Source organism: Hordeum vulgare, chromosome 1H (assembly GCF_904849725.1).
Source record: "Hordeum vulgare subsp. vulgare chromosome 1H, MorexV3_pseudomolecules_assembly, whole genome shotgun sequence".
Lineage (NCBI taxonomy): Eukaryota > Viridiplantae > Streptophyta > Magnoliopsida > Poales > Poaceae > Hordeum > Hordeum vulgare.
The window spans coordinates 507605139-507677041 of NC_058518.1; the positions used below are offsets into that span (position 1 = coordinate 507605139).

The 71903-nt window shown below is 46.1% G+C and overlaps 3 protein-coding genes and 1 long non-coding RNA gene across 4 annotated transcripts; 3 read left to right on the forward strand and 1 right to left on the reverse strand.

Annotated features, from left to right (window-relative positions):
* Positions 1 to 24089: 24089 nt before the first annotated feature.
* On the forward strand, positions 24090 to 29455 carry LOC123451636 (cinnamoyl-CoA reductase-like SNL6). The gene is made up of 5 exons (XM_045128268.1): positions 24090 to 24422; positions 26182 to 26357; positions 28483 to 28683; positions 28775 to 28928; positions 29025 to 29455. Exons 1-5 carry the CDS (start codon positions 24158 to 24160, stop codon positions 29339 to 29341), a joined length of 1113 nt encoding a protein of 370 aa, XP_044984203.1. The 5' UTR covers positions 24090 to 24157; the 3' UTR covers positions 29342 to 29455.
* A 25510-nt stretch (positions 29456 to 54965) lies between these two features.
* On the forward strand, positions 54966 to 57767 carry LOC123451684 (probable amidase At4g34880). Its single transcript, XM_045128271.1, has 5 exons — positions 54966 to 55508; positions 55593 to 55807; positions 56072 to 56314; positions 56966 to 57164; positions 57245 to 57767. Exons 1-5 carry the CDS (start codon positions 54981 to 54983, stop codon positions 57608 to 57610), a joined length of 1551 nt encoding a protein of 516 aa, XP_044984206.1. The 5' UTR covers positions 54966 to 54980; the 3' UTR covers positions 57611 to 57767.
* Positions 57768 to 58930: 1163 nt separating this feature from the next.
* On the reverse strand, positions 58931 to 62262 carry LOC123451668 (polygalacturonase At1g48100-like). The gene is made up of 7 exons (XM_045128270.1): positions 61819 to 62262; positions 60748 to 60879; positions 60419 to 60598; positions 60282 to 60326; positions 59986 to 60193; positions 59673 to 59863; positions 58931 to 59597 (listed from the first exon to the last, which is right to left on the reverse strand). The coding sequence occupies exons 1-7, from the start codon at positions 62260 to 62262 to the stop codon at positions 59199 to 59201; spliced, it is 1599 nt and encodes a 532-aa protein (XP_044984205.1). The 3' UTR covers positions 58931 to 59198.
* Positions 61982 to 62743, forward strand: LOC123451700. The gene is made up of 2 exons (XR_006632494.1): positions 61982 to 62074; positions 62153 to 62743. It is a non-coding gene; the product is annotated as an uncharacterized LOC123451700 (long non-coding RNA).
* The last annotated feature ends 9160 nt before the right edge of the window (positions 62744 to 71903 follow it).

The following is a 71903-nucleotide window of genomic DNA, read 5'->3' on the forward strand; positions in this document are numbered from 1 at the left end:
GGGCAAGTAACATACCAAAGGACAAAGGAAATGACATACGGGATTATATGAATACTTGACATCGAGGTTCAACCGATAAGATGTTCGTAGAATATGTAGGATCCAATATGGGCATCCAGGTCTCGCTATTGTATATTGACCGGGGAGTGCCTCGGGGCATGTCTACATAGTTCTCGAACCCGCAGGGTCTGCACACTTAAGGTTCGATGATGTTTTAGAATAGTTGAGTTATATGTGTGGTTATCGAATGTTGTTCGGAGTCCCGGATGAGATCACGGATGCCACGAGGGTTTTCGGAATGGTCCGAAAACGAAGATTGATATATAGGATGGTTTCATTTGGTTACCGGAAAGTTTTCGGGCATTACCGACATTGTACCGGGAGTGATAAATGGGTTCCGAAAGTTCACCGGGGGGGGGGGCAACCCACCCGGGGGAAGCCCAATGGCCCTAGGAGTGGTGCACCATCCCTTAGTGTGTTAGTGGGACAACCCAAGAGGGCCTTGGCGTCAAGGAAAGAAAACCAAAGAAAAAGAAAAAAAAGAGGTGGGAAGGAAGAGAAGGACTCCACTTTCCAATCCTAATGGGAGTAGGATTGGAGTAGGACTCCTCCTCTCCCTTGGCTGACGCACCCTTAGAAATCCTCCTCCCCCTCCCTCATATATATAGTGGTGATTTAGGGTGATTTGAGACAACTTTTGCCACATGCAACTCAGATCTAGACACCATAGTTCTTCCTCTATATCGTATTTCTGCGGAGCTCGGGCGGAGCCCTGCACGAGTAGATCGTCACCACCACCGGAGCGTCGTCACACTGCCGGAGAACTCATCTTGCTTGCTTGCTGGATCAAGAAGGCCGAGATCATCGTCGAGCTGTACGTGTGCTGAACTCGGAGGTGCCGTCCGTTCGGCACTAGATCGGGACGGATCACGGGACGGTTCTGTTGGAATTATGCCCTAGAGGCAATAATAAATATAGTTATTATTATAATTCCTGTATCAAGATAATAATTTATTATCCATGCTATAATTGTATTGAATGAAGACTCATTTACATGTGTGGATACATAGACAAAACACTGTCCCTAGCATGCCTCTAGTTGGCTAGCCAGTTGATCGATGATAGTCAGTGTCTTCTGATTATGAACAAGGTGTTGTTGCTTGATAACTGGATCACGTCATTGGGAGAATCACGTGATGGACTAGACCCAAACTAATAGACGTAGCATGTTGATCGTGTCATTTTGTTGCTACTGTTTTCTGCGTGTCAAGTATTTATTCCTATGACCATGAGATCATATAACTCACTGACACCGGAGGAATGCTTTGTGTGTATCAAACGTCGCAACGTAACTGGGTGACTATAAAGATGCTCTACAGGTATCTCCGAAGGTGTTAGTTGAGTTAGTATGGATCAAGACTGGGATTTGTCACTCCGTGTGACGGAGAGGTATCTCGGGGCCCACTCGGTAATACAACATCACACACAAGCCTTGCAAGCAATGTAACTTAGTGTAAGTTGCGGGATCTTGTATTACGGAACGAGTAAAAAGACTTGCCGGTAAACGAGATTAAAATAGGTATGCGGATACTGACGATCGAATCTCGGGCAAGTAACATACCGAAGGACAAAGGGAATGACATACGGGATTATACGAATCCTTGGCACCGAGGTTCAAACGATAAGATCTTCGTAGAATATGTAGGATCCAATATGGGCATCCAGGTCCCGCTATTGGATATTGACCGAGGAGTCTCTCGGGTCATGTCTACATAGTTCTCGAACCCGCAGGGTCTGCACACTTACGGTTCGACGTTGTTTTATGCGTATTTGAGTTATATGGTTGGTTACCGAATGTTGTTCGGAGTCCCGGATGAGATCACGGACGTCACGAGGGTTTCCAGAATGGTCCGGAAACGAAGATTGATATATAGGATGACCTCATTTGATTACCGGAAGGTTTTCGGAGTTACCGGGAATGTACCGGGAATGACGAATGGGTTCCGGGAGTTCACCGGGGGGGCCACCCACCCCGGGGAAGCCCATAGGCCTTGGGGGAGACACACCAGCCCTTAGTGGGCTGGTGGGACAGCCCACAAGTGCCCTATGCGCCAAGGAGAAGAAAATCAAGAGAGAAAGAAAAAAAAAAGGAGGAGGTGGGAAGGGAGGGGGACTCCCTCCTACCAAACCTAGTCCAACTCGGTTTGGGGGGGAGAGTCCTCCCCCTTGGCTCGGCCGACCCCCTTGAGGGTCCTTGGACCCCAAGGCAAGGCCCCCTCCCTCCCACCTATATATACGGAGGTTTTAGGGCTGATTTGAGACGATTTTTCCACGGCAGCCCGACCACATACCTCCACGGTTTTTTCTCTAGATCGCATTTCTGCGGAGCTCGGGCGGAGCCCTGCTGAGACAAGGTCATCACCAACCTCCGGAGCGCCGTCACGCTGCCGGAGAACTCTTCTACCTCTCCGTCTCTCTTGCTGGATCAAGAAGGCCGAGATCATCATCGAGTTGTACGTGTGCTGAACGCGGAGGTGCCGTCCGTTCGGTGCTAGATCGTGGAACTGATCGCGGGATTGTTCGCGGGGCGGATCGAGGGACGTGAGGACGTTCCACTACATCAACCGCGTTCTCTAACGCTTCTGCTGTACGGTCTACAAGGGTATGTAGATCACTCATCCCCTCTCGTAGATGGACATCACCATGATAGGTCTTCGTGCGCGTAGGAAAATTTTTGTTTCCCATGTGACGTCACCAAAAGTGGCATCATGAGCTAGGTTCATGCGTAGATGTCTTCTCGAGTAGAACAGAAAAGTTATTGTGGGCGGTGATGTGCCTTTTGCTGCCCTCCTTAGTCTTTTCTTGATTTCGCGGTATTGTTGGAATGAAGCGGCTTGGACCGACATTACTCGTACGCTTACGAGAGACTGGTTTCATCGTTACGAGTAACCCCCTTTGCTCAAAGATGACTGGCAAGTGACGGTTTCTCCAACTTTAGTTGAATCGGATTTGACCGAGGAGGTCCTTGGATGAGGTTAAATAGCAACTCATATATCTCCGTTGTGGTGTTTGCGTAAGTAAGATGCGATCCTACTAGATACCCATGGTCACCACGTAAAGCATGCAACAACAGAATTAGAGGACGTCTAACTTGTTTTTGCAGGGTATGCTTGTGATGTGATATGGCCAACGATGTGATGTGATATATTGGATGTATGAGATGATCATGTTGTAATAGAAATATCGACTTGCACGTCGATGGTACGGCAACCGGCAGGAGCCATAGGGTTGTCTTTATACTAACGTTTGTGCTTGCAGATGCGTTTACTATTTTGCTAGGATGTAGCTTTAGTAGTAATAGCATAAGTAGCACGACAACCCCGATGGCAACACGTTGATGGATGATCATGGTGTGGCGCCGGTGACAAGAAGATCGTGCCGGTGCTTTGGTGATGGAGATCAAGAAACACGTGATGATGGCCATACCATGTCACTTATGAATTGCATGTGATGTTAATCCTTTTATGCACCTTATTTTGCTTAGAACGACGGTAACATTATGAGGTGATCTCTCACTAAAATTTCAAGACGAAATTGTGTTCTCCCCGACTGTGCACCGTTGCTACAGTTCGTCGTTTCGAGACACCACGTGATGATCGGGTGTGATAGACTCAACGTTCACATACAACGGGTGCAAAACAGTTGCGCACGCGGAACACTCGGGTTAAGCTTGACGAGCCTAGCATGTGCAGACATGGCCTCGGAACACATGAGACCGAAAGGTCGATCATGAATCATATAGTTGATATGATTAGCATAGGGATGCTTACCACTGAAAGTATACTCAACTCACGTGATGATCGGACTTGGGATAGTGTAAGTGGATCATGAACCACTCAAATGACTAGAGAGATGTACTTTTTGAGTGGGGGTTTAGCAAATAATTTGATTAAGTTAAACTCTAATTAATCTTGAACATAGTCTAAGTCCACTTTGAATATATTTGTGTTGTAGATCATGGCTCACGCGACAGTCATCCTGAATTTTAATACGTTCCTAGAGAAAGCTAAGTTGAAAGATGATGGAAGCAACTTTGTAGACTGGGCTCGTAATCTTAAGCTGATCTTACAAGCTGGGAAGAAGGATTATGTCCTTAATGCTGCGCTAGGAGATGAACCACCCGCTACGGCTGATCAGGATGTTAAGAACGCTTGGTTAGCACGTAAGGAGGACTACTCAATAGTTCAATGTGCAGTCTTGTATGGCTTAGAACCGGGACTTCAACGTCGCTTTGAGCGTCATGGAGCATTTGAGATGTTCCAGGAGTTGAAGTTTATCTTTCAGAAGAACGCCCGGATCGAGAGGTATGAGACCTCCGATAAATTCTATGCTTGCAAGATGGAGGAAAACTCGTCTGTCAGTGAACATGTGCTCAAAATGTCTGGGTACTCAAACCGTCTAGCTGAGCTGGGGATTGAACTCCCGCAAGAGGCTATCACTGACAGAATCCTTCAATCACTGCCGCCAAGCTATAAAGGCTTTGTGTTGAACTACAACATGCAAGGGATGAACAAGTCTCCCGGCGAGTTGTTTGCGATGCTGAAAGTCGCAGAGTCTGAACTCCGTAAAGAGCATCAAGTGTTGATGGTGAGCAAGACCACTAGTTTCAAGAGAAACGGCAAAGGCAAGAAGGGAAATTCGAAGAAGAGCGGCAAGCCTGTTGCCAATCCGCCGAAGAAACCCAAAGCTGGACCTAAGCCTGAAACGGAGTGTTTCTATTGCAAGGGTATGGGTCACTGGAAGCGCAATTGCCCCAAGTATCTGGCAGATAAGAAGGCGGGCAAAGAAAAATCAGGTATATTTGATATACATGTTATTGATGTGTACTTAACCGGCTCTCGTAGTAGTGCTTGGGTATTTGATACCGGTTCTGTTGCTCATATTTGCAACTCGAAGCAGGAACTGCGGAATAGACGAAGGCTGGCGAAAGACGAAGTGACGATGCGCGTAGGAAATGGTTCCAAGGTTGATGCAATCGCCGTCGGCACAGTGTCACTTCAGCTACCATCGGGATTAGTGATGAACTTAAATCATTGTTATTTAGTGCCTGCGTTGAGCATGAACATTATATCTGGATCTTGTTTATTGCGAGACGGTTACTCTTTTAAGTCTGAGAATAATGGTTGTTCTATTTCTATGAGTAACATCTTTTATGGTCATGCACTGAATGTGAGAGGATTGTTCATATTGAATCTTGATAGCGATACGCATATACATAACATTGAGACCAAAAGAGTTAGAGTAAACAATGATAACGCCATATTTTTGTGGCACTGCCGCTTGGGTCATATTGGTGTAAAGCGCATGAAGAAACTCCATGCTGATGGACTTTTGGAGTCACTTGACTTTGATTCACTTGACACGTGCGAACCATGCCTCATGGGCAAGATGACTAAGACTCCGTTCTCCGGAACAATGGAGCGTGCAAGTGACTTATTGGAAATCATACATACCGATGTGTGTGGTCCAATGAGCGTGGAGGCACACGGCGGATATCGTTATTTTCTCACCTTCACTGACGATTTAAGTAGATATGGTTATGTCTACTTGATGAAACACAAGTCTGAAACATTTGAAAAGTTCAAGCAATTTCAGAGTGAAGTAGAAAATCATCGTAACAAGAAGATCAAGTTCCTACGGTCTGATCGTGGGGGTGAATATCTGAGTTTCGAGTTTGGTGCTCACTTAAGACAATGTGGAATTGTTTCACAGTTAACACCGCCTGGAACACCACAGCGTAATGGTGTGTCCGAACGTCGTAATCGTACTATGTTAGAGATGGTGCGATCTATGATGTCTCTTACTGATTTGCCGTTATCATTTTGGGGTTATGCATTAGAAACAGCTGCATTCACTTTAAATAGGGCACCATCAAAATCCGTTGAGACGACACCATACGAACTGTGGTATGGCAAAAGGCCAAAGTTGTCGTTTCTTAAAGTTTGGGGATGTGATGCTTATGTCAAAAAGCTTCAGCCTGAAAAGCTGGAACCCAAAGCGGAAAAGTGCGTCTTCATAAGTTACCCAAAAGAGACAGTTGGGTACACCTTCTATCTCAAATCCGAGGGCAAAGTGTTTGTTGCTAAAAACGGAGCTTTTCTCGAGAAGGAGTTTCTCTCGAGAGAATTGAGTGGGAGGAAGATAGAACTTGACGAGGTTGTCGAACCTCTCATCCCTCTGGATGGTGGCGCAGGGCAAGGGGAAACCTCTGTCGTTGCGACGCCGGTTGAGGAGGAAGTTAATGATGATGATCATGAAACTCCAGTACAAGTTTCTGTTGAACCACGCAGGTCGACGAGATCACGCGCTGCTCCAGAGTGGTACGGTAATCCCGTCTTATCAATCATGTTGTTAGACAACAATGAACCTGCAAATTATGAAGAAGCAATGGTGGGCCCAGATTCCAACAAATGGCTAGAAGCCATGAAGTCCGAGATAGGATCCATGTATGAGAACAAAGTGTGGACTTTGGAGATACTACCTGAGGGCCGCAAGGCTATTCAGAACAAATGAATCTTTAAGAAGAAGACGGACGCTGACGGTAATGTGACCGTTTATAAAGCTCGACTTGTGGCAAAGGGTTTTTCACAAGTTCCAGGAGTTGACTACGATGAGACTTTCTCACCCGTAGCGATGCTTAAGTCCATCAGAATCATGTTAGCAATAGCTGCATTTTTCGATTATGAAATCTGGCAGATGGATGTCAAAACGGCGTTCCTTAACGGTTTCCTTAAGGAAGAGTTGTATATGATACAACCCGAAGGTTTTGTCGATCCTAAGAATGTTGACAAGGTGTGCAAGCTCCAGCGATCCATTTATGGACTGGTGCAAGCATCTCGGAGTTGGAACAAACGCTTTGATGAGGTGATCAAAGCATTTGGGTTTATACAAGTAGTTGGAGAATCTTGTATTTACAAGAAAGTGAGTGGGAGCTCTGTGGCGTTTCTAATATTATATGTGGATGACATATTACTGATTGGAAACAACGTAGAGCTTTTGGAGAGCATAAAAGGTTACTTGAATAAAAGTTTCTCTATGAAGGACCTAGGAGAAGCTGCTTACATTCTAGGCATTAAGATCTATAGGGATAGATCAAAACGCCTGATAGGACTTTCACAAAGCACATACCTTGATAAAGTTTTGAAGAGGTTCTTGCCAGTTTTACAAGGTACGAGATTGAGTAAGACTCAGTGCCCAGCAACCGATGAAGATAGAGAGCATATGCGCTCCGTCCCCTATGCTTCAGCCATAGGTTCTATCATGTATGCGATGCTGTGCACAAGACCGGATGTTAGCCTGGCCATAAGTGTGGCAGGTAGGTTCCAGAGTAATCCAGGAGTGGATCACTGGACAGCGGTCAAGAATATCCTGAAGTACCTGAAAAGGACTAAGGAGATGTTTCTCGTGTATGGAGGTGACGAAGAGCTCGCCGTAAAAGGTTACGTCGATGCAAGCTTTGACACAGATCCGGACGACTCTAAGTCGCAAACCGGATACGTATTTATTCTTAATGGGGGTGCAGTAAGCTGGTGCAGTTCCAAGCAAAGCGTCGTAGCAGATTCTACATGTGAAGCGGAGTACATGGCTGCCTCGGAGGCGGCTAAGGAGGGTGTCTGGATGAAGCAGTTCATGACGGATCTTGGAGTGGTGCCAAGCGCACTGAATCCAATAACCTTGTTCTGTGACAACACTGGTGCCATTGCCTTAGCAAAGGAACCACTGTTTCACAAGAAGACCAGACACATCAAACGACGCTTCAACCTCATCCGCGACTACGTCGGGGAAGAGGACGTAAATATATGCAAAGTGCACACGGATCTGAATGTAGCAGACCCGCTGACTAAACCTCTTCCACGGCCAAAACATGATCGACACCAGAACTGTATGGGTGTTAGATTTATTACAATGTAATTCACATGGTGATGTGAGGGCTAGATTATTGACTCTAGTGCAAGTGGGAGACTGTTGGAATTATGCCCTAGAGGCAATAATAAATATAGTTATTATTATAATTCCTGTATCAAGATAATAGTTTATTATCCATGCTATAATTGTATTGAATGAAGACTCATTTACATGTGTGGATACATAGACAAAACACTGTCCCTAGCATGCCTCTAGTTGGCTAGCCAGTTGATCGATGATAGTCAGTGTCTTCTGATTATGAACAAGGTGTTGTTGCTTGATAACTGGATCACGTCATTGGGAGAATCACGTGATGGACTAGACCCAAACTAATAGACGTAGCATGTTGATCGTGTCATTTTGTTGCTACTGTTTTCTGCGTGTCAAGTATTTATTCCTATGACCATGAGATCATATAACTCACTGACACCGGAGGAATGCTTTATGTGTATCAAACGTCGCAACGTAACTGGGTGACTATAAAGATGCTCTACAGGTATCTCCGAAGGTGTTAGTTGAGTTAGTATGGATCAAGACTGGGATTTGTCACTCCGTGTGACGGAGAGGTATCTCGGGGCCCACTCGGTAATACAACATAACACACAAGCCTTGCAAGCAATGTAACTTAGTGTAAGTTGCGGGATCTTGTATTACGGAACGAGTAAAGAGACTTGCCGGTAAACGAGATTGAAATAGGTATGCGGATACTGACGATCGAATCTCGGGCAAGTAACATACCGAAGGACAAAGGGAATGACATACGGGATTATACGAATCCTTGGCACTGAGGTTCAAACGATAAGATCTTCGTAGAATATGTAGGATCCAATATGGCCATCCAGGTCCCGCTATTGGATATTGACCGAGGAGTCTCTCGGGTCATGTCTACATAGTTCTCGAACCCGCAGGGTCTGCACACTTAAGGTTTGACGTTGTTTTATGCGTATTTGAGTTATATGGTTGGTTACCGAATGTTGTTCGGAGTCCCGGATGAGATCACGGACGTCACGAGGGTTTCCGGAATGGTCCGAAAACGAAGATTGATATATAGGATGACCTCATTTGATTACCGGAAGGTTTTCGGAGTTACCGGGAATGTACCCGGAATGACGAATGGGTTCCGGGAGTTCACCGGGGGGGCCACCCACCCCGGGGAAGCCCATAGGCCTTGGGGGAGACACACCAGCCCTTAGTGGGCTGGTGGGACAGCCCACAAGTGCCCTATGCGCCAAGGAGAAGAAAATCAAGAGAGAAAGAAAAAAAAAGGGAGGGGGTGGGAAGGGAGGGGGACTCCCTCCCACCAAACCTAGTCCAACTCGGTTTGGGGGGGGAGTCCTCCCCCTTGGCTCGGCCGACCCCCTTGAGGGTCCTTGGACCCCAAGGCAAGGCCCCCTCCCTCCCACCTATATATACGGAGGTTTTAGGGCTGATTTGAGACGATTTTTCCACGGCAGCCCGACCACATACCTCCACGGTTTTTCCTCTAGATCGCGTTTCTGCGGAGCTCGGGCGGAGCCCTGCTGAGACAAGGTCATCACCAACCTCCGGAGCGCCGTCACGCTGCCGGAGAACTCTTCTACATCTCCGTCTCTCTTGCTGGATCAAGAAGGCCGAGATCATCGTCGAGCTGTACATGTGCTGAACGCGGAGGTGCCGTCCGTTCGGTGCTAGATCGTGGAACTGATCGCGGGATTGTTCGCGGGGCGGATCGAGGGACGTGAGGACGTTCCACTACATCAACCGCGTTCTCTAACGCTTCTGCTGTACGGTCTACAAGGGTATGTAGATCACTCATCCCCTCTCGTAGATGGACATCACCATGATAGGTCTTCGTGCGCGTAGGAAAATTTTTGTTTCCCATGCGACGTTCACCAAAAGGTTCGTGGGACGGTTCGGGGGGCGGATCGAGGGACGTGAGGACGTTCCACTACATCAACCGCGTTTCTTAACGCTTCCTACTGTGCGATCTACAAGGGTACGTAGATCCAAATCTCCTCACGTAGATGGACATCACCATGATAGGTCTTCGTGTGCGTAGGAAATTTTTTGTTTCCCATGCAACGTTCCCCAACACTTATTACTCTTGCGTGTTTGGGCACCCTATAAGCTTGTGCCTCTTAGGTGCTCGGGCGCCCTAGACGGTTGGTGGTGTCACATAGCTCAATCATTGTGGTTCTAACGGCATTTTGTGGAGCATTGTGCTTCCACACCGCTCCAACGAATATTAGCATCCACAAGGGTGCGAACTTTAAGATACATCGTTATCTCCACATGCCTCGATTATCTCTTACTCGAGCCCTTTACTTATATACTTTACTTTATAGATAGCCTTCGTGCTTCAAGTTATATATCTCACTACCATGGTTGTTTATCGTGTTGAGCATAAGTTGTGGTGCACATAGTTGAGCATATTAGGTTTTGTGCTTGACAAATTAAATACTAGTTATATTTCGCATTTGTTTAAGTCTAAACCGTAATTGTACTAAAGCGACTATTCACCCCCACCAACCTCTATGCGACATCCACGTCCTTTCACCGGATTTATCCGATGAACCTAGGTCGTTCCCTAGAAATGTGGTCATTGACCAATGCAGCAACCACAAGCTCTTCTTCATCCGATGAACAAATGAAGTTATTGGAAAAAAAACTTGTCCCCACTGTCCATCGTACCTTGTGAGCAAAGTGTGAAACACCTTGTGGTCGCGGTGAAGACACGGCCGGTGAAGATCACCTCGTCACCCCCCGTAGAGGCAATTGGCATGTAGGGGCGGAGATAGATATCAGGGGACTTGCAACGTGACACATCGATGTTGGGGCCGATGATCGTCGCCGTTTCCGTGGTTTCTCTAGTACCGATGATGGTGAAGAAAGCTCAAAAATGTCGGCAACCTCTAAAAAAATGAGAGGAGGCAGGGAGGCATGGGGATTTGTGGGGATGCGTCGGTCCTTGGACGGTCGGCCTGTCGTAAGATGGATGGCGGCTATGACAGGGATGAATGAGGTCGGACGAGGGAGACAAAGATAGCGCCCATGTTTGTCCATTTTAACGGAAACGACGATGGCAAAGAAAGGGACTTCGGTCCGTTTGAGGACATGAATTGGGTTATGATTTCTGTGTGTTTTTCACCCCAAACGGCTAATCGTCTAGATTGGCCTAACGGGCGATCATCGTGTGATTAGTGACTACTCGTACGGCGAGAAAGATGTACGCACTTAATACTCCATCCGTTCAAAATTATTTGTCACGCAAATAGATTAAAATAGATGTATCTAAAAACAAAAATACAACTAAATATATTCATTTATATAACAAATATTCATGAACGGAGGTAGTAATTAATTAATTAACAAAGGCCAGCTGCTCCTTTTGGAAGCTAGCATCGTGTCTGTTTCCCACCAAAAAGCCAGAGCACGTGGATCGACCGACACTAGATTACTATATCCGACTAATCTAGCTAGACCCACGGTTTGGTTTTGGTCCCTAGCTGCTACATCTACGTACATGTACTGTACAGTAGTATAAGATATGAAATGAATCGTGGCCAAGCCGATCTAATCGTGGCCCTGCCGACATAAAATACTGTCCGGCCAGCTCCGCCGCGGGCAATAACTTCAGACCGCCGCGGTAGCTGGAATCAGAGAAATTCCACGGCGGAGGAACCAACGAGCTTTTCTCACAAATAAAAAAGAGGACCGACCGGGCTAATGCTGTACTACTAGTACCGTCTCTAAAAGTATAACTTTCCACGAAAACCTAAAACCCTCTGACGATTAGGGTTTCGGTGAACATTGACGGCGCCCGTTGATCCTCCGACGGCGGGGCGTCCTAGGACTTCCCTCGGATGGCTTCCAACCCCAACTCAGGCGACGCGCCGCAAAGCTCTGGTCCCTCCCCCCCCCCCCCCCCCCCCCCCCGCCCCGGAGAGAGCTAAGCTGGAAGAGGCGCTGGGAAAGATGACGATCACAGACGATGAAGCAACACCGCTCGTGATTGATGACCGGGAAGATGATAAACCGGCTAAGTGGCTCCTGGCGGGAAGGATACTCCATCACAATCTCCTGCACATCCAGACTATCTCAGGTGCTCTTAAGCCGGCATGGGGTAACCCTAGAGGTCTACAGTTCCGATCTATGGGAGAAAACACTTTCATGGCAGAGTTTGAGTCACAACGTGACAGGGATAGGATCTGGGAGGGATCCCCCTGGCATGTCAGTAGAAACGCTGTCGTCCTCGCTGAATTTGATGATTGCATGAGGCCAGATGAAGTCCAGTTTGACAGGCTCAGTCTATGGGCTCGTGTCCCAAATCTCCCATACAATCTACGTAACGATGCATGGGGGAAGTTAATAACGCAGCAGATCGATAAGAACACGACAGCAATTCAGTTTGATCATGTGGGCGGCTTTCTGAGAGCAAGAGTCTCAATCGAGGTAAACAAACCACTCCGGCGGTGGATATTGATCGATTCGGCCAAGAGGAAGAAGGTGGATATGTATGACATCCAGTATGAGCATGTACCTCACTTTTGCTTCTCATGTGGCCGGCTCGGACATTCACAGATCTACTGCCCTAATCCAGGCCCCCGAGATGCTAAGGACGATCTGCCTTTTGGGCCAAAACTTAGGGCTAGTGATGACTGGAAGAAGGCTGCGTCTGGTGCCAGCTCGAATAAGGAGCACTATTCAGGAGCAAGTAACCAGAGGGAGTCCAAGAACTCTACTACCAGTACGAAGGGTGGCAACGTTGAAGTCAATTCTCCTGTCAAAAACCGCACAAACTATAAGAGGAAGGATGTACCTAAGCACGCATATCGCCGTGTGGCTAAAACTAAGCTTTTGATCACTGATGGTTCTGCCGCAACTGCTGCAGAGGTGGAGGATCATGATATGAGCAGAGATGAAAATGAGGTGGATCATGAGTTGGAACAGGAGGGGGAAAGAGTAACGAAGAAGAAGAAACCTACTCCGGCTAATTCGGCAGAGGCTGCGGCGCAGCCCTGCCAGTCCCAATGAGGTGCATCAGTTGGAACTGCCGGGGGCTTGGGAACCCCGAGGCAGTTCGAGAGCTTCGCAACATTGTGAAGCAAGAAGCTCCTGCCCTGCTATTTGTAATGGAGACCAAAATCAGGGCTCGAAGGGTGGAAAACCTACACCATCGGCTAGGGTTTGCGGGATGCTTTGCGGTGGACAACAATGGACTAAGTGGGGGCGTTGGCCTGTTCTGGTCCAAAGACGTCACCGTTGATTTGAGAAATTTAAGTATCGACCATATTGATACTATGGTGCGATTGAGTGATCCAAACTCAGTTGAGTGGAGATTCACAGGGTTCTATGGTGCACCAAGAGTGGACAATAGGATGCAGAGTTGGAATCTGCTGCGGACACTGTTCGCCATGCCACACTCGGCGTGGTTGAGCATGGGGGATTATAATGAGACTCTCTATGCTGATGAACACTTTAGTCGTGCGCGTCGGACAGAGCGTCAGATGCAGGCTTTCAGAGATGTCATAGAGGAGGTAGCATTCCAGGATCTGGGATGGACCGGGATTCCCTTCACATGGGACAATAGACAGCAAGGTTCTTCCAACGTGAAAGCTCGGTTGGATAGAGCTTTTGCAAATGATTCTTTTCGACAATAATATGCTGATGTTAGAGTGCGCCATGTCAGTGTTGTGGAGTCTGATCACTGCTTCCTTATCGCGGAAATAAATATGCACGGGATTGACCAGGGAGCACGTCGAGCAAAATAGTTTCGCTATGAGAATGTGTGGCAAACACACCTCGAGTACGAACAGCTCGTTTCGTCCACTTGGCAAGCGCAACAGCGGCCTGATGACCTGCAAGGTATCATGGATTCACTGGAGGCGTTACAGAGAACACTCGAACCGTGGGGGGCGAGAGAGTTTGGCTGCTTGGCAAGGACGGTTCGCCAGCTACAGCGAAAGCTTGAGAAGCTGCGGCGAGGATCTATAGGGCGAGGTTCCACTGATGAGGAAAAAAAGGACCGCAGCGAAACATAGAGAGGCTCTGAAGCAGGAAGAAATTTGGATGCGTCAGCGATCCAGAGTTCGGTGGTTGCAAGAGGGTGACCGAAATACTGGGTATTTTCACGCACATGCAAAACAACGCCAGCGGATGAATAAAATCAGTGGTCTTGAGAGGGCAGATGGCTCTGTCTGTGCAAATAGTGAAGAGGACAAAGTTGAGATTCTGTCGTTCTATCAAAACCTATATACTTCCCAAGGTGGGCATGACATGAGTGAGATCCTGCGGCATGTTCCAGTCAAAGTATCACCTCAGATGAATGAGCTTCTTGATAAACCCTATGAAACATAGGAAGTCCGGGAGCATTGTTTCAGATGGCACCATCGAAAGCCCCGGGAGTAGATGGTTTCACTGCGGGTTTCTTCCAGAAACATTGGAAATTATTGAGTGGGCAGGTCACTACGGCTGTGCTTGGTTTCTTGAATGGGGGGGGAGCTACCTCGGGGTCTAAATGACACCTCAATCACTCTTATACCTAAGGTACGACACCCCCAAAAGGTCTCCCAATTTCGTCCTATTTCCCTTTGTTCAGTCCTGTACAAGGTGGCCTCCAAGGTTATCACAAATCGGCTAAGAATTTGTATTGATGAGATCATCAGCGAGGAGCAGAGTGCATTTGTGCCAGACCGATTGATTACTGATAATGTGCTAGTTGCTTTCGAGTGTGTTCATGCTATACGCAGGAAGAAGAAAGGCAACAACTACTCCTGTGCGATTAAGCTGGATATGATGAAAGCATACGATCGTGTAGAATGGTCTTATTTAGAGGCAATTCTTCTTTGTTTGGGGTTTAGCACGACACTAGTTCGAGTGATCATGAAGTGTGTTACCTCGGTACGTTTTTCGGTGAGTATCAATGGGGAACTACAACCTTACTTCACACCTTCCCGTGGTTTTCGGCAAGGGGACCCAATGACGCCCTTTATATTCCTCCTTTGTGCTGAAGGATTGTCCTCGCTGATCAAGAACTATGGTTACATTGACAGAGGAGTACGGGCAAGCTTTCGGGCTCCTTGGGTAAGTCATCTATTGTTCGCAGATGACAGTCTGATTTTTATAAGTGCCAATGCCCAAAGTGCAGAGAGGCTCAACTCAATTCTGCGGGTTTATGGAGAAGCTTCGGGCCAGTGTGTGAATCGCGATAAAAGTGCCATTTACTTCAGCCCTAATACTCCCCATGAGCTGCGTCAGTTTATGAAAAGCGTTCTTGGGGTTTCTGTTGAAGCTTTCAGCGATCGGTACCTCGGACTACCTACAGCAGTGGGACGAATCACCAGCGGAAAATTTGATCATATCGGTGAGCGATCGAGAAGTAAGATGAGGGGTTGGTCCGAGAGGTTGTTTGCATGCGCAGGCAGAGAAGTGCTTCTCAAATCGATAGTCCAGGCCATCCCAACGTTCAGCATGAGCTGCTTCCTACTTACCAAGAAGGTGTGCAAAAATCTAACTTCCAGCATGGCCAAGTATTGGTGGGGCAGTTCCATTGATAGACGATCTTTACACTGGATCTCGTGGAAGGAGCTGGCGACACCAAAATGCAAAGGGGGATGTGTTTTCGAGACTACCATAGTTTCAATCTAGCTCTGCTGGGCAAGCATGGTTGGCATTTGATCACCAACCCTTCCTCCCTTTGTGCATGTGTGTTGAAGGGGAGATACTATCCGGATACAGACTTTACTCGGGCACCGGTGCCACATTCGGCCTCAGCTACATGGCGTGCCATTGTGGCTGGTAGAGAGGCGCTAAACCTAGGCCTCATTCACCGCATCGGTGATGGCTCTTCCATCAATGTCTGGAATGACAGATGGATTCCTTCTACAAGGACCATGACCCCTACCGTTAAACCTCCTGAAGCGACTGTTGTGAATGACAGTGAGCTGCTTAACATGGAATCAGGAACATGGAGGGTGGAGTCGGTTAGGGCAAACTTCGATGCAACAGACGCAGCCGCAATTCTGAACATCCCTCTTCGGAGGGGAGGGGGTGCAGATTTTCTGGCATGGGCGCATGAGAAGTCCGGCAACTACACAGTGAAATCCGCGTACCGAGCTCTAATGACACACAAAGAGCAGTCAGCTCAAGTGGAAGGGCAGGTCTCAGATGCTTCAGTGGCACAAACACACTTGTGGAAGTTGCTATGGGCCCTCAAGGTAGTGCCCAAGGTCCGTGTTTTCTGGTGGAGGGTCTTGCAGGGCATACTACCAGATGAATCAACCCTCGAATACAGACATATCAGAGATACAAGCTTGTGCAAATTATGTCTTCTTGCTGACGAAGATCTGGAGCATGCGCTCATACATTGCTCTCATGCTCGTAGTTTCTGGGTCGAGGCACAAGCATTGTTGGATTTTCAACTTCCAACGCTCCACCCCGACTCTTGGCGAAAGGACATCCTTACTGATCCCAGGTTCTCCCCGAAGGATCGGGCCACGATCATCACCATCATGTGGTCTATTTGGAGCTCTCGGAACAGATGGACTCATGATGGAGAGAGTTTCGATCCAATGCAGTCCATTAAGTATACCAGGGAAGCCCTAGCTCTGTTGGAGATTCCAAAAGCTCAACCCGCGACATTGCCGGGGTATGGATGGCATCCTCCTGAAGGTAACCAGGTTAAAATTAATATTGATGCAGCGGTTGATATCCTGCGCCAACAATGCGCTGCTGGTGGGGTGGCCCGGTCCAGATGCTCCTTACTAGGTGCATGGGCCAAGCCTCATGCTGGGGTGACGGATCCCCTCATTGCCGAAACTCTTGCACTACGGGAAGGAGTCATATTTGCAAGTCTAAGGGGCTTCCCTGATGTGGTGATGGAAACAGACTGCCAGGAGGTGGTTAATCTGTGGCATGATCGCCGTGACGGACGATCCGTCGTGGATGCTATTCTATTTGAGATTGAAGAGCTTTCTCATACTTTTTCCTTTTTTGTAATTCAGCATGTATTAAGAGCAGCAAACGGTCCAGCGCATTTATGTGCCAAATATGCTTGCACTACAAACACTACCGAAAGCTGGCTTACTGAAACTCCTAGTTTTCTGGTGAGTAGCCTTTTGGCTGACTGCCCAGCGAACACCTTTCATCAATAAAGCTCTGAAATTTCGACGCAAAAAAAAGTATCGTCTCTAACAGCCTTTGTATATTTGGCTAGAATTGCTAAAAAATGGAAATATAACAACTTTGTTCAAAAATGTTTCTCCAACAACTTTTGTATAAATGGTCCTTCACAAATTATTTTATAAAGCTTGCTATATTTGCATCCGCATTTACTATATTTGTAAAATGGAGAAGCACTTCTATAATTTTTAGCAGTCCAGTTTTTATGATCCCCTACATCCCTTTGTTCCATCGACAAGTGGACCCCGCCGTCCCCTAGATTCCTGCTTCCCTGGGCTTGACACAAGTCTCCACGTGTCATTGAAAGGCTTGCTAAATTTTATAGCAATGCTGTTAGAGCAAAAAACTGTTGGAGTTGCTAAATCATTTCTTTTCTTTTGCCATACCTTGTTTTTAATAAGTCTGAATAAAAATGTTGTTGGAGATGCTCTTATACTGCTAGGAGTATATACAACATGTCACGTGTGAATATGTTATACATGTACACGGGACAAATATGCTTGTTTGAGGAATACTGTTTTGGACTTAATTATGGGTCAAAGGTAAACAATTGTGCGATCTAAGCTGACCATGTCACACAAAACACACACAAAAAAGAAATATAACTAATGGCAGCCAAGCCAACCCACATGCCACAAGCTGGATTGTGCAGACAGTTGACTACATAGTTTCCGGCAAAAACAACATATAACAATTATAAATCACTGAAAAGATTCATGTGAACAAATGTACATTTGACTACATACAACTTTGAATTGATTACATGCGTTCCAAGCCTACTTATATATTCCCCGCAAAAAAAAAAGTAGAGTACCCTGCAAAATAATAAAAATATGAATAATGAATAATGAATAACAATAAGTGTATACGGAGTATTTGACTGTAAAAGGTAGAGTCTGCTTGCATATGATAATGTGATCAGTCATGGATCACATGCTCAACATGCGGAAATCGAACCGGCGTTGTATCGTATGCGTGCATCACCCACAAAATATTCAAATAATTCCTGCTGAACCAAGACGCTAACAATAATGTTTTTGGTGCTCGGTTCTCACGCGTGATTGAGGCATTTTCAACGCCAATCTATAAATTTTCTATTACACTCGTCTATATATGAATGGAGAACCAACTCGCGGACACGGATGCGGGGCCGTCATTCAATATTATTTTGTATATGTTCGTTAGTAAAGGATAAATTTCAGATTTTAAGTGCGACTCACACAGTGCGTCAGATCACACCAGCTTCGGATCGCATATGCCCGACCACAACCAAAAATGATAAGTATGCTTAGTTTTTACATGCCGGAATTCAAAATAACATCAGTCCAACAGTCCGTGTAATTTTTTGCCCTGCTAGATCGGCAATCCAAGCCGTCTACCCCCCGATCAAGGTGTCATCGCCGTCGTCCCGTAGACCGTGTCGACATCCATCTCACCATACTCACTCTCCGCCGTCGCCAACTCATATTTTTGCCGCTACAACATCTTGTAGCGGATGAATTGCATGATTATTTTTGCGTCATCCAGAGAGTTCGCATTCAAGGTTAACATCTTGGCGTCCTCGGCATTGGGGGTGATTTTAATTTTCTTTTCCTTGATTGTGGGCCTTCCTCTCTTCGATCATGGTCCGCCTATCTTTGAGCTTGAACTTCTTGTCCGTCGCCTCCATCAATAATTTAAACCTCCCCTCCTTTTTCTCCTCCTTGAGGCCATGCATGCATCCTCCTTCTTCGCTAAGATGTCCCTGTACATCTTCATCAACTTGGCCACCGCACCTTATCGCTTCGCCCTCTCCTCCTCCCATTTTCCCATGTAAATTTCTTCTAACCTTCTTCGGCAATTCTTGGGTTGGGTCGGTAGGGTCATCGGGTTTTTCAACGTTGGCTTGGGCGGCGCTCTTGGCTATGAAAAGGTTCCACTTGTGTTGCCCATTCAAATTCAACTAACAATGCATGACGGTGAGGTTTTTCTTCTCCAACTTCTTGTACACCAAACAAGCACGCGAAGGCTACAAAATAATGCATATCCGGCTAGTGAGGAGCGACACAATGCATATCCGACTAGTGAGCAATAAAGCTAAGCATATTCGGCTAGTGAGCAACAAAACAATGCAGTCCGGCTAGTGAGCAACAAAACAATGCAGTCCGGCTAGTGATTAGCAATGCATGTCCGGCTAATGATCAGCAAAACATTGCATGTCCGGCTAGTGATAAGCAAAACAATACATGCCTGGCTAGTGTGCAACAAAATAAAGCATATCCGGCTAGTGAGTAGTAAAAACTAAGCATCTCCGGCTAGTGATTAACAAAAGAATGCATGTTCGGCTAGTGATCAACGAAATAATGCATATCTAGATAGTGATCAACTTACTTGCTCGGTGATTTGTGACCGCTAGACCATCGTGCAATGAGATGATTTAAGTGCCCATGGTACTTGGATGCGGCCTCTTGGATGGTGTACCATCGATGATTGAGTGACTTCCATTCACAGGTGTTGATGAGTGCGTCGAAGTACCACACAAAATGCTTGTGTTCATGGAACCATACGTGGATGTTATTCCAAAAGGTTGTGCCCTTTTGCTCCGTGCCATGGAGAGGATCAAGGCTAGTGGCCAACCATGGGTCGCACAACAGCTTATCCTCCCGCATATTAAAACTTTATCCTATGTCATTCTTCTTCGAATCGTGGCTATATCAGCTGGATCATCATCCTCGCCGTCCCCCCCTCCTTATCCCCTCCCCCTCCGACTGTTGTTGTCCGACGACCTAATGATGTTATTGTTATTGTTGTTGTTGTGTCCATGTCGGTCTGGGTGTAGGACTAGACTACTGCGTGGTCGTCTGGGTGTAGGAGTGCTACTGTCCGTAGTTGCTGAACTAGGTGGGACCCGAGTCTAACACCTGCGCGTCCTCACAACCTCCTCATCCTCCATCGGCGTGGATGATGTCGAGCACATCTCGGTTTGGATCGTAGTACACCAACTCCACCGCTTTAGGCATTGCAGCAAACAAAGCGTGGGCACCCGTCTTCTCCCTGTATGCTGTCCGCTGGATGAGCTGCAACAAAGAATACTTGGAGAAGAGTGGCACCACATTTACGCCGACAACGAAAGGCACCTTACCGGCGGGGGTTCCGGGTTGCTTTACGACATAGTACTACGGAGTCTTATAATGGTCCAGCCATGATGACGTCTGTACTGGTGGAGCGCCCATCCGGCGACGTCCCCCACCACCACCGCAACCGCCACTCGCAACGCCAACACCATACACAACATCAGACAACCACTTCTTGATTTTCTGCTCGTCGCTTTGATGCATCAATCCTGCCGCGTAGCCGAGTTGATCTTTAGGGCAAGCATGATGCTCGGATCCTCCAGCACCGCCGCCTCCACCTTCGTCGGGTTCTTCGACGGTTCCATTGCGTTGGCGACAGAAGTAAGCAGAGGGTGGGATGAAATATTGGGAATTGGGCGAAGAGAGGTGGGGGATGGTAAGAAGAGAGCGTGGGATTTGGCACGGAAACAATGCGGTTTGCTAAAAAGCGCGGGCTCTGCCTTCCTTTTGTGCGAACAGAGTGTGGGCACTCGCCTGCTCCTCGTTCGATGTCTGCCGGATGAGATGCGGCGAAGAATACTCGGAGAAGAGCAACACCACATTTTATGTCAACGATGAAAAGCACCTTACCGGCGGTGGATCCGGGTTGCTTGGCGGCGTAGTAACGGAGGCTTATAATGCTCCGGCCACAGAGCCATATGTACTGTGGGAGAGCTCCTCCGACGACGTCCGCCACGACTACCGCGACCGCCACATGCAACACCACCATCATGCCCACCAGTGTCCAAGCGCTTCTTGATCTTCTCCTTTCCGCTTTGATGCGATGATCCTGCCGAGTTGATATTCCGAGCGAGCGTGATGCTCGGATCCTCCGGCACCTCCGCCTCCATCTCCGTCACGTTCTCCAGTGATTTCATTTCGTCGGCGGCGGAAGGAAGCAGAGGGTGGAAGAAAAGAGTGGGAATTGAACGGAGAGCGGCGGATGATGGAAGAAGAGAGAGGAAAATTTTGACGCGAAAATAGTGCTACAAAAGGGTTGGTTTTGCCTTCCTTTTGGATGGGCAAAATGGACGAAAATCGATGTTTTGTGTGTCCGAACTCCTGTAAAGCCTTCGACGTTTGATTTCGATTTGCGAGAAAAAATATGTCTAGACCGTTTTATAGACTAAGACTGGCCATAGCGGGGAGTATCATAAAGTAGTATCATAGATGACCTTATTTATTGACATGCATGACACATAGTAACATAGCATTTAACATGTTACGGTATCTACCTATGTTACTTTAACCCTCTCTATTTTCTTTAATTATCTGCCACATCAGCATGTTTGCTAGTCCCAAGTACAATACCTTAGGCTGTCCGTAATGGTAATATCATAGGTAGTATCATGCATGTCAACTAGGCAATTTCGATGAGGTGACATAAGGGGGTGTTTGTTTCGAGGGACTTTTTGATGTAGGGACTAAAAAAGTCCCTTTTAGTCCCAATGTGAAACAAACATGAGGGACTTTTAGGGACTAAAAGAGGGTATTTGGGACTAAAAGAAGAAGTCCCTACGGGAAGGTCTTTTGGGGACTTTTTGGCACTTTTTCCAACATTGCCCCTACTCTTAGCATGTCATTTAATAACTTCTAGTACATTATTAGGGTAACATGGTCTTTTTGCATGTCATTTAATGATCTATAGTCCTTGTTTAGTTCATGGAAACAAACGGGTAGGGACTAGAGACTTTTTAGTTGAGACTAAAAAAAGTCGTGGGACTTCTGAAACAAACAGGGGCATAGAATTAAATAAAGAAAAAGTGGGTTGAGTATAATATCATGATACCATATCATATTAAATGATGTGTTACTATGTGTCTTGCATGATAATAAATGAACTATCATATAATACTAACATATATGATACTATGCATTACGGATGTGGTATCATACACTAGTACCATATGCACTATACTAGTATATGTTGATACTACCATTACAACCAACATTAGTTATTTCCACTAAGGCCAGCCTAATACAGATCCACGTTGTATATTTATGATTTTTACGGTGTGGACAGAGCGATTGGGACCGATGCGGGTGGGCCTTGAAGATGAATGTTTTTTTTGAAAGAAACGCATGCATTCCATTAGGACACGGCTAGATCGCCGGCCACAAGAAAAGATACATCAACTGGGAACCCTGACAACCACAAAGATTGGTTGTTCTGGTCCATTCCCTTACCCAATGCAGCTAAAACATGAGCAGGCTTGTTACATTGCCTCGGGCAGAATTCAACTTTGTAGTCAATAAACTCCATGGCCAGTTGATACTTGATATCAAGAAAAAGTTGTCCCAGGCAAGAATGGTCCAAGAATGGTCCAAGCCTGAACATTCAAGAGCACTCTTTAGAACTTGGCTGTCAGTAGAGATAATCACCCGGCCAATACCCATTTGGTCAGCTATACGAAGACCGTTCTGTAATGCCATGGTTTCTGCATGTAGAGCATCAGACAAATGTTGTGCACTTCCAGCGGCAGCAAAAATGATTTCTCCCATATAATCACGCGCAATGGCACCCCAGCCACCAGAGTGAGACTGTTCCATGAACGCACCGTCAGTGTTCAGCTTGACAAAATTTTCTGGAGGTGGGATCCAGCGCCTGGCAGTACACACCTTCTGGACAGGTTTCGGTTTATAAAATTGAACCCATTCATTTATGTGTCGGGTGACAAGGAATTGAAACTCTCCATCAGCTAACCTTTTCTGATTTTGGTTTTCCTTGTTCCTCTCCGACCACCAACACCACAATAAAGCTACAGTTTTCATCTTCTGATCATAGGGCAACTGCATAATCCTCTGGAGTACTCGGAGAGGTCCATGGCAAGACATCAGTTCATCTCTGACATTATCAAGCTGCATAATTGTCCATAGTTTTTTCACACCTTTGCACCGGAAGAAAAGATGGCCCCCATCTTCAAACTGACGTTTGCAGACCACACAGGCAGTGTCCAATTCAACTCCTCTTCTCTGAATATTTGTATTCAACGGATGGCTATTGTGACCAAATCTCCATAGAAAATGATGTACTTTCGGTGGACAATGCAGCCGCCAAACATTTTTCCAAGTTTCATTAGCCCAGCTATTGCCATCCGAGGCCATGCCCACCACTCTAGTCAGCTTCAACGCATCATTGATCATCCGAACCCGATAGGCTGATCGGACAGAGAAAAGTCCCTTTGAATCATAGTGCCAGGCAACAAAATCTTCCGCATCTTGGCATATAGGGATAGTTAGGATAACAGCAGCATCTTCTGGCCAGAAAATCTGGTATATAAGAGTAGTGTTCCATTGCGATGTCACCGGATCAATAAGATCGCTCACTGTAGTAATATCTTGACCATTAGTAGGAGTTTGTGGCCGTCTTGTAATCCCTTTAGGGATCCATGGATCATCCCACACATGTATCTTTGTGCCATCGCCAACTCACCAAATCATACCTTCCTTCAAAAGTTGGATTCCTTGCAGGATACTTCTCCAAACATAGCTCATGCCTCTGATCGGTTGAGCATGTAACACATCCCCATCTGGGAAATATAGCGCACGCAGTACCCTAGCACACAAGGAGTCTGGCGTTTGGATGATCCGCCATCCCTGTTTGGCTAGCATAGCCATATTAAAGGCATGCAAATCTCGAAAACCAAGCCCACCATTCTCTTTGTGTTTCATCATTTTGTCCCAAGAGACCCAATGCATTGCCCTGTCCCTAAGATGAATGCTTTGGTGCACGTAGGGCGCGCGAAGCCGAGCCGAGTAAATGCGGCGTTGGATACAAGCCGAGGCAGGACACGGAGAGCCGACGACGTGGCATCCGTCGTCCCCTATATATCCACGTCGCCCACCCACCCACCCATCATCACACGATCCACCACCAGCCCCCACTCCACGCCAGTACGCCACGCCAAGCCAAGGCAGCAAGGTGACGACGAGGAGCAGCCATGGGGGTGCTGCGGAGCACGCAGAGCATGGCGGCGGAGGTGGAGGAGATGCGTGCGGCGCTGCAGCCGCCCGGGGGCGCCGCCGCGTGGAGGTGGAGGGGCGCGGCCGGGGCCGCGGCGGCCAAGCGCGGGGCCGGGGCCGACGAGGGCGCCGCGGAGCCCCGCGCCGTGTGCGTCACCGGCGGGATCTCCTTCCTCGGCCTCGCCCTCGTCGACCGCCTCCTCCGCCACGGCTACTCCGTCCGCCTCGCCCTCGAGACCCAAGGTCCGTCCGTCCCCCACTCCCCTCCCCTCCCTCGCTCGCTTCCTCGATTGGTCGCTGCCCCTTGACCGTCTTCGGCGGATGGGGGAATTTGGGTCTTCCTGCCTCTGCTCCAGCATTCCACCCACGGACACAGAGGGTTGGCCACCTTCCCCCCCTTCCCGACGTTTCGAAATGGTGGGCGGGCTCCGCAATGCGGCGCGGATTCACACGTGCCTTCTTCTCCACACTCACAGAATATATTAGACAAAGTTGCTTCTGGCGTGAGTCCATTATCCGGCACGAAAATCGTGGACAAATCGGTTTCAGTCTTGCAATCTACGTACTCGTACAAAAGTTTAACTTACCTTTGCGTAGGAGGTGCAAAATTCAGTTAAAGAACTCAGATACGCCGGTTCAGGAACCGGCATTTCGCTAGCAATCAACCAGGCCATGGTAAATTCGTCATTTCGGGTGCCTAGTTGCACAGGGGACAAGAAGATAAATTACCAAACCAACTTTCTTTACAACAACAAACCATGGGCGTGCCAGTCTTCTGTTTAATTAGTGGTACTAGCAGCACATGTCACCACCGCTCATGTGTCGTGATGTCGCCACTAGTTTTCCCTGCTGCACAGCACAGATGGACGTGTTGGTTCGAATGTCGCATCACAGATTTCACAATCCGTCTGAAGCTCATGACCACGTCGCCCTCGGTGGCAGCTGACGTTTCACCAGTGCGCTTCTTCTCGACCACAAGGAAAATTTTGGATGGGAACCAAATCGGTCAGTCCAGAGTTCACTCTCTTTGGGTGAAAGGCAAGAGGGCCTGCAGAGTCATTCATAAGGAATGGCCCCGTTTTTCGCTCCCGACGTTCCATTTCATGCGTTTCATGCTTTTCCCTGATCGGTTGCGCGATAGAATGGGATGTTAAACCGCCCATTCCGTTTGCGTGCGTGCAGTCGGCCTGGGCAAGGTAATTTAGTCAACCAATGGAGAAGAAGGAAACATCAATTTTCACGCTAGCATTATGTGCTGAGGGCTCAGGCAGCACTTGATGTCTTCTTCGTTTCTAGTGGTGTTCTGTACACCAGCCAACTCTACCAACCAAGGCTATTTTTTTTCTTTGGAGGGAGCGCTAAGGCTGTTTCGCACACATCAGCACGTGAAATTCAACTGTAGTCGTTCTCTGATGGATATGATTATTTATTTGGCGATATTAAGGTATATGTGAATTGCATTACTGATAAGGTTCCTCTTTTATTTAGTAGTCACTCGCTGATAGGATCACCTCATCTCACCACCTCCTTGAATGGACCATTTGGGGAATTAATATGCTACCTAAAGTTAACTGATGCGTCATTCCTTGTCCGTTAGCAGCTTGTCAGTTTTAAAAGGCATATTTTCCTAATCAAGGTGGATAAGAAACTGTGGGCACATGTTCTCCAACATTCACCCAAATGCGTGTAACTTTTGCCCATGTTACTTGCACCTTTTCGGAACAGAAGAAGGGCAGTTGTGAAAATAATCGGTGTACAATTCTGATCCTTACTCTATGTCAGCAACAATGTGTCTGGCAATGTTTCCTATATTGTCTCTCTTAATGCAGCATTCGATGTGACATTGTTGCCTCTTTACAATTACCGTCGAAAGTGATTATTTTCTACAGCTTGATGCGTTACTCACTTATGAATTGCTGATACCATGCTAACCCATTCATAGTTCACTCTTACTGCCAGGTTGAACTCCAAAACTAAGTTGTACTTTCTTTTTCTTTGGCAGAGGATCTGGACAAGCTGAGGGAGATGGATTTGTTTGGTGAGAATGGCAGGGATGGGGTCTGGACTATTATGGCAAATGTCATGGATCCAGAGAGCTTGCACCGAGCTTTCGATGGCTGTGTTGGTGTCTTCCATACCTCATCACTCGTGGATCCAGGAGGCATCTCTGGCTACACGGTGAGCTACACAACCTCTATCAACGTTCCTAAAATAGGTAGATATATGTCCCAAAAGTTCATCACGAGAGAATCATCATGCAAAATATGTTGGATAAGCTCGTCTGCTTGTTTTGTTTGTTTGCGGAAGGAAGATGCTATTATTGACAGTGTCATTGCTCCTACATCTCAACTTTTTTTTTTTTTTTTTTTGCGAATCTCCTACATCTCAACTTCTGACACAAAAACTTTTGTCTTGTCTCTTGAGGAAGGCAAAGAGGTGCACATTAGGGAATAGGTGCGTGTCAAGTTGGTAAGGACAATAGGTGGGTGTCAACATGATGAGACTGTACTAGTGCTCCAAAATGTAAAGTACCAAGGGACATCATGGCTAACAAAAAACACGACAATCATATTAAATCAGTCACCTGTCGTTTACATTTGATTTGATCAGGAGTCTGTTGTTATTACAGAGAGATAAATTTTCATACCTAACACCTGTACACCTTGCAGCCAGTAGGTATGCAAGTTAGCGATAACCCCTATCTTGTACTGTACTGGGTTATTCCCAGTGGTGTTATCACAATATGCAATCATAAGAGTAAGAATTCGTTAATTTTCAAAGTCATTTGCAGTATGAGCTGTGCACGTTGCTTATCCTTCAATGAATCCTGGGAAAGGACCTTGGCTACATCATCCATATCCTGTGCATCTACTATATAACTAAGACTAGTTGGCGTGCTGTTCACCTCCGATTTAATCCTGCCAACAACCATTGATTTATGAACTTCATGAGGCTATGAAAATTTGATGTCTCAATAGGCTTTGTGTAGTTGGAGTGCTTGACTTTTCAGATGTCATTGCTGGAAGCTCTTTTGGGTTCAGTTTCTTTCTACATTTTTCTGTTGTGCTCTATCTGACCAAAAGCATCAAGGAATTATCTCAATTGACTGCTGCAGTAAGAAGTAATCATCCAACCATTTGCTAAGCATACCTACTACAAAATCAGTGGTGGTAGGGGCCTACAGCCTACTGACTCCAAATTCCAGATATACAGTTAATGATGGAAATAGGTTGGAGATAGTAGTCCAAATCAAGCCCCAAAATGGTTGCAAATATATGATATATTCGCATGCTCGCATGGCGTTTGACAGTGGAACTACCAAAACCACTCAGATTGGTGATGTAGGGCCTTTATTAGATCATGCCTAATGCTGACACCCATTGCTTTAGCAGACTCATCATAGATATGGGTGTAGCTGTTGATGTTGCTGTGTAATCCGATTCTTTGTACGTATTATTTATCCTGGCTTTACATACACTTGAGAAAAACTGCGCGATGAAACATACTTTAGGTTTGTAGTACCATAGCATGTGATTTCCACGTGCACTTTAGATTACTTATCATGCAAAGCATCTAGCCTGGGTACTTAGTCCACATGTCCTTTACCTGAACTTTTAAGTGCACAACCTATGCTCGAGTTGCTGCTGGTTTGAACGTGTAGATATGAAAGGCATCCTGTTGTTCTTTCGGTTGTCGAAAGCTCATCCTGTTGAAGATCAAAATTTGAGCACTTTTTCTGCTTTGTCACATGGGCGGAGTGGCTCCAGTCTCCAGGTGCTTTAGCACCTTTTGGGTCAATAACAAGGTGATAGAATAAATTGGTTAGGTGGTGCCCTGTCTTGTCTTTTTTGACATTCTATGCTGGATCCATAGCACTTTCATGTCTGAAAGTTCCAACATAATTCTTCCAAAGTTGATCATACCGGGTCGCAGACTTGCAGTATGCGCCAAGAAAAGTAGTACTTTGTGCAAAATATCAGGTGAAAGTTGACTTGGGTTGGCTGCAGCCCATTGACCATCGGTGTTGATCTGGCTACCTGCCCTTCAGTTTATTATGATGAGCTGAGAACTTGTTCAAGGTTCAACAGGCAGTAGTTGTAAACGTGTACTAGCTAGTCTTGTTGAATACTTCCATTTATGTTTCTTGTAGTCTTGCTAGATTCCTCTGAAAGAATCAAAAGGTCCACTGAGTCAAATTTTGTGACTATATATAGTCCTTTAAAATCAGTTGCGGCGTTTTTTCAAAAATGAAAAGAAATTAAGTTGGCTCGCTTAATAACTTTTGTAATGTTAATTCGAACAGAAGCACATGGCGACTCTGGAAGCCAAGGTGGCAGAGCAGGTGGTGGAAGCGTGCGTGAGGACGGAGTCTGTGAGGAAGTGCGTCTTCACCTCGTCGCTGCTGGCCTGCGTGTGGAGGCAGAGCCACCCTCACCGCCGCCGGTTCCCCGCCACCGTCGACGAGAGCTGCTGGAGCGACGAGACCTTCTGCCGTGAGAAGAAGGTGAAGAGAGATTCTGCTGAACCTGTAGACTCTCCATTGCGTGGATCAACCGGCAATGTATCTAATGGTGTGAAACAATTTCTTCTTGTAGCTGTGGTTCGCGCTTGGCAAGACGATGGCGGAGAAGGCGGCGTGGAGGGCGGCACGGGGCCGGGACCTGAAGCTCGTGACGGTGTGCCCGGCGCTGGTGACCGGGCCGGGTTTCCGCCGGCGAAACTCCACCCCCTCCATTGCCTACCTCAAAGGTCTCTTTTTCTGTCTGCACGTACAGGATGATCGTGTGGAGACAGCATTGCTCAGAGCACTGACAAAAACTGTTGTTCCTTTGATGAAAATGTCAGGAGCGCACACCATGCTGGCGGAGGGCCTGCTGGCGACGGCGGACGTGGAGCGGGTGGCGGAGGCGCACGTGCGCGTGTACGAGGCAATGGGCGGCGCCACCGCCGCCGGCGGGAGGTACATCTGCTACGACCACGTGGTCAGGCAGGCCGAGGAGTTCGTGGAGCTTGAGCGGCAGCTGGGGCTCCGGCCGAGGATGCCACCGATCCCGGCCGCCGCGCCGCCGTCGTTCGAACTTTGCAACCGGAAGCTGGCGCGGCTGGTGTCCTCCCGCCGGCGGTGCACCCACGACGCCTACCTCCCCGTCACGTACGACTGACCGCCACCGGGGGAGGAGGAGTCGCGGCAGCGTGGGAGAGGAAAGAAATGGCGTGCGTTGTACAGAGTTGTGCCCCAGTGATAATAAAGCTGATCTAGTTTAGTACGTAAAAAAGTAGTAGTAATTGTTCAAAAAAAGTTTAATACTCCCTCCGTCACGGTTTAGAAGGTGCGCTTGAAAAATCTCTGGGACGGACGGAGGAAGTAGTAGTACGTACTAGATACCGTGAGTATATTGCAGAGAAGACCCCGTAAAGTAGGACGATGATAACGTAGATACCGTGAGTATTTTGCTAAGCATACGTATGCGGCGTCATGGTTGCCAGTGGACATGCCCAAAGTTACCTTTGTAGCAGCAACTTGCCACGGGACATGCCCAAAGTTGCAACCATTTCAACGAGGTCCCGTATGTAGGGCGATGAACCATTTCAACGGCTCTAAGTCTCTGTTTCGACAGAAGACCATTTGGAGCTTCACACCCTACTGGAGAGGGGATCAATAATGGAGTGTCTTTTCATCAATCTTGTTGTTCTCACGATGATGTATGAGTAGTTCATCATAGACCTACGGATCCATAACTAGTATCTAGTAGATGTCAATCTTTCTTCCTTTCTTTTAATCTTCAATACAATGATCATCGTACCTTTGCTTTGATTCATATAATGTAATCCTTTTATGCGGCGCGTTATCGGGATCCGATGAATTTTAAGTTTATGTTCAGATTATTCATGATAAATATTTGAGTCTTCTCTGAATACTTATGTTCAGATTATTTATGATAAATATATGAGAAATTGTCCAATTCAGTGATTTATCATCCGATTTGTCGCTACTCGTGGGGTGACCGATAAGATTATGCCTTATCTTTACCGTTTATCTTTTGGGCCGATTTAATGCTCTCACAAGCGATTGATCGAGAATCTTCTGATAAATCAGGCCTATTACTAGCACTATGTTTGCAAAATTTATGTTTATTTGTATTTCCGTGGAGTTAGTTATGCAACATGTATTATTTCCCTATTTTGTTTGTTATTATACGAGGATTCGAAGGTCAGGAATCATGGTAACACTTATGTCCAATATATTTTGGTGTTAAATATAGCATATTTCAGTGTTGAGACCTGGAATTTGCAAAACAATGATCGATTAATAGTCGATCGATAAAATTGATTAATCGACCAATTTTCGATTAATCCCTAATCCCCAGCTGACCAAGACGATAACCATAAGCGATATCCTCAACTTATTCATGATAAATATTTGAGTCTTCTCTGAATACTAATATGATTCTTCTGTGCATGATTATGATAGCTCCGTAAATTTTTTCGATCTATTGAAATAGTTTGGCCAACTAGATTGATATTTCTTCGATGAGAGAGGTGCATTCTAGTAGGTTCAACATGACGAATTTCTATATCCCAGTGAAAGAATGGGACAAGATGCGTCTTTTGTGTTGCTGCTACTAAGGTAACACGATGATGTTTATTTATATTGCTTGAGTTTATTTTGTCTACATCATATCATCGTTCTTTATGATTACTCTGTTTTATTTAATACTTTAGATGCATCCTGGATAGTGGTCGCTGAGTGGAGTAATAGTAATAGGTGCAGGTATGAGTCATCCTATTTATTTATGGACGTGATGTCTATATACACATGAGCATTGCCGTGAGTATTGCATAACTATCCACTTTTCTATCAATTACCCAACAATAATTTGTTTACCCACCGTATGTTGTTTTCATGAGAGATGCCATTAGGGAAAACAATGCCCCCCGGGTCTATTCACCATATATTTATAAAACCTTCAATACCTTGATGTCATTTACTTGTTTTTATTTTATTTTGCAATTTACAATTATCTACACATCTCACTTGCTTGCAAATAATGAGACCAAGGGGATTAACAACCCTCTTGCCGTGTTGGGTGCAAGTTGTTTGTTCTTTTGTATGCAGTCGCCGAAGACGGTTGTGGTTGATATTCCTATTGGTTTGATAAACCTTGGTTTCATAACTGAGGAAAATACTTATCCACATTATGCTGCGATAACCCGTTCCTCTTCACAGAAAACCCAACGCAAATCACAAATATCACATTCCTCGAAGACAAATTTATTTCGAAGCAATCGTAAGGTCCACAAGGTATGTAATAAAACTAATAGCAACAACAATCTAACTAGAGACTATACATAAACATTTTCTCCTCCCCCACACGAATGACTCTCACGCGTCTAGGGTTCCCTGCCTTCCGCCACCGCCGATGATTTGCCTCGTCTCCCGTGGCCTTAGAGCCATGGAAGAGCGGTGGATGCCGACCCTTACCCATGGGAGAGCCCCTGCTTCATTTTTAGGCCTTCTTTTGAGATTGTTTAGGGTTTCTGTTTTTCTCAAGAATACGAGGCGGCGACATCGCCCTATAGATGAAATAATATTTTCCCACCTATCCTCCCGTCCCTGCAATTAAATGGCGACACGACACAGAATCCAAAATTTTATTAGTGAAGGTTGTGTGACCATCAAAATTAATGATGACGTTGGTCATTACTTCCGGACAAAGAAGAGATTACATGAGGGTGCCCCATGTTCCCAATGTTATTCAACATTGTTGCTGGCATGTGTCCATCTTGATTAGCAGTGCTAAGCAAGACAGTCAGGTTGCAGGAGTATTGTCACACTTTATGAGTGCTGGCCTCTCGATTCTAAAATATTCTGACGACACGATTCTTTTTGTGGAATGTGACCAAAATAAGGCTCGGAACCTGAAGCTCTTGCTTTCAACTTTTGAAATGCCACGCTTTCAAATTAACTTACATAAAAGTGAATCATTCTGCTTTGGAGAAGCCAGCAAGGCAGATGCCACATAATTTGACCTATTTTGTTGTGCACACGGCCGATTCCCGATAAATAATTGGTATTCCATTCCATTATCATCACCTCACTAACACAGAGTGGAAACATGCTGAAAGGATCGATATGGTTGACTAGAGGGGGGGTGAATAGGCAACGACCACTTTTTAATTAATCTTAGCAAGTTAGGGTAAACAACATACGGGTTCACAAATATAACAACAATGGGGTGAACCGTAATGAAGCTAACAACGAGAGCTACTAAGACAAGTAAGAGATAGACAACAACATGAGCATACACAAAGTAAAGGTTAGAGATAACCACAAGTGGAACCAATGAAGACGAGGATGTGTTACCGAAGTTCCTTCCCTTTGACAGGAAGTACGTCTCCGTTGGAGCGGTGTGGAAGCACAATGCTTCCCAATAAGCCACTAAGGCCACCGTATTCTCCTCACGCCCTCGCACGATGCAAGGTAACGTGATTCCACTATAGGTGCCCTTGAAGGCGGCGACCGAACCTTTACAAACGAGGTTGGGCAAACTCCACACAAAGCTTGGAGGCTCCCAACAAGACCACGAAGCTTCACCACAATGGAATGTGGTTTCGAGGTGACCTCAACCGTCTAGGATGCTCAAACACCCAAGAGTAACAAGATCCGCAAGGGATTAGTGGGGGAATCAACTTTTCTCTTGGTGGAAGTGTAGATCTAGGCCTTCTCAACCAATCCCTAAAGAATCAACAAGTTTGATTGGCTAGGGAGAGAGATCGGGCACTTTTGAGCTTAGGGAGCAACAATGGAGCTTGGGAGGGTAAGAGATAAAGTTCCACAGCTAGAAGAACCCTTTATATAGTGGGGGGGGGATCCAACCGTTTTCCCACTCACAGCCCGTGCCTAGCGGTACTACCGCTGGCACTCCAGCGGTACTACCGCTGGCTGCAGCGGTACTATCGCTGGGCCCATGGTAGTGCATAGGCACTACCACCGCCAAGAAAGTCTTTGCAAAAAGGTTCGTCCAAGTACTACCGCTAGGAAGGCGGTACTAAGCACGTGGAGCAGTACTACCGCTGTCCAGGGGCGGTACTACCGCCAGCTAGCGGTACTACCGCTGGCTGCATCGGTACTACCGCTGGCTGCAGCGGTACTACCGCCAGCACTCCAACGGTACTACCGCTAGGGCTAGCGGTACTACCACTAGGCCCAGCGGTACTACCGCTGGGGGACCATTTGCAAAGAAGAGAGAAACACAAAGGCGGGAGCCACTCCAAAGTTGCCGGCAAGGGGGAAAAGAGGTGTAGTGTGCGCGTGCAAGATTGATTCCACCCAAACCTTTCCACTACAGTTCCCCTCTGAATAGTACGGCTTTCCTATGACTCAAATAAAGAGAATCATAGAGAACACCGTGCTTCTGTTCCATGAAAGAGGGGGCGAGTCGTCTTGTGCCGTTGAGGTGTGTTATCTGAAATCTTAACACACACGGTTAGTCCTTTGCGGTACTGCCATCAACCACCAAAATTACTTAGGCATAAACTATGCCCCAACAATCTCCCCCTTTTTGGTGGATTGATGACAATACCGTATTTGCGCAGTGAATAACATGTGAACAAAAAGATAGAGATATATGAAAATAAGGAGCATATGACTCACAGCATATGATGGAAATAAATCTCACACTAGTTCATGTCTCACGTCACACAAAGCAAAGATAGCAAAATAGAAGCAAACCAAGTTCGAAGCAAACACAAAAGATAAGCAAAGCTAAGCAAAGTTCAACTCTCAAAGCAAATCTAGCTCCTAGACTCTCCCCCCTTTGGCACAAGACACCAAAAAGGGGCACACCTAACGACACAGGTGGTCACTCCTCATCCTCATCATCCCCAGACTCGTCCGTAGCATCCGGATCGTCCTGCTCCTCTTCATTGTCCTCCTCCTCTGTATGAGACCACTGGTAACCTTGAGCTCGCATCCAAGCAGACTCTGGAGTGATGTCGTCCTCTGATCCGCTGGAGATGTCAACGTCAAGTGTCCTCAGGACACGCTTGTGCCTCTGATGGTTCTCCTTCTGGGCCACGTGCATCTGATACTATCCCTTAGACTGCATACAGAAGAGAGTCTTCATCTTATCCTGCAGTTTCACGGCCCAAGATGGCATGGCAGAAGAGCGGGACTGAGAATCGGTTCCTCTGTCAGCCGCAGTCTCTGTGTCAGTGTCCATGTGCTGGGATGAAATTGATGGGTTGGCCCATTTGTCCTTGACACGAAGCTTGATAGGATCGTGCACAAAGTAGTCAGCCTGAATGTCGAACTCCTCAAGCGGATAGGTGTCTTGCCACTTCTGACAGATATAAGCAAACAAGTAGGGCCCGTAGATGGGAACCTTGCGCATCATGATGCAGTTCCAGAGCTCAGTGAACATCACATCAGAAATATCGAGAGGGGCAAACTCCTTAGTCATAGCCTCCTCACAGAGCAGAAGCATCTCAGCCAGAGAGCCGTGTACCTCGTCAAAGTTGCCAATGCGAGGAAAGAGGGTGTTGCGGAAGATCTGATGCATGATATCCAGATGCCTGGGGAGCACACCTTTCTTCACATAGAGTTGCTGCAACCTGTCCTTGGTGTTGGCGAACGTCGCATGGGAAACAAAAATTTTCCTACGCGCACGAAGACCTATCATGGTGATGTCCATCTACGAGAGGGGATGAGTGATCTACGTACCCTTGTAGACCGTACAGCAGAAGCTTCAGTGAACGTGGTTGATGTAGTGGAACGTCCTCACGTCCCTCGATCCTCCCCGCAAACAATCCCGCGATCAGTCCCACGATCTAGTACCGAACGGACGGCACCTCCGCGTTCAACACACGTACAACTCGACGATGATCTCGGCCTTCTTGATCCAGCAAGAGAGACGGAGAGGTAGAAGAGTTCTCCGGCAGCATGACGGCGCTCCGGAGGTTGGTGATGACCTTGTCTCAGCAGGGCTCCGCCCGAGCTCCGCAGAAACGCGATCTAGAGGAAAAACCGTGGAGGTATGTGGTCGGGCTGCCGTGGAAAAGTCGTCTCAAATCAGCCCTAAAACCTCCGTATATATAGGTGGGAGGGAGGGGACCTTGCCTTGGGGCTCAAGGAGCCCCAAGGGGGTCGGCCGAGTCCAAGGGGGAAGGTTCCCCCCCCCAAACCGAGTTGGACTTGGTTTGGTGGGTGGGGAGTCCTTCCTTCCCTTCCCACCTCCTTTTTTTTTCTTTTCTCTTTGATTTTCTCTCCTAGGCGCATAGGGCCCTTTTGGGCTGCCCCACCAGCCCACTAAGGGCTGGTGCGCCACCCTCATGGCCTATGGGCTTCCCCGGGGTGGGTTGCCCCCCCGGTGAACTCCCGGAACCCATTCATCATTCCCGGTACATTCCCGGTAACTCCGAAAACCTTCCGGTAATCAAATGAGGTCATCCTATATATCAATCTTCGTTTCCGGACCATTCCGGAAACCCTCGTGACATCCGTGATCTCATCCGGGACTCCGAACAACATTCGGTAACCAACCATATAACTCAAATACGCATAAAACAACGTCGAACCTTAAGTGTGCAGACCCTGCGGGTTCGAGAACTATGTAGACATGACCCGAGAGACTCCTCGGTCAATATCCAATAGCGGGACCTGGATGCCCATATTGGATCCTACATATTCTACGAAGATCTTATCGTTTGAACCTCAGTGCCAAGGATTCATATAATCCCGTATGTCATTCCCTTTGTCCTTCGGTATGTTACTTGTCCGAGATTCGATCGTCAGTATCCGCATACCTATTTCAATCTCGTTTACCGGCAAGTCTCTTTACTCGTTCCGTAATACAAGATCCCGCAACTTACACTAAGTTACATTGCTTGCAAGGCTTGTGTGTGATGTTGTATTACCGAGTGGGCCCCGAGATACCTCTCCGTCACACGGAGTGACAAATCCCAGTCTTGATCCATACTAACTCAACTAACACCTTCGGAGATACCTGTAGAGCATCTTTGTAGTCACCCAGTTACGTTGCGACGTTTGATACACATAAAGCATTCCTCCGGTGTCAATGAGTTATATGATCTCATGGTCATAGGAATAAATACTTGACACGCAGAAAACAGTAGCAACAAAATGACACGATCAACATGCTACGTCTATTAGTTTGGGTCTAGTCCATCACATGATTCTCCTAATGACGTGATCCAGTTATCAAGCAACAACACTTTGTTCATAATCAGAAGACACTGACTATCTTTGATCAACTAGCTAGCCAACTAGAGGCTTGCTAGGGACGGTGTTTTGTCTATGTATCCACACATGTAAATGAGTCTTCATTCAATACAATTATAGCATGGATAATAAACGATTATCTTGATACAGGAATTATAATAATAACTATATTTATTATTGCCTCTAGGGCATAATTCCAACACTTGGCGGGGGCCCTATCAGTGGGAGCTGCAGCATGAGGACGCGACCCAAGTGGAGTGTCAGCTCCGTGAAAATCAACCTTGAGAAATGCCACGAATTCACGCCAGGACCCTGTCATCTTCTGAGTCCCAGTCATCCAAACCAGGGAGCGCTCGTACCGCTGGGGTTTGATTTTCAGATCTTAATATGAAAAGAACCCATAAAGATGGCTACATGGAATTGACGAGGGCCATGGGCTGTGTATAATCACTAAGAACTCCACCACAGCCCTAACCACATGAGGATCACAAGTACCATCTAAATAAGAACATGCCTAGGCAAGAGGATGCAAGTTTTAGATCTAATCCACAAATAGAAGACATGCTTGATCTAAAACATGAAAATCCTAGGGCATGGCAATATAAAAGCAAAGATTCATAGGACCTACACTCCCCTCGAATACCTCCTTCATGCCATCCAAGAACAAAGCACAATATCAAAGACATGGATCCAAACCACCAATGCTCCTAACCCTAGAACAAGAAGACATCAACCAAGAGAAGAAAGGGAGGAGCTTTACCGAGATCCATGGCACTTGGAGGAGGAAGGAGAAGTGGAGCAAACCCTCCAATTCAACGGAGAGAAGGGGCTCCACGGATAGAGATCCAAATAGGGGGAGTTCGGGGTTGGGGAGGGAGGAGCCACGAGGAAGAAGAAAGAGGCAGAAAAACGGGCTCCCCCTCCTTTATATAGCCCAAGGGGTACGGGCCAGCGGTAGTACCGCTGTGGTCCTGGCCGTAGTACCGCTACCTGGCGGTAGTACCGCTGGTTGCAGCGGTAGTACCGTTGGGGTCCTGGCGGTAGTACCGCTCCCCCTGGCGGTAGTACCGCTACCCCTTGAGACAGCCCTAAAAATGTCCTAGTTAGGTCGTGGTGGATTGGGGTCCTGGCGGTAGTACCGCTATCCCTAGCGGTAGTACCGCTGGGGTCCTGGCGGTAGTACCGCTGGGGTCCTGGCGGTAGTACCGCTGCAAATGTCACAACGGGACCTAGGAGATGAGAAGAACGTGGGCAAATGACAAGTTAGTGAAAATAAGAAGATAGCACCAGCAAGATATACTGACTTGTCATTTTGTAACCTTTCTTCCATATGAGAGAAAGGTGGGAGGGGGGGGGGCGGTGGCCGAGGCCACCTATGTTTGAGACAAAGGTATGACACCGCGAAGAATTATCCTTTGGTTCATGACCAACGCTCGTCTTTAAAGCACAAGTGCCATTTGGCAATGGCTAAAGTGAAAAGACTAGATCGATTTATGCATAATGGGGGGAGGAAGAGTTCATTGAGAGAACAACACTCCCCCTATGTCCATGACTACATCTAGAACAAGATAGAATGCATAGTAAGGTGCAATGTGCCTAGCTTCAATCCACATTACTTGAATCAATGATATTTAGCTCATGCCTTAACTCCCGGAACCTTGCTTCATCTAGGGGCTTAGTGAAAATATCTGCAAGTTGCTCTTCAGTGTGGATGAAGTGAACCTCAATATCACCTAGCTTGATATGTTCACGAATGAAGTGATGGCGAATATCAATATGCTTGGTTTTGCTATGTTGCACTGGGTTGAGGGAAATCTTGATAGCACTTTGATTGTCACATAGAAGAGGCACTTTGTCACAAGTGACACTGTAATCCTTTAAGGTTTGCCTCATCCATAGCAATTGTGCACAACAACTTGCAGCTGTCACATACTCAGCTTCGGTGGATGATAGAGAGACACAATTCTGCTTCTTTGAAGACCAACTTACCAGTGAGCAACCAAGGAATTGGCATCCTCCAGAAGTTGACTTCCTCTCCACACAATCTCCTGCCCAATCTGAGTTAGAATAGCCCACTAGGTTGAAGTTTGCTCCTTTGGGATACCATAGGCCAAAGTTTGGGGTATGAGCCAAATATCAAAAGATTCGTTTAACAGCCATATAATGACTTTCTTTTGGTGCGGATTGAAACCGTGCACATATCCCTACACTCAACATAATATCCGGTCTAGATGCACAAAGGTAAAGGAGGGATCCAATCATGGAGCGGTATACCTTTTGATCCACTGCTTTGCCATTGGGATCACTGTCAAGCTTGCATCTTGTTGGCATGGGGAACTTGACTGGTTTGACATCTTCAAGCTCGAACCGTTTGAGCATGTCTTGAGTGTACTTGGCTTGTTTGATGAAGGTCCCTTCTAGGCCTTGTTTAATCTCGAACCCGAGGAAGAACTTCAACTCTCCCATCATGGACATCTCAAATTTCTCAGTCATTAGTGCAGCAAATTCTTCATTGAAGGAAATGTTAGGAGAGCTAAAGATAATATCATCAACATATAGTTGGCATATGAACAAATCCCCTTTAACCCTCTTAGTAAAAAGAGTGGGATCTATCTTCCCAATTTCAAACCCACGATCTTGTAACAACTCAGTAAGATACTCATACCACGCACGTGGGTCTTGTTTAAGGCCATAGAGTGCCTTATTAAGTTTGTACACATGATTGGGGAGCTTGGGATGTTCGAATCCCGGGGGTTGTTTGACATAGACCAACTCATTTAAAGGACCATTAAGAAAGGCACTTTTCACATCCATTTGTTGTAATTTGAAGTTATGATGAGAAGCAAATGCAAGCAACATGCGAATAGATTCTAGACGAGCAACAGGGGCAAAGGTTTCACCGTAGTCGATACCCTCGACTTGGGAGTAGCCTTGAGCCACCAATCTTGCCTTGTTTCGAATCACAATCCCATTGGCATCTTGCTTGTTCTTGAATATCCATTTGGTCCCGATGACATTATGTTCCTCCGTTGGCCTTGGCACTAAATCCCAGACTTGGTTACGCTCGAAGTTGTTAAGTTCTTCATGCATGGCCATAAGCCAATCCTCATCATCGAGGGCTTCCTGTACCTGTTGAGGTTCACAATACGAAACAAACGTGTGATGCTCACAATAATTCCAAATCTGTTGACGGGTGGATACTCCCTTTTTAAACTGCCAAGTACATTCTTCATAAGATGTGACTTGACTCTCAGCTTGTTCGCAATCTTGGTTGCTCGACGCTCCAAGAGTTCTTCATTGGATAACTGGGGAGCATCGACTTGTTTACTTTGCTTGCCCTTGCGTCTTGAGCCTCCCTTGGCACCGGCTGTTGGTGCTGCAGAAGGGAATTGTGAGACAGTATCCTGATCATCTTGACTTTCGACTTGAGCAGGTTCACTTGTTTGTTCTTGTATTAGTGGTTGCTCTTGATCTTGATCTTGTGCTTCTACTTGGTCTGGATCTCGCGGTTGCATCTTGATCATGAGCAGGTTCAGAGCCTTGGGTGAGTACTTGAATATCATGGGACACATCATCATTGTTGGGCAATTTATCTTGACCTTGAGCTTGTTCATTTTGTTGAGAGTCTTCTCTTTGTTCATCAGAAGCGTGTGGGGCTTGCGGAGGTGATGGCTCCATTTGAGTAGAGCATTGTCCTTCTCCTTCGGCCACAAGGGGTTCCTCAATGGGGAGTATTTGACCAATCCCCATTCTTCTTATGGCTTGGGGAGGAATTTCATCACCTACATCACAAAGACCACTTTGCTCCACTTGGGAGCCATTATTTTCATCAAACTCCACGTTACACGTCTCCTCAATGAGTCCGATGGACTTGTTGAGGACACGGTAAGCATTAGAGTTTGTAGCATAACCAACAAAGATGCCCTCGTGTGTCTAGAATCAAATTTAGCTAAACGTGCACCTTTCTTGAGAATGAAACACTTACAACCGAATACCCGGAAGTACTTGAGATTGGGTTTGTTTCCAGTTAGAATCTCATATGGAGTCTTGTTCAAGCCTTTGCGGATATAGAGCCGATTGGACGCATGACATGCTGTGTTGATGGCCTCTGCCCAAAAGTTATATGGAGATTTGAATTCCGCCATCATTGTTCTTGCAGCGTCTATCAAGGCCCGGTTCTTCCTTTCTGCCACGCCGTTTTGTTGAGGGGTATATGGTGCTGAATATTCATGTTTTATTCCCTCATCACCTAGAAACTCATCCAAGGTGTAGTTCTTGAACTCGGTGCCGTTGTCACTTCTAATCATCAAGATCTTTGCTTCATGTTGACGTTGAGCTTCATTAGCAAAGTTGATGACAGTTTGTTGAGTTTCACTCTTCCTTTTGAAGAAATATACCCAGGTGTATCTTGAGTAGTCGTCAACAATCACCAAGCAGTAATTTCTGCCTCCAAGACTATCAAATGATGGAGGGCCAAACAGATCCATATGGAGGAGCTCCAATGGCCTCTTAGTGTAGATGAGAGTCGTTGAACGATGAGCAGTTTCATGAATCTTTCCTTCAATGCAGGCACTGCAAACACGATCTTTAGCAAAGCTCACATTTGTTAGTCCACGAATATGGTCCCCTGTTAGAAGACTTTGCAAAGATCTCATATTGACATGAGCTAAACGGCGATGCCAAAGCCAGCCCACATCAACTTTAGCCATTAAACACGTCGCGGTCTTAGTGGGTCGCTTTGAGAAGTTCACCACATAAAGACCATTTTCGACATATCCAACATAGGCTACTTTAAGAGTCTTGCTCCACAGGAGGGCCACGGTATCAAGATTAAAGAATGTGGAAAAACCCACAATTGCAAGTTGACGAACCGAAAGTAAATTGTAGGCAAGTGACTCAACAAGCATGACCTTCTCAATAGATAACTCTTGAGAGACGACCACCTTACCAAATCCCAATACCTTTGACGAGGATGCATCGGCGAATTGGACATGGGTGCGCATAGATGGAGAAGGATGCACATCCACCACTAAGTCCTTGCTTCCGGTCATATGATTCGTTGCTCCACTATCGAGCAACCATGACACCCCACCGGAAGCAAACTCCTGCAATAGATCAAGGCTTGGTTTTAGGTACCCATTTTTTAATGGGTCCTTTCATGTTAGAGACAAGGGTCTTAGGAACCCAGATAGCCCATTCAATGTACTCATTGTAGGAACCAACAAATCTGGCATAAACATGCCCATCACTAGCACGACATAATACATAAGAAGAATTGAGTTTGTCGGCTGTGTTAGTAGGAATGGTTTTGCCCTTCTTGAGGTTTCCATAGTCCACCTTGTTCCTGTTCACCTTCTGAGTCCCCTCACCCTCTTTGACAAAGATGTCCATGAGGGTAGGAGATCGTTTGTTCCTGTTCCTCCTTTTACCTTTTGACTTGGAGGTAAGTCCAAGTCCCTCCTTTCCTACAACACCTTTTTGAGTGCTCAAGAGGTCGTTCAGGCTCTTCTCACCTTCTATGCATGCCACAAGGCCCTTCTCAAGTTTCTCCTTTAACTTGGCATTTTCCTCCACAAGATGTACATGCTCACAACAGGGATTAGTTGCACAAGCATTATCAATTAACACAAAGGAAGGACAAGTAGAGATCTCCTTGGTAAGCTTTTCTTGGAGTTGATCATGAGACTCTTTCAGAGAGAAATGAACACCTTTCAAGACCTTGTGGGCCTTGTCAAGTGTGTCAAACTCCACTTTGAGTCTGTCATGGCCAACCCCAAGAGCATACTTTTCAGACTTAAGCATACGAGTAAGAACAACATCATGATCTAGTTTCTTTTGCATTTTAGCGCAGTCATTGTTATATGACTCCTCAAGAGCCAAACGAAGAGTGCGATCCTTTTCTAGAGCAATCGATAATTCAGCAATTTCATCGGCATTATCACGACTGTGTCCCTGAAGCTCGGAGATGGTCTCCTCATGAGACTCAATGAGGTCATTGGCCTCACCCAGTTGTTCCAAGAGAGCAACAAAGTGCTTCTTGGATTCTCCCTTAATAGTGCACAAAAACTTGTGAAGATCATGCTCATTAAGTTCCCCAACATCACTATCATCAACACAATTTAACAATGAAGGAGCAGTAGCGATGTTGGTCTTAATGATGGGGGTTACCTGATTGATACCTTTTGCCATGAGGCACTTGGTGATGTGATTCTCGTTGGGGGCGTTGAAGAGAGACACCTTCTGGGGAGAGGTAGTGGCAATAGCAACAGTTGCCGTTGCCACTGTATCATCATCATCATCATCATCATCATCGGAAGGGTACTCTTCAAGGGCCACCATCCCTTTTGGGTGGGGTTTCTTCACAAAGTTGTTCTTGATTGGAAATGATTTGGTTTTGTCTTTGCGAATGAGCTTGCCCCCGTTGTCTTCCCTTTTCTCATAGGGACATTCAGCCATGAAGTGGCTCACGTTACCACAGTTATAACATGTCTTCACTCGTTGCTTGGGTTTGAATCCACTCGAGTTGTTCTTGGTGAAGGTGGGTCTTGAGTTCCTCTTGTTGCCCCATAATTGCCTTGACGCAAGAGCCATGTGCTCATGATAGGCATACTTTGTGTCTTCAAGGCAACTCTCCTCTTCCTCATCCTCTTCTTCTTCTTCTTCAAACATTGCTTTTGCTTTTAACACAAGGTTGGGTGAAGTTGTCTTTGAGCGAACACGAGAAAGTGCATTGTCGGCTGTTTCGTTCATGATTGACATTGCAATAAATTCATCCAACACCTCACTGGAAGACAAGGAGTGGAAGTCTGGCCGCTGACGAATGACATATGGCATGGCTTTGTTGAAAGGCATGATGGCTTTGAGAAACTTGCGCTTGACCCATGTATCATCCACATCCTTGCTCCCATGATCCTTGAGTGCCACAGCAATATCAGTCACCCTCCGATAGAGATCACGAGGGTCCTCGTCTTCCTTCATCACAAACTCATCGGCCTTATCAAGTATCACTTCATAGTTGGATCGTTGAATGCTTGAGCTTCCCTTGTACAACACCATAATATGCTCCCAACAATCCTTGTCCAAAGTGAAGGGACGCAGGTGAGGAAGATCTTCAGGTGGCACTGCGGACTGGAGAATGAACAAAGCGGAGTGATTGTATTGATTTTGTGCATCTTCTCTTGGAGTGAGGTTGCTTGGATCATGGGGATAATATCCTTGCTCGATGATTCTCCACAAATTTGTTGAGCTGTGATTCAAATGAGACTTAATAGAAAATACCCAGTTAGCAAAGTCACCTTTCACAAGCTTAGGAGGAGGACCAACAGGGTTAAGACGCGGTGTGGGAACGGATCCTCCATAGACCATGGGGGGTGGAACTGAGGCATAGGTTCCAGTCCCATCCTTTTCGTGAGATGAGGAAGGTCGCATACCTTTAGCCGCTTCCTTAGAGGAATTGGCCTCCAAATCGGTGATGGTGGGTTTAACCACTAACACCGGTTCCGGTGGACTTTCAAATCCCTCAATTAACTCTTTAAGCATGGTCTTGACTTCGTTCGTCAAGGACGACTTGAGGACGGCCATAGCCGTATTCAAGTCGTCCCTTGTGACCGAAGTCAAGTCCATGGCCTTGGGTTGCCCATGGTTAATTCCCTCTTCGCCTTCCATACTCTTCGGGTGGTGAAACCCTTAATAAAGAGACGTGGCTCTGATACCAATTGAAAGGATCGATATGGTTGACTAGAGGGGGGGGGTGAATAGGCAACGACCACTTTTTAATTAATCTTAGCAAGTTAGGGTAAACAACATACGGGTTCACAAATATAACAACAATGGGGTGAACCGTAATGAAGCTAACAACGAGAGCTACTAAGACAAGTAAGAGATAGACAACAACATAAGCATACACAAAGTAAAGGTTAGAGATAACCACAAGTGGAACCAATGAAGACGAGGATGTGTTACCGAAGTTCCTTCCCTTTGACAGGAAGTACGTCTCCGTTTGAGCGGTGTGGAGGCACAATGCTCCCCAATAAGCCACTAAGGCCACCGTATTCTCCTCACGCCCTCGCACGATGAAGGTACCGTGATTCCACTATAGGTGCCCTTGAAGGCGGCGACCGAACCTTTACAAACGAGGTTGGGGCAAACTCCACACAAAGCTTGGAGGCTCCCAACAAGACCACGAAGCTTCACCACAATGGAATGTGGCTTCGAGGTGACCTCAACCGTCTAGGATGCTCAAACATCCAAGAGTAATAAGATCCGCAAGGGATTGATGGGGGAATCAACTTTTCTCTTGGTGGAAGTGTAGATCTAGGCCTTCTCAACCAATCCCTAAAGAATCAACAAGTTTGACTGGCTAGGGAGAGAGATCGGGCACTTTTGAGCTTAGGGAGCAACAATGGAGCTTGGGAGGGTAAGAGATAAGGTTCCACAACTAGAAGAACCCTTTATATAGTGGGGGGGGGGGGAATCCAACCGTTTTCCCACTCACAGCACGTGGCTAGCTGTACTAACGCTCGCTGCAGCGGTACTACCGCTGGGCCCATGGTAGTGCATAGGCACTACCACCTCCAAGAAAGTCTTCTCAAAAAGGTCCGTCCAAGTACTACCGCTAGGAAGGCGGTACTAAGCACTTGGAGCGGTACTATCGCTGACCAGGGGCGCTACTACCGCCAGCTAGCGGTACTACCGCTGGCTGCAGCGGTACTACCGCCAGCACTCCAGCGGTACTACCGCTAGGGCTAGCGGTACTACCGCTAGGCCCAGCGGTACTACCGCTAGGCCCAGCGGTACTACCGCTGGGGGACCATTTGCAAAGAAGAGAGAAACACAAAGGCGGGAGCCACTCCAAAGTTGCCGGCAAGGGGGAAAAGAGGTGTAGTGTGCGCGTGCAAGATTGATTCCACCCAACCCTTTCCACTATGGTCCCCCCCTTAATAGTACGACTTTCCTATGACTCAAATAAAGAGAATCGTAGAGAACACTGTGCTTCTGTTCCATGAAAGAGGGGGCGAGTCGTCTTGTGCCGTTGACGTGTGTTATCTGAAATCTTAACACACACGGTTAGTCCTTTGCGGTACTGTCATCAATCACCAAAATTACTTAGGCATAAACTATGCCCCAACACATGCAGAAGAGCGTTTAGAGAAACACTTGAACGATTAGAAAGGCAAGTTGCTCTTTGTCATGGAACGAATCATCTTGATCAATTCTGCTCTCACAAATATGGTTCTCTATATGGTTTATTTCTTCCAACTCCCAAAAGAGTCCTGCAAAGATTGGATTACTTCATATACAAGTTCCTTTTGCAAGGAGATGGTGAAAAGAGAAAAATCCGGCTAACCAAATGAAGCGCGGTGTAGAAAGACCAAGGTGGTCTAGGCATTCATGACCTTCAGGTTAAGAATGGTTATTTATTCACTAAATGGTTGTTCAAACTATTTACCCAGGATGGTGTTTGACCAATTTTTTTACACAATAATTATCTACCCCAAAAGGTTGTGTCTCACGCTTTTTGTGACCCTGTTGATTCACACTTTTGGGCGGGTCTAATGGCGGCAAAGAAATATATTTTCCACTTTAGATCTTTTGTGATATGGAACGGCTCGGAAATACATTTCTAGGAGGACACGTGACTAGATAATACCCATCTATGGAACAATATCCATGCATGTACCATATTGTTTGCAGTAAGAATGATACTCTGACGCGGGTACTTAACTCCTCCCCTTGGCAAAACTCACTCTTTTGACCTTTTTATGAACGTTAAGCCGGATCTGACCCCGATGGGGAATTTTTTTCGGATCTGACCCTTTTGTTACCACCGGACCCCTTGGCGGTAGGTGTTGGGGAACGTCGCATGGGAAACAAAAGTTTTCCTACGCGCACAAAGACCTATCATGGTGATGTCCATCTACGAGAGGGGATTTCCGATCTACGTACCCTCGTAGATCGCACAGCAGAAGCGTTAGTGAACGCGGTTGATGTAGTGGAACATCCTCACGTCCCTCGATCCGCCCAGCGAACCGTCCCACGAACCGTCCCGCGATCCGTCCCACGATCCGCTCCGATCTAGTGCCGAACGGACGGCACCTCCGCGTTCAGCACACGTACAGCTCGACGATGATCTCGGCCTTTTTGATCCAGCAAGAGAGACGGAGAGGTAGATGAGTTCTCCGGCAGCGTGACGGCGCTCCGGAGGTTGGTGGTGATCTAATCTCAGCAGGGCTCCGCCCGAGCTCCGCAGAAACGCGATCTAGAGGAAAAACCGTGGAGGTATGTGGTCGGGTGCCGTGGCAAAAGTTTCCTCAAATCAGCCCTAATACCTCAGTATATATAGGAGGGAGGGGGAGGGAAGAGGCAACCTCAAACCCTCAAGGTTTGGCCGAAATTGGAGGTGGAGGAGTCCTACTCCAATCCTACTTGGAGTAGGATTCCACCTTCCCACTTGGAAACTCTTTCCACCTTGTGTTTTTTCCTTCTCAAACCTTATGGGCCTTAGTGGGAACTTATTACAGCCCACTAGGGGCTGGTTTATCTCTTCCCATAGCCCATGAGACCCCTTGGGGCGTGACACCCCTCCCGATGGTCCCCGGCACCCCTCCCGGCACTCCCGGTACACTACCGATGAGCCCGAAACTTTTCCGGTGACCAAAACAGGACTTCCTATATATCAATCTTTACCTTCGGACCATTCCGGAGCTCCTCGTGACGTCCTGGATCTCATCCGGGACTCCGAACAACATTCGGTAACCAACCATATAACTCAAATACGCATAAAAGCACGTCGAACCTTAAGTTTGCAGACCCTGCGGGTTCGAGAACTATGTAGACATGACCCGAGTGACTCATCGGTCAATATCCAATAGTGGGACCTGGATTCCCATATTGGATCCTACATATTCTCCGAAGATCTTATCGGTTGAACCTCAGTGTCAAGGATTCATATAATCCCGTATGTCATTCCCTTTGTCCTTCGGTATGTTACTTGCCTGAGATTCGATCGTCAGTATCCGCATACCTATTTCAATCTCGTTTACCGGCAAGTCTCTTTACTCGTTCCGTAATACAAGATCCCGCAACTTACACTAAGTCACATTGCTTGCAAGGCTTGTGTGTGATGTTGTATTACCGAGTGGGCCCCGAGATACCTCTCCGTCACACGGAGTGACAAATCCCAGTCTCGATCCATACTAACTCAACGAACACCTTCGGAGATACCTGTAGAGCATCTTTATAGTCACCCAGTTACGTTGCGACGTTTGATACACACAAAGCATTCCTCCGGTGTCAGCGAGTTATATGATCTCATGGTCATAGGAACAAATACTTGACACGCAGAAAACAGTAGCAACAAAATGACACGATCAACATGCTACGTCTATTAGTTTGGTTCTAGTCCATCACATGATTCTCCTAATGATGTGATCCCATTATCAAGTGACAACACTTGCCTATGGTCAGGAAACCTTGACCATCTTTGATCAACGAGCTAGTCAACTAGAGGCTTACTAGGGACAGTGTTTTGTCTATGTATCCACACATGCACTGTGTTTCCAATCAATAAAATTATAGCATGGATAATAAACGATTATCATGAACAAAGAAATATAATAATAACTAATTTATTATTGCCTATAGGGCATATTTCCAACAGTAGGGTATAACAACCTACAGCCGGCCCCTGGTGGTAGGGTTGCACGCCTACCGTAGAAACAATTCTAAGTTGTAGACACAGTGCACGTGCGTGACTACCGCCGGACCCCTTGGAGGTAGGGTTACACATGCTACCACCAACCCCTCTAACGGTAGGCCATTTTCCTACCGCCAAAGACCTCGACGGTAGGTTGTCATACCCTACCGTCAAAGGGTTTGGCGGTAGCAAAATAATCAAATCCGAAACTTTTTTTCCATTGGGGTCAGATCCGGCTTACCGTTCATCAAAGGGTGAGAACAATGAATTTAGCCCCTCCCCTCATATTTCTTTCGGAAGGGATTTGTTTGGCCCACATCTCTTGCCATATTAAAATCTTCTATCCAGATTGGATTCAATTAACCTAATGCGGGGACGGGAACTATTCCTCTATAATCTCATCATATTTGGGTCCTTCATAGTCAACTATATGTCGAGTGCAGATTCTAGTGGATAATAACAAGGAAATTTGGAGAATGAAGATTCCATTAAAGTGAAAAGAGGAGCCGTACTAATAAAAGACAATCTTGCACGGTGCAATTGACAAGTAAATAATAAATGTGGCTTTTGTACACACGACGAGACAATGAAACACCCTTTTTCAATGCCAATTTACAAATTCTACGTGGTTCGTCATTCAAATAGCATTCAATTTGTACCCACACACAAATGCTGCTAACATTAAGGTCAATGGTTGTATGCGATTTCAAACAGGTTTAAATGCTAATAAGGGTGGGAGCGTGTGCCTTGTCATGGTCACTTTGTCTATGTAGAAATTATTTTGTTTTTAATAACAAAAACTCTTTTTGTTTGCGAACTATTTTTGATGTATGCACTTGCTTAGTAGGTGGTCTACGCCGCATCATATGGAGTACCAACCACCGTTCAAGACAACATGTATGCGCTTAGAAAGGGTGACCAAGGAGGTTTTAACCTCAACCTCGGTGGCAACATAACTTTTGGACCAGTCCACCGTCTCCTGCGGCACAAACATATGCATAGGATTGGTCTTTTATGACTTTACTTTTTTTTGACAAAGAGGATGTATTAATATCGCAAACGTATAAATTACATCTAGCTTCTGCACCAACATTTTTTATGGTTTTACTGTTGTCATTATGTATGTTGACTTTATTTCTATCAGTATGCTGGTGTGTGATTGTGTGCATCCTAACTATAAGATGGGGGTTTGTTCACAATGCTCGCTATATTCAGAGTTAATAAAATCACACTTTATTGGAAAAGCTCCCGTGCATGCACATTGTCTCGCGTCGGCAAAGGGTGTGTGGAGGAGTGTCTTCGGTGGATCTCGTGGGATTCAGTCGGTGTTTGTCTTTGGCGGATCCCAGTGGATCCGGTCTTTGTTCATCTGCGTTCATGTGTCTATGGATTGAATCCTACTAATCTACACTCGCTATTTTGGTGTCCAGGTCCTTGGAACCATAACACGACGACTTTTCGACTCTCTGTTACAATAAGAGTTGTCCGACTCATGTGACGGAGGGACGATGATAGTGGTGTGCCTTTGGCTCGCTTCCGTGCTTGTAGCCATCGCTGGGTGGTATATGAACATGGATATATATTTTTATTACTTTTAGTGTTTTTTTGTACTCCCATGATGTTTGATAAATAGACTGATAGTTTTTTCGCAAAAAATAGCAATAACTATTTTCCTTCTTTCAGTGGACATTAAATCACCAAACTAGTAAGGAAGTGGGATACTCCCTCCGTTTCAGTTTATAAGTCCTGCACGTGTATCTAGGTCGTTAATTTGACCAACTTAATAAGAGGCATATATTACAAAAAATATATCATTAGAAACTTTAGATGTTCTATTTTCTAATGATATAATTTTTATGTTAAACAATATATTTTATATAAGTCAAATTGACGACCTAGGTACACGTGCACGCCTTATAAACTGTGATAGAGGGAGTATCAATTTGTTCAGCAATTAATTGCCAAGTGTTAACAACCACCATGCAAACAAAGAAAAGGTATTTAGGGCTCCTTTGATTCAAAGGAATTGCATATGATTTTTGAAGGATTTGGACCCTTAGAATTTATTTCTTTGATGGTCGTTTGATTCGTAGGATTGGCATCCTTAGGAATTTCTTCATAGTATTCATTTGTACTATATTTTGAAGGAAAACTTCCATCCACTCATACATCTTTGTATAATTCCTTAGTTTTTGCGGCGCAATCAAACATTGTTTCAGATTTTGCTAAGTTGCCATTTTATTCCTGTATTTTTTCTATTCCTTCGCTTTGAGAATCCTGTGAATCAAAGAGACCCTTAAAACAAGGTTAGGATACACTCTCGAACAATGGATATTGCTTACTTTGCCCATCACATATGTGAAATGTGGTTTGTGCGACGTGGCTTTCAGTAGACATCAATACTGGCATAACATCTTTCTCAGCAAAAAATAAAATAAAAAACAAGATTTTTGTTCTCGCATGTCATACTACAACTGTCTTCCTTCTCATCCTCCCCCCTCTCTCCATTCCCATTCATAGCTCATCAAAATTACAAGAAAGCGATCTGATACAGGACATTGCAGCAACCAGGAGGCGACCACAGATGGTTGATGCAAGGCGTTGGCTTGCCTTGCGTCGCCGGCTTCCGTGGTTGCTCCGCCGCCGCACCGGGAGGAGTGAGGTTGCATACGCCTCCTTGTGCTTGTCAGGGACGTCGGCCTGGGTAGCTAGATCGCTCGGTTGTTCTCCTCTAGGAGCCAATTATAATTAGTTTTTTTTTACTTTGAGGCTGCTTTGTGCTTTTTTTTAGGAATTCTGTTGCAAATTTAATTGCTGATAAATGGGCTTCATATCTGACGCGAAACAATTTTGCAGTATATTATAAGAGCATCTCCAACAGTCGCGTTAAACAAACGCCGCGCTGCAAAATAAGTCTTTTTGTGCGCTACCGCTCGGGACGCTCCAGCGGAGGCTCAAAAACCACGCGCGCGGCAAAACCAGTTAAGCGCGCGGGCGAAAACGCCATCGCGCGCCGTTTATTTGCTGCGCCTTCTCCCGCGCGCTGCATATTCGAGCGCTCGCTCGCAACTCCACCTACCCATCGAGCCGCAGCGCCGCCGTCGTCCGCGTCACCCTATTTTTTTCGGCGACCGTTTTGGCGCTTCCCCGGCCTATCCCCGCGTCGCCGCTGCTTCCTCCTTCTCTCTCTAGCCACCGCCGCCCCTCGCGCGCGGCAGTTGTCCGACGAACAGCGCCCGGTCGCCCACTGCCGCTTGGCGCCCGCAAGGTGTTCGACAAAACGCCCGCAAGGTATGTATTGGATTCAACTACACATTTTTTTACATGAATTTGATGCATGTTGTTTGTAGTTTTTATAACTTAGTTTAAATTAAACATTGTAGATGATTTCCTCATATGATTCTTTCGAAGAAGAATTTGATATGGAAGAGGAGGAGGATCTTGCAATGATCCTAGCTATGCACATCAATAAAAAACCGAAGCACGATGGTTCGGTTATGGATCGACAAAAATTTTGAAGGGATATGATCGATGCCCATAATAGACTGATCATGCACTATTTTACGGATAATCCCACGTATCTCGAGTCATACTTCTGGTGTCGGTTTAGGATGAGCACCGAGTTATTCACGCGCATTGCAGAGAAACTAGCGAGCCATGACCGGGTTTTCAGCAAAGAAGAAATGCCGCCGAAGAGCTCGGGCATAACACCTTTCAGAAGGTGACAGCCGCTTTGCGTATGTTGACATACGGTATCCCCGCTGATCTAGTTGATGATCACTTGGCTATGGGTGAGAGTCAAGTCATCATGTGTGTCAAGCGCTTCGCAGTCGGAATTGTGCAAGTGTTTGGCCAGGAGTATTTGAGATCTCCCAATGCTGAAGACGCCGCAAGGCTATTGGAGATGAACAAAGCTCGTGGCTTCCCAAATATGCTTGGATCAATAGATTGCATGCATTGGAGTTGGAAGAATTGTCCTAAGGCATGACATGGACAATTCCACGGCCAAAAAAAGATTTCACTCTAATCCTTGAAGCGGTGGACGATCAAGAGACTTGGATTTGACATGTTTTTTTGGAATGCCTGGATCTTTGAATGACATCAATGTTGTCACGGTCACCATTGATGAATAAGATTACAAATGGGGAACTGTCACCGGTGCAGTTTGTAGCAAATGATCGTACATACAACTATGGCTACTATCTTGTGGACGACATCTACCAAAAGTGGCAAACATCTGTGAAGCCGTTGAGAAACCCGAAAGGTAAGAAAAATCTTGATTTCCACAATGCTCAGGCGGCGGCTATAAAAGATGTGGAGAGAACTTTTGGGATTTTGCAAACCCAATTTGCTATTGTGAGAGGACCGGCTAGATTTTGGGATCAAAAGATGATTTGATACATCATGTATGCTTGTGTGATCATGCACAACATGATCATCGATAATGAGCGTGGTCAAGATTTAGACCACTCTCAGTATGAGCTCTTGGGACATCCCGTGCGAGTGCGGCGGAGGGCTGAAAGGGTGACCCGTTTTGTTGCCTCTTATCATGCCATTCAGCGTCCCGAAATGCATGTTGATCTTAGAAGGATCTCATCGAGGAATAGTGGGCATGAAATGGCCGACAAAGAGCATCATGATTTGTGCATTTGGTGTTGTATTGTTGAACTTTGTTGTATTGAAAGATAAACTATTTGTTTGAGTTGTAAGAAACTATTTGTTTGAGTTGTAATAAACTATTTATTTGAGTTGTAATGAAATTGAACTATTTGTTGTATTGAAATTGATCTTTTTTGCTACTGTTTTGAGTGCATATATTGTTTGAATGATAACGCGCGCTGCATTTTCCAGCGTCTGCTGGAGCTCGGCGCACGCTGCATTTTACAGCGCCTGCTGAAGCAAGCGATGACCGTTGCGTTAAAACACGCGAAGGGCACGCCGTAAACTTAATTTTAAGGCGCCGCGTGTTGGGCGGCTGTTGGAAATGTTTTAAATCAAGTGTTAAGGTACGAGATTTTGAGATATCTCCTAGAGTTGCTCTAAAGCATGTATGTGAACCAAATGCTAGATGAAGCTCGGTAATAACGATACATTTTGATTTGTGAGCATCTCCAAGAGCATACCCATATTTGCTCTCAATACCCAAAAACTGCTTTTTTGAGTATTGGGGGCAAAAAACTAGCTCCAAGAGCATACCCATAAATGGTCCCCACACAAAATTTTTTGGGTCACTACCCATAATCTAGCCCAGAATTGGCATATACGGGTATTGTGGGGCAAATACCCATCTGACCCAAAATCAGCGCGGGAGCACCAACTGCCCGAGCGGAAACTTCCCTCACTCCTCCCTGACCCCCGCCTGCACGACCCCGCCGCCGCGCCGCCGCTGCCGCCGCCCCCTCCGGCCATCGGCGCTCCGTCTCCGACCCCTCCCTGACCCCCGCCTCCCTCCTCCGGCCACCGGCGAGCACGGACGCCGCCGCATCGAGCCGCCCGTCCGCCGCATCGAGGCCCCGTCGCCCGGCGCGGGGCGGCCGATTCTCGGCGCCGGCGACTCTCCCTCCGCCTCCCCGACCTCCAGCACGCCTCCTGGACCTCCGCCCCGCCTCCAGGACCTCCACCCCGCCTCGGGCAGCAGCGGCGAGCTCACGCGGCGCCAAGCTCGTGCGGCAGCCGACGACCTCACCGCGGCGGCAGGAGGAGCGGCGTTCGGTCGCGTCCGCTTGCCCGAAGTCCCCACCGCCTCCCTCCCCACGTCCCCGACAGCCGCCGTGTCCCCGACGCCCTCGCCGGCGCAAATCGCCGCCGCCGCCCACAAGGTGTTCGTCGGTTTGCTTGCAAGGTAATTTCTTCGTTTTTTATTTTTTTTCCTTTTTTATTTTTTGTTTCAAACATCTATAGAAATGTTTTGGTAGTTGGCTATCAATGTGCTCAACAGATCTCCATTGTTTGCAAACTTGGCCAATGAAGAAACGCCAGAGATTGAGTATGAGTTGAATGGACACAAGTACACGAAGGGATATTATCTTGCAGATGGGATTTATCCACAATGGGCAACATTTGTCAAGCCCATTCCTAACCTTCAAGGTAAGAAACAATCTCGTTTTCATAGTGCTCAAGCAGCCGCTAGAAAGGATGTGGAGAGGGCATTTGAGATTTTGCAAGCCCAATTTGCTATTGTTCGTGGACCAGCTAGGTTTTGGGACCAAAAAACCCTAGGGAGGATCATGACGGCTTGTGTGATATTGCACAATATGATCATCGAGAACGAGCGTGGTCAAGATTTTGATCACCACTACGACTTTATGGGGCGGGTGGTGAATCCTCGTAGACGTGCTGACCGCGTGAGTCACTTTCTTCAAGTTCATCATGAAATTAGAGATGCAGATACTCATCGACAACTAAAAAAAAATCTCATCGAGGAGTGGTGGAAGTGGAATGGAGAACAAGATACTTGAGTTCGTATTTCGATTGCTAATTCGGTTTCGTTTAACATTTGTGTTTGATTTGATGAACATTGTGTTGTAATATGCACTATTTGTTTGACAATTTGAGAATTTTAATTTAGCACGTTTAAATTGATTGTATTTGTGATTCGGTTGCATTTGCACAAATAGAACTAGAAGCACAAAGAATGGATTATCAAGTTTTTGGGTATCCAAATATGAGTAAGCTTGAAAAGCAGAATTTTTTTTGATACCTAAACCTTCTCTCCTCTATCCATAATGGTTTTGACTACTTAAAATATGAGTATGCTATTGGAGATGCTGTAAGACGGGATCTGCGAGAGATTCGAAAACCATTTCATTGCAAAGTCAACGGTCAGTCTTCCCACATCGCCACCCTTCACACACCACCATTGGCGATGCCGCCTCCCCTGCGCCACCTGCTGCCGCTGCTCCTCGCGGCGGCCGCGGCCTCCAGGGCCGCCGCGTTCGTGCTGGAGGAGGCCACGGTCGACTCCATCCACCGCGCCTTCGCCGCCGGCGAGCTCACCTCCCGCGGCCTCGTCGAGCTCTACCTGCGCCGCATCGCGTCCCTCGACCCGGCCCTCCACGCCGTCGTTGAGCTCGATGCCGACGGCGCGCTCGCCGCAGCCGACCGCGCCGACGCCGCCCGCCTCGAGGGGGCCGCGCTCCCGCCGCTCCACGGCATCCCCGTGCTGATCAAGGACAACATCGCCGCGGCCGGCGGCGACGGATCCGGGAGGCTGAACACCACGGCCGGGTCGCTCGCGCTGGTCGGGTCCCGCCCCGCGCGCGACGCCGGCGTGGTCGAGCGGCTCCGGCGCGCCGGCGCCGTGCTCCTCGGCACCGCCAGCCTCAGCGAGTGGTGCAACTTCCGCGCCCCCGGCATCCCCGCCGGCTGGAGCCCCCGCGCCGGCCAGGGCATCGTGAGCAGCAGATCCTCACCTTCCCTCTTGCATTCAATTTTGACTGAATGAACGCATTCTGATCTAATTACGTTGCTGCTGCAGAATCCGTATGTGCCGTCAGCGACGCCGTGCGCGTCCAGCAGCGGCTCCGCCATTGCCGCGGCGGCGAACATGGTGGCGGTGACGATTGGGACGGAGACGGATGGGTCCATCATGTGCCCGTCCAGCTTCAACTCCGTTGTCGGAATCAAGCCGACGGTCGGCCTCACAAGCCGTGCCGGCGTCATCATCATATCTCCAAGGATGGACACAATTGGGTAAAACTGAAGCCGACCAAATGTTTACATTATAGTTAAGCAGAGTGGTGTGATTTTACTGTCTGGATCAGCATCACAATGTGCATTGCTTAACTGGATAATTTCTTTCAGTCAGAAACGTGGCATCCACTTATGTCGAGTAATCCAGCAGTTAGATTAGATAGTTGCAATGTGCCGTGTTTGCTCCCACACATTTATCTGATGACGCAGATTTATCTGATATAATTTACTTGAAGTTCCTCATTTTTTTTTTACTTGATGCAGGCCAATATGTAGGACAGTTTCAGATGCAGTACATGTGTTGGAAGCAATAGTTGGTTATGATCCACGGGATGCAGAGGCAACTCGCATGGCATCTCAGTATATCCCGAAAGGCGGTTACCGGCAATTCTTGAACATAGATGGTCTAAGGGGCAAGAGGGTTGGGATTCTCAGAAAGGACTTCTTCCGGTTCGCCCCAGGATCTATCCAAGAAAAGGTGTTCAGGGACCACTTCAGCACGATGAGGTAGTTCAACACTCTTCTTGTTTGATGACATATTTGCTATTCTTAGATATCGATCATTTAGATGGTGCTCTTTTTTAAGATGGATCGACGCTTATGATAAGTCAGTCATCTAATGAGTGGTGCACCGGAATGTTGTTTCGGACACACCATACACTCTGAATGCTATTCTGCACCAAACACTCTAAACTATTTGTATGAGCTTCTAAGATGGTAAGAGTTACTCCCTCCGTAAACTAATATAAGAGCGTTTAGATCAGTACTTTAGTGATCTAAACACTCTTATAGTAGTTTACAGAGGGAGTACAATTTAAGGCACAGATGCCACTGCAAAGTTTGAAGTTCTGAAAATGTCACTGCTTGTGAGAAAGACATGTTGGTCCAGATCCCAAATGTCATTTTTTTGAACTGCAAAATAGTACTCCCTCCGTTCCAAAATAAGTGTTTGTGCTTGTAGTCCAAATTTGAACTAAAATCACGACACTTATTTTGGAACGGAGGGAGTAGATGACAATATCAACACCGGAGAAGGATTTGAATTAAAGAAGGGATGAATCATAACTTGCTATCTGCTTATTGCTTTGTGTTGATGTTTTTCTTTCCGAAGATACATTAGCTGTTCCTAACTCCTGCATGCTGTTAAAAAACTGAAAGGGAAATGGGGGCCATCTTGGTGGACAATCTTGAGATACCAAGCATGAAAATCATCAACAATGCGGTACAAAGCGGTGAGCGTGCTCTTATGCTCGCCGAGTTCAAGCTGTCCCTCAACTCTTACTTGTCTGAACTGGCTATCTCACCTGTTAGATCATTGTCTGACATAATTGACTTCAACAACAAGAACCCTGTCGAGGTAATTACTCAATGCTCACCTCATTTCCGGGTTTATTCTTTCTTAACTTGAATAAGATACTCTTGAAACATTTGTTGCAGGAAAGGATGGCTGAATTTGGCCAGAGTTATCTTCTGCAGTCTGAAGCAACAAACGGCATTGGTCCTGCTGAAGAGCGTGTCATTGCCAAACTGAACAAACTGTGTGAGCAAGGTCTTGAGAAGATAATGCGAGCCAATCAACTGGACGCGATTGTCGCACCTGGCGCGTCTGCTCATAGCCTGCTTGCCATCGGCGGCTATCCAGCGGTCACTGTCCCAGCTGGATATGCATCGAATGGCGTTCCTTTTGCGATTTGCTTTGGAGGGTTGAAAGGATCAGAGCCATTGCTTATTGAGATTGCTTATTCCTTTGAGCAGGCAACTAAAGTTAGGAGACCTCCAATATTGCAGCATTCTGTTATTTGATTGTAGGTGTAGCTATGTTTTCCTCCTTTTAAAAAAAGAAGAAGAGGTCTAGCTATGTTTCCAAGAATCACACTATTATCAAATGCAACACATCTGCTTCTTTGTACTGAAATGGGTAAAGGACTGAGTTTTTGTTATGCAGATCTTGAACACCTAATATTTCAGCTTTGTTACCTTTTTCTGTTTGGTTCTACACAATCTTTTATTTGATTTTTGTAATAATCCCTGGTACACTGTTTCGCAATCACTTCAGCATGCTATTGCAGCAAGCAAAGGAACTCTAGTATTTTGTCAAGTATGTGAACAAATTCTTCTCAGTTATGCGCAACCAAAATATGAGCCACCTTTGAATATTAAGGAACACTGTTTCCTGCGTGAATAAAATCACTCGGTTATGGTCACTATTTTTTTCTTTGCCTGGCACTACAGCTTGACTTTTGCTATCTAGTTGTTTTATCCCATTCTACAACTACTGCAGCTGCAGCCATTTAAGCTGCTGGAAGCATCTAAAGGCGCGTGGTGAAATCGGAAGGCGCATCCTGGACGGGCATTATTTCTCCATGGGGAATCCTGTTCTCATTGACTGGACTGTTGTGTTTTCCGCAGACCCAGGGTGCTACCAGAGTTGTGGACTGCAACTGCAAGATTCCAGTAAGTATTCTGTGCCAAGCTAATAGGAGTGGCTTTGTTAGCTGGTATAGCTTCCATGTCAAGACTCAAGAGTGGTAGCTTCAGGAAGATAATACATTGCTCGGAAGGGTACATCGCTAGTGTAACCTGAAGTCCTGAAGGTGTAAGACAGTTCATGCTTCAACAGGAAGACGTCGACGGCTATTACCTTCTTCGCCATCTTTACTCTCATGTCGAAAGGTGATTGACCGGTACGTGCTCACCATCTTGTTTTTTAGGGATACTCGCCAATTGTCATACCTTTTTAACCCACCCGCAGTTTACAGTTCAGCAACAAGACACATTATGTTTTGCAGTCAAAGTCACATGAACACAGACAATTATAATGCAATGAATTAAAGGTAGAGCACACATTTTCTAGCTTTTCATTATTTGACACGCCAATTTATCGCCATATTGGTTCTTTGATGCCTAAAAGATAGTACTACAATACTGAGAGTACACATATTGTAATCTGGTTAAAACATTTCGGTCTGTAGTGTACTGGCTACTCAGTTCTGAACTTGTGATGGTGCCGCATGATAATTATTCAGATCACCAATAAAATTACTACATATGTGGTTATGTTACAGTGTCCCATTGCAATCAGCTAGTCTAAAGAAGCCTCGGAGACATAGATATAAGCTTTTCTTCTTTCAAAAGGTGGTAGTGTCCCTGGCCTTTGCATATATAGACATCGCTGCATTATCAGGTCTGATATAGCTACATTATCAGATCTAGCTGAAATGTGTTTCTTCTCATGTTTCAGGTATCTCTTACACATGCATCATACATCACCATTCTATACTTCCTGCCAAAAAACAACTGTGGTACTTACCATGACAGCCACATCCTAACAAGAGCTGTATATATATATTCACACCAGCCACAAGAGTTCCCCCGGATCGTCTCCGGAGTTTCAGCACTGATCGTGGTCCGACAGCACGCGGTTCCCGGCCGGCTTGCCGAGCTGCAAGCAAGAAATGGGAGGGATGGTGGGAGTGTACAGCTCCCCGAAGGCCTGCCAGCAGAAGGGGCTACTGCACATGTGGTACTGAGGCACTATCAGGGGTCTCAGTTGTATGCCGGTCAGGGTGATCTCCGAGCACGGCGAGCTGTCGCTGCACGCGAAATGGGCGGGCTTGATCGTGAAGGTACCCCTGATGTTCTCATACTGCACGTCTGAAACCGCAACCGCAGAGGTTTGATTCGTGCACGCTGTTTTGTCGCAGTAGAACTGGTCAATCATGATTGGTGTCTGAACCTCTGACATGTGTATGTTGGAGAACCTTATGCCCTGGACCAGCCCTGAGCCACCCTGCATTGGCAACCCAGTGTGTTTAGATACATGTAAATTTAGCGGTCCTTAGAGGTCGTGTTAGTGATTACTTACCTGCCAAGTCTTGATTCTGACACCAGTCATTGTTTTGAACATGTTGACATCTCTTACAGTGATGTTGGAGACACATGCCTTGGTGTTGTACCTTCCTAGGCCACCAATACTGATCCCATGGCCTGGTCCACAGTTCACATTATGTATGTTTACATCGCTGCAGCCTGTCTGGATGGAGATGCAGTCATCACCTGCGTTACACAAGGTAAATGTTTCAAGTCAAGTTCTTGTGGTTCTGTATACAACGTTAGGTGGTGATTCCTGATTTGAAACTATAGTTACTACTTGAATCAAGTTCTACGAGGAGCACTACCGCAAGCAAGGTCAGTGTGATGAATGTTGACATCTTTGGAGTTTTGCAGGTGAATTCCGTCCGTGTTGGGGCTTGTCTCAGGGGAAGAGATGGTCAGGTTATGAACCATGACTCCCTGACAGCTATCGAACTTGAGATGGCACTGCGGGCTGTTGACGATGCTGATACCAGTTACTCTGACATTGGTACTGCCATAAAACCTCAGTGCCTGTGTACCGGAGTACACAACCAGCTGCTTAAATTGTTCTGGTAAACTATGTTCAAGTGCAGCAATAATAAATTAATAGTCGGCTTACCGTAGGTTTGATCTGTGGCATCTTCTCCAGCTCCTGATCAGTGTACTGTTGGAAGCATCCAAGGTAACCAATTAGATTTGTCTACTTTCGATCCAGTTGTGTGTAAGTAAGGATTTTGTTAGATGATGGGGCCTTACTGAGTCCATATCATCATCATCGTCATTTGAATCTGAATAGGTCCACCATTCTTTTCCCTGACCATTTATGACACCACTGCCTTGAATTGATATCCCATTTAGTTTGGTGAACTCAAGCCATTGAAGCAAACCGGAGCCCCACGCTCTCGCGCCAGTTTGAGCTGAAATGGTTCCATCCAGCTACAAAACAAAAACACGCCATTTAATACCAGAACTTGTCATATAGTTTGGTGACGAGTTTGATTACATTTTACGGTTGTTGTTTGTTGCATAACTAACACGATGATTGGGATGTGGCCATCGAATCTGGATTAGAAATATAGTGTTACCTGGAATATAATGTTAGGCTTACAGTTAGGCCCAGAAAATGAGATTGGGCCAACAACGAACTCGAGTTCAGGTGGTACAAGAACCGTCGATGCCTCCACCTTGCACGCTGCTGCCCATGCTGCTTCAAAAGCCTGCAATATATAGATAATAATAATTAAGTTCAACCTTTGTTGGGAAAGGATAATGTAACGTGTCATCATATCATAGCATACATGGTGATACCAATATTTCAAGTGCACTCCATAGCATTGTTTACTAAACACTGCTATGCTATTGTGATTGACTGATTGGTACATGAGTGCAAGACATAACTTCTTGCCCTAAAGGGAAATATAAGGAAAAAAATGCATATTTATTTAGAAAATTCAAAGTTTGTGTTGATTGAAAAATTAGGATAATTCCTCGGTGAGAACCCATAGTATAATTTAATTTGGTGTTTAAGTTTCTTGATCAAGGTGATTATCTTTAAAAACAAGGAAAACATCAAGAACCGACAAAAGGAACCGATAACTCTATAAATTTGAGGATTGTCATATTCTTAGGGAACGGCAAAACTTCAGTTTCTTTCTGCCACTTGTAATTTTTTTTCCTGCACATATTTTTTCTGGGCACATATAAAATGTCTTGCAAGAATGCTTTAAAAAAAAAAGTCTTGCAAGGATGCAATTTCTATAGAAAGCTTGTTTTCTTGTGAGTCGTTCATGGACATGATACCTTCTTTTACTCATAGACCCCAATTAAATACAGTAGTAGTACTAGAATCCAGCATGATGAGTAAAGACATATGCCCAATCATGTGAGGAAAGAACAATCTGAAGATAAAGACAAATCAAGGTTGTTGAATTATACACAAATTGTCTTGATGTATAATAGTCCAGCTGCCGATAACATATGATGTGCAGCTTACTAAAGCTAATATGACCGCAATCACGGGGGAGTATTGTTTCAAAAGACTAATTTTGGCAACCTTGTCCGTGCAGCATACTAACTTGAAAAAAGCATTTTCAGGTGCAAATGTCCTTTACTCGGAAGCAGAGTAATTTTCAGAGGCAGTGCTGATGGTTGGTTACCTGAGTATCATCCGTAACTCCGTCTCCCCGAGCTCCAAAGTTAACCACGCTGAACACCGCGCCCTGCGATGGCTGCTCAGGTGGCGGCAAAGTTGGGGGCAGAGGTGGGGGTGGCGAAGGCGTCACAGACGGTGCTTGTGGCGGCAGCGATGGCGGTGGTGGAGACGGTGACGCATAGCCATTCCCGCCACCTGGACTCGGTGGTGCCGGCATTGCAGGACTCTGGTGCCCTTTGCCGTATTGCCTGTGGCTGTGGGTAGGGGAACCGCCGCCGTTCTTTCCTTTTCCTTTCCTTCTGAACATGCTGACTGAGGGTCCCCTGTTCTGCCTCCAGTGCCTGCCGCTCCTCGCTTCGCAGAAGCCGACGGCAGAGCTCAGAGCGAGCAAGACGACGAGCAGCACCACGGCGAGGCCTTTGCTCATCTTTGTGCCTGCAGCTTGCATCGATCTGTATCCTATTCTTAGATGATGGCAGTGCCAAGGAAGGGGATAGAGTGACAGAGTATGTATGTGTTAGCTTTGAGCCTGAGGAGGGGTTTATATAAGCAGCTCCATCCATGGATATGGATGCTTCTTCGAGGCTGGAGCAGAGAATGGTGGGTGCCACCCTAAGTCACGTGCATGCTGGGGCGGCATATGAATCATGGATGTATGGATGAACTGCAACCTCGCAACTACACATAGTTTTTTTTTTTATCATGCGTTGTGCTCTTTGTTCTTTTCGTGAGAATTGGTTGGAGGAATTGCCTGCCCTCCATTATCCAGCAAGAAATATGCCAGATCGATGATGTGGCCTACCTGTGCTAATTGCTCACGGGGCAGGAAGGTGGCATCCGATCCTTTGTACCCATTCGTGCCACCTGGCACTAGTTTAGTCATAGTGCAAAGACAAGATATTGCATGCATACATGATGATTGAATCTAACCTTGTCTCCTTGCTCCATGGTTTTATTTTGCTGTCATGTCAGAGTATTCTTTGGAACACTTGCAATCAATGTGAGGTATAGCACCTGACCGTATGTGGATCGACATGATTTTCATGCCTGCTTTTTGTGTGGGAAATGACCCGTGAATCTCTTCACTGCCGCTCTTCTTCAGGTACATACCCACCTGAGCAATGATCATGGCATATCCCCCGCGGCATTCAATTACTACTTTGTTTGGTTCTACCAGTGGCATGAAGGTTGCAAAACTGTGTTTTGGCTCCCGAGCTCCATGCAGCCCTGTTTCTGAAAAAAAATCAAAAATCGGATCTTTTATGTTTCAAAAAATTCTAAAACAAATACATACATACCTATGTATGTATACTGCTTGTTTATAAAGTTTTATGATGAAATGCATTTTCATGTGAGCTACACAAAAATGATAAAATCATGTGTTTCTAGCACATGCACTATTCACAGTAAAAATACATGATTTTTTTTATACAGCTCGCATGAAAACGATGTCATGATGAAATTTTATACACATGTAGTATACATCTCCAAATACATATGTTTTTAGATATTTTTTTGAACCTTTAAAACTTGACTTCTGATTATTATTTTTAAAATTCCGGGCTTCATGGAGCCCGGAAGCCAAAAATTCCCTCTTCATTAATATTTTCCTAAATGCGGGTCGTTCACAACCTTTCCCAGAAAAGGAATCTCATTCATAATTTCCATCTCAATTTTCCAGTTCGATCGGTTCCTCTCTCCATTAATATTTTCCTAAATGCAGGTCGTTCACAACCTTTCCCAGAAAAGAAGAATTTCCATCACAATTTTCCAATTTGATTGGTTGTCAGGATTTCGTTAGAGGAGGGGGAGGCCAGAGTTTATAGTTTACCACGGTAATCGCATAGTTTTCAGATAAATAAATAAATAAATTTAAATGATTGTATATGAAATATGTGAATGTGGGCAACATAGAAAAATAGTCTTATCTCGATGGTGTCCACATTCTTCTTATCTTGTCAAGGCGAGGAAGGGTGCAGGATCAAACCACTGAGCTCATAGGAGAATTGCACCGGTTGTTCTCAAGTGGCTTAAAAACCACTTCCTGAGCAAGATCCCAAGATCTCATGTTCCGGAAGAACCAGTATTGAGAGTAGGTTTTGGCGGAGTTCACCCTAGCCAGCGCGATCCACCGAGCCGCCTCCATCGGCGCTTCCGTCTCATCGAACACCACATTGTCAAGGTCCTCTTCCCGCAGACCCAATTCCTTCATCAGCAGTTGCACATCAGTGGACCGGCCTTAGCCGATCCCGACGCCTTGTCTGACGCCATCTTTGAGACTCTAACCCGATTGGGAACAAGATTGGGTTGTGGTGGTAGAACCCTAAACATCAGCTTAGCCCCCCCCCCCTACCCCCGGCACCCAGGAAGAGCGGGTGCAGAAACACGCCCCCCTCCCCCCTACCAGGGAATAGGTGGGTAACTGGGATCGGCCGAGGTAGGGGGCGATGGTCTCAACGGCGGCGGAAATCGGCAAATCGCCACCGGGAGGAACAAACCCTAACGTGAGGGAATCCCTCGAGAAAACTTGATTATATTTGTTCTTTAGTTATGGGATTTTGGAAAAGAAAATATCAAAGCCTCATTTAGTACTTTGCACCGGGCCCCCGAAATCATGGAGACGACCCTGACCACCTGGACTCGGTGGTGCTGGCATTGCTGGACTCTGACGCCCTCTTCCGTGTTGCTTGTGCGAATGGGAGCCGTCGTTCTTTCCTATCCTTTCCTTGTGAACATGGAGCTGAATTGATGGATCAACTGCAACCTCGCAACTGCACAGAGTTTTTTCATGCGTTGCTCTTGTTCTTTTCGTGAGAATTGGTTGTGGGAATTGCCCTCCATTATCCAGGAAGAAATATTCTAGATCGATAATGTCGCTTACCTGTGCTAATTGCTCACGGGGCAGGAAGGTGGCATCCGATCCTTTGTACCCATTCATGCCACCTTTAGGGCAAAGACAAAATGAGCATGTATGCATGCATGGTGATTGAATCTAACCTGTCCCGTTCACTACTAGAAAACGGGGCTATAGGCCCGGTTCGTTTGGACCATTAGCCTCGGTTCACGAATCGAGACTAACAAAAAGGGACTAATGCTAGCCCCGGTTCAGCCCCGGATCCGGGCTAATGGTCCTCCACGTGACGAGGCTGGGGCGAGGGGGGAGGGGTATCAGTCCCTGTTTTTATTATGAATCGGGTCTATTGTTTTGCTGCCTTTTTTAGCACTTTTTAGGGTTTAGGGTTTTACATTAAATTTAATGAGGCTATTTTGCTGCCCCCTATTTTCCCATTTATTTGTTTTGGACACTTTTTAATTCTTGTTTTGCACTAAATTAGATGATACATACACAACAATAAAGGAACAACTATATTAGACATCATCGTCACGAATATATTACACCATCTCATCCGTCTTGCTTTGCCGAACATATTACAAAATGTAGACACGAGTTACATGCACATATGCATCTTTTTTACACTATTACATTTCATCTGAATTGCATCGACGGACAATAGTATTCTCCCTTCACATCTAGGACCTCTGCATCTAACAATCCGACAATTTCCTCTTGAATTGCTCGTACACGTTCCTGTGGTAGAAGACCGTCCCACAAGCGTTTGATCTAATTTAAAGAAGGGGTCAATATATATCAATGAAATCAAACACAATTGACGGTAATAAAATAAAGTTGTGAGTATTGTTTATCGTACTTCAATTTTTTTTATGTCCCGGTTTTTGCCCGTCTCATGGGTTGTCTGGCGAATGAACTCGCAAACATAGTATCCACATAAATTGTTCCCATGTTCCTACCTCCAGCACTTTACGAGAACAAAGTTCAATCAAAAACATAATCAAGAATGATAATGGTACTGAAACTAGAATAAAGAGATGCGCGGATCTAGCTAGTAGTTACTTACATCCATTTGTCTAAATGTAAGCTCTGGCTTTCAAACACCCCGACACTTGACGGTGAACCGTTTCTAAGCCCTGCCAAGAAAAGGAAATGAATAAAGGAGTTTTATATTAATTACTTGCTATCAGAAAATGAACGAAAAGTTGCTGATATAATGCCATAATGATTGAAATTACCTCTGGAGGCATTCCTGCATGTTCGTCCAATCAGCGAGGGGTGTGCTTTTCGGGTCCATGAATTTTACTAGTCCCTCATCAGGTACAATGATTAACAGAATAACGTGGCATTACCGTTAGGTGGACACCAACATTGCGATGGCGCAGTTGAGTAGGAGGTCGAGCACCATGGCGGAGTTGTTGTAGCCTCATCTATGCCAAGATCAACATGAACAACCTGCCATGTTTTCTGGTTGCCTCTGGCGCTGATGGACAATGTAGGGCCATGCTCTCGTCCCCTCCGGTGAGGATTGCTCACCCCCTCGTATTAATCCCCCCTCCCACGCCGCCTCTTCGAGCGAGGCGACTGGGGCGCCCCCCCCCCTCACCTCTCCAGCACTGTCACGCCCCCTCCCTCTCGCCATTGCCGTTGATGGACGCGATCGGGCGTTCCCTGCGGTGTCGTGGTGGCCGGCGGTGGTGGGCCCCTTCCCTTCCCCGATGCGGGTGCCCGGCTAGGGCGGGCCTGTCGATGATGCAACTCGATTGATAGAGCTCCGGTGCGGCCTGGATGGCGACGAAGCGTTGGCACAAGCACTTGGCAACGGTGGCGGCTCTCGAGGGGCAGTGACCGGCGGTGCCCTGCAAGCCTAGATCAGCCCCTAAGGGCCTAGATCTGGGTCTGTACGGGCTGCCTAGGGCTGTGATGCGGGTCGTCTCCAGCTGGTCTGGCGAGCTCCTGCTGCGGAAAGGATATAGTATCCATAGCTCTTTCCAATATATTTAAGTTTGGACCCTATGTTTTAACACAGCGGAAAGGATACAACATGCTCACTCATGCATCATCTCCAAGCCATCTCAGTAAATAACTATCTATCACTTGCATGAAGCATACGACATTCCTGCTAGCTAATATGATATGCTAGCTCACCAGAAAATTTATTCTTCTTCTAGGTTCTCCCTTCATTGTTCATTCAAAGGTGAAACAAAACTGGATCATATGTTGGTCATTAGCTTTATGTGCTAGAACTCGACAAACGTACAATTTTTGTTGAATTGAGATGTAACAATGTTTTTATTACCAAATATATGTGTGGCGAGTTCTCCCTCTCGATGGTTTAACATATTGCAGTCAAAAGTGAATGTGATAATTGATTGCATGTTTGTGATTTTTTGCTACGTCGTACGAAGAACAGAGCCACATTACTATGTAGAGGCATGACCTCTTTCTGAAGAAATATAGTTCACCATGCTTATTCATGTGTGAGTTATGTTTGTAGCATATATTTTTCCACTTCTTTCCATGTCAAACGATAACTTAATGTTCAGTTATTGGACGTGTGTGTTAGCCAAGAGTTGTTCCGTTCCATCTTAAGTTGATTTTGTGTTCTGCTATTGTCTTCTATTCACCTTCAGAAGCATAAGTAATAAGTGTAGCTCATGTTTTCAAGAAGGATTCCAAGAACAAATTATTTGGGGTACACTGACGGAGAAAGAAAATGAACATGCTTGAGTCTCAGATGTGTGCTTACAAGAGCTTCCTTTGCTCTCTGCCTACTAGCTTACATATTTACCGTCTTACTCCCAACTCAATAAAATCATGAGCCTCTCATCCTTGGAAGAAAAAGCCCTGCCGTATCTAATTTGATCGTGTTAGGTACACATGAATCCCCAAACATCCAAGGAATTGATACAACTAAAATTGCTCCTCTCATGTCTATTTATATGTAAGAAGTCAGACATGAAAATTATCTAGCAGCTCAAAAGATCAGGTCATACTGTATTGGATTGATTTTTTATATAGTTATATAAAAAAACCTCGCAAAGAGAGCCTTGGCTCAGTGGTTGGGCATGCGGTTATGCAGCCCAACGACACGAGTTCAATTCCTAGAATTGACAGGTGATGCACAGGGAGTTTTCTTCCATTTAGTGAGGATCAAGTTTGACGTGTGGTGAAACCACTCATCAACTCATTTAAAAAATTCCGAGGACCATGTTTATCTTGGTACTCATACTAAAATGATTGTATGCATCCCTAGTTGGTGCAGAGACCGGGAAGTGAAATTCTCCCCATTTTTTAAGCAAAGAGAGCCTTGGTTTTCTCCCATTTATTGAGGATCAAGTTTGAATCAAGAAAATCTTGATACTCATTTAAAAAATTCTGAGAACCATGTTTATCTTGGTACTCATACTAAAATGGTTGTATGCATCCCTAGTTGGTGCACAGGCCGGGAAGTGAAATTCTCCCCATTTTAAATAACCCTAGCCGCCGCCGTCGGTCCTCCCTCCCTCCTCCTTCATCCTCGTTGCCGCCAGCAGCATCGCAAGGCGAAGCCTGGCCGGCAAGGGCGGCGGCGAGGATCCTCTCCCCTTCACGCGACATGGCTGGCGCGGGACGGCTGTTCGTGAGGAGGCGCCGGACTAGCGCCCGGTGCGGCAACGCTGCATGTGGATCCTAGCAACGGCGTGCGGAGCGCGTCGACGACTGGGGTTCGTTCTTGCAGCGCGGTGTGGTGGCTGCGAGAGGGGCAAGACATGGTGGTCGCGTGCGTCGTCGAGTTCGAGTCAGATCCTTCTGGATCCAGCGCCCGGACGCCGTCGGCCAGCGCAGGGTGGTGGTACTCATTACTGTTCAGATTGGATCTTCATTGATCCAGATACCCGCGGCGTGCTTCTCTCCTACGGTTTCATGGCGTTGCCGGCGTGGCCGCGGATGAAGCTGGTGGAGGAGATTCAGATAAGGGAAAACCCATTGGTCGGCCCTCGCCGGCCGCGTCGACGACGATGCTCAAGGGCGCCGTTTTTCTTTCTAGAGACGTTGGTCTACGTCTGCTCCTCCACTTCCTACCTCACTGCCTCTCGGGTGAAAACCCTAACTCCGGTGGGCGGCGGCGGCGTCCTTGACGTCGTGACCTTCCTGAAGGCGTCGCCTTGAGAGCTGAGTGGTGGTCGGCACTATGTGGGTCCTGGACAGTTGCTGGTGGTGGGCACTGCTTCGGGGGAAACCCTAAGATCTGACTTTCCAGATCGGACGATGACGGTACCGTGGTGTCGTTTCTCTCTTGGGAGCATCGTTTGTGGAGCAGCGATGGATGACAGAGGCAGGAGATGGAGCGGCTTCGTCTGGCCCGAAGATTTGGTGGAACTATCAAGTCATGCCTGGCCGACAGGTGCTACGCTGAGTCATGCCTGGTTGGTAGGTGCTACGCACGACAGTTCTTTCAGAATCTTCGTGTCTGGACGAATGAACGTAGGATGGTGGCGCTGTTTGGCGCCGTGGTGGCGTCGATCATCTTGCACGAAACTTTCAATGGAGATGTCAAGTCATGCCTGGCCGACAGGTGCTACGTTGTGTCATGCCTGGTCGGCAGGTGCTACGCATGATAGATCTTTCAGAATCTTCGCGTCTGGACTGACGAGCCGTGGTGGCGTTGACGAATGGATGGACTGGCAAGGATGATACAGATCTCTCTCTTGAAGATGGGTTAGCGGCCTCATGATGATGGCGCATCTAAAACATGTGCATGTGGTGTACACTTTAGGTCTGCTGCACCGGTTGTGGGTTCCGATACGATATGTGGATGTATCGGTGACGGCACCGGTTTTAGATATGGGGAGTGAGAGCACTCCACATTATCGAGTTTTGTAGGTGTGAGTGGTGGCTTCGGATGGTTCGATATATGTTCTTGTTAGACCTATGTTGAATAATTAATAAAAATGACCTTATGCATCGATTGATGCAGAGGCCGGGGGTTTAAACCTTCCTTTCCAAAAAAAATATAAAAAACCCTTGTTACATGTTATATTATATTATCATTGGTGGTTAACTATTTAATTTTTTCACACACCTTGCACAAAATCTGGAAGGAGCAGGGTGACTCGGGATGGAAGATATTAATGAAGTTGTCGAAGATACATTACCGTTTTGTAGTTGAGGATGTTCTCGTCATAGCTGCTATTCAATACCAAGTATACATTACCGTTTTGTCGCTGAGGATCTTATTGGTTTACAATACTACTCTCTCCGTTTCTAAATATAAATCTTTTAAGAGGTTTCATTAAAGAACTACATACGGACATATATAGACATATTTTAAAGTATACATTCATTCATTTTACTTCGTATGTAACACCTTAGTGAAATCTCTAAAAAGACTTATATTTAAAAACGGAGGGAGTATATGAGTATATTTGTATGCATGTGAATTATGTTTGTGTGTGCGGCAAGAAAAGAAATTTGGGTGACATGAGTTGATTGCCCTTCTAAGGGAAGCATGTCTAAGCCATTTTGTTCCAGTGTCTACTATTTGAAGGGAGTTGGTTTCGCCACCTCTATTTCTTCGCAGGGTTTTTTCTCCCTGCATCTACCCCCTTTTGGTTTTCAGTTGGTTTTCTTGTAACCCAACCGATAACACACACAAAAAAACTAAATTTCCAAAATCACGTCATGCATTAACTCAGTCAAATTAAATCAATCTTACCGAAATCTTGACTAAATCAAAACTTCCCTACTTTTCCCTACCCATACTCAAATCAAATTCGGTGTTACCAAAATCAAGAATATAGTGGATGTACTCCCTCCATTCCTCTATATAAGGTGTATTTGTTTTTCTGATAAAATTCCAGAATGTAAGGTGCATTTTTTCTAATTATTCATAAATCCCTTGTTAGTCCTTCTAAAAAAGGAAAGTATCTCTTTTCTGATTGTATGTATCTTTTCTTATAGCAAAAGAAGGAAGCTATCTCTTTGTCAATTGCATGTATCTCATACTTCTCGGAACTAATTGATTCACTTTCCACTAACCAGCAAATTTTTCAAGGGTAATTTAGTCTTAACATGTCTACCCTGGAAATCCTCCCCGCAAATAAAAAAGCATTGGAAAGGAGCGCTCATTTGCACCCGGTCAGAAAACAAATCACAATTTTTTTTAGAAAATCAAATATTTTCCATTGTAGAAAACTTCTTGCGTGATGTCCGCTTTAATTTTTAAATCATTTGTACATGTGAACAGCCCTCAACATTTTTTTTGAATAAGAACAGTAAACATTTCTAAAGATCCCGAAGTTGTTCTTTTTGCCGAGAGCTGCTTAGATATACAAATGATTAATGATTTAAAAAATAAAAGGGGTGTTACACATCAAATTATTGACCTTGCAAAAAATGAAAAAAAAATGATGTTTTTTCAGCATGGTGCAGATGAGCCTAAGGTTTGAAGTGGATTATGGACTAAAACCCGAAATCACTAGTTAGCGAATACATCTTCCAACGATCACTTCCACCATCACAGGTTGTGACAAGTGACACATTGCATGCGTGCCATTTGTCGCAACCTGGGAGTTTTCCTTTTTTTTGTAGATCTGTATTTTCAAAATGTTTTATCTCCTAAACTATGCGTTCAAATCTCGAACCGTTTTCACCGTTGACTTTCTTGTGTTGAGATCTTGAAAACTAGATCTCATGTTGATAGGTTTTGACGAACTTTTTTTCTCATGAAAAAAACTGGAAGAAAAAACCGGACGAAAAAATCATGCCTCACGCGATAGAAAAAAAACAGAAAACACACTTTTTTTCCTTTCCGAGAGGCACGGGTCGTGCCTCTAGCGAAGGCAAAACCGTGCCTCTCGCGGAAAAAAAAATGAGAGCAAAAAACACGTTTTTTCCCTTTTCGAAAGAGGCACGGTCGTGCCTCTCGCAAAGGCAAAACCGTGCCTCTAAAAAAACAGAAAACAAGTTTTTTCTTCTTTCGGGAGAGGCACGGGCATGCCTCTCGCAAAGGCAAAACCGTGCCTTTCGCGGAAGCAAAACCGTGCCTCTCGTAAAAAATAGATAAACCGCGTTTTTTTCCTTTCCGAAAGGCACGAGCGTGCCTTTCGCAAAGGCAAAACCGTGTCTTTCATGAAAACAAAACCGTACCTCTCGCAAAAAAAGAAAACATATTTTTTCCTTTCCGAGAGTCGCGAAGGCAAAACCGTGCCTTTTGCTGAAGCAAAACCGCGCCTCTCGTAAAAAAACAGGAAAAT

Excerpts from the sequence above, each read along its gene's own strand:
- LOC123451668 (XM_045128270.1), bottom strand. The coding sequence starts at position 62,262 with ATGCAAGCTGCAGGCACAAAGATGAGCAAAGGCCTCGCCGTGGTGCTG. Across the intron at positions 60,327-60,418 it reads ATGATGATGATATGGACTCA|TACACTGATCAGGAGCTGGA; the intron begins GTAAGGCCCCAT and ends TGCTTCCAACAG. Across the intron at positions 59,864-59,985 it reads TCACACTGACCTTGCTTGCG|GTGATGACTGCATCTCCATC; the intron begins GTAGTGCTCCTC and ends TGTGTAACGCAG.
- LOC123451636 (XM_045128268.1), top strand. The coding sequence starts at position 24,158 with ATGGGGGTGCTGCGGAGCACGCAGAGCATGGCGGCGGAGGTGGAGGAG. Across the intron at positions 24,423-26,181 it reads CCTCGCCCTCGAGACCCAAG|AGGATCTGGACAAGCTGAGG; the intron begins GTCCGTCCGTCC and ends TTTCTTTGGCAG. Across the intron at positions 26,358-28,482 it reads GAGGCATCTCTGGCTACACG|AAGCACATGGCGACTCTGGA; the intron begins GTGAGCTACACA and ends TAATTCGAACAG.
- LOC123451684 (XM_045128271.1), top strand. The coding sequence starts at position 54,981 with ATGCCGCCTCCCCTGCGCCACCTGCTGCCGCTGCTCCTCGCGGCGGCC. Across the intron at positions 56,315-56,965 it reads GACCACTTCAGCACGATGAG|GGAAATGGGGGCCATCTTGG; the intron begins GTAGTTCAACAC and ends AAAAACTGAAAG. Across the intron at positions 57,165-57,244 it reads ACAACAAGAACCCTGTCGAG|GAAAGGATGGCTGAATTTGG; the intron begins GTAATTACTCAA and ends CATTTGTTGCAG.